General features: G+C 36.3%; 1 pseudogene; it reads right to left on the bottom strand.

The window, feature by feature from the left end:
• Positions 1 to 31,613: 31,613 nt before the first annotated feature.
• On the bottom strand, positions 31,614 to 31,713 carry LOC122110471 (annotated as a pseudogene).
• Between the last annotated feature and the right edge of the window lie 40,376 nt (positions 31,714 to 72,089).

Raw genomic sequence — 72,089 nt, 5'->3', positions numbered from 1 at the left:
TTAGTGGGGGGGTGGGGTGAGGTTTGGGTGGGGTGGGGGGAGTATGGGAAGGTATGGGAAGGGGAAACAAAGAGGAGGCAACAATGCTTGATAAGAAATGTCCATGTTATCTTGCCCATGAAATTGTAACTCTTCTGTACGGTACTCTCACAATAAAAATATAAATAAGTAAATTAAAAAAAAAACATAAAGGGGATCCAAATAGGGAAGAAGTAAACCTATCCCTTTTTACAGATGAAATGATTCTGCATTTAAAGGACCCAATAACTTATTTCAACAATCTCCGATGAGTTAATTGCTTTCAGAAATATTCGTTTGTGCCAAGAAATACAGATATACTTTGATTTTAATTACAGTCGGATATTAGGACTCCCACAGAAACCTAAATCAGAGGATGCTAATTAATCTGATAAAATGCATAATAAAATTTTATAATTAATATAACATGAAGAATTTAATATTAATAACATTAAAAATAATTGTATTCACATTATATAATGTATTGAAATCCTTTAGTTTCATCAATTTTTAGAATATAACTAAATGTAAATTGTTTGCAAATGTTATTTGATGATGTATAAAAAATGAGAAAAAGATTTGCATACATATTACTACAGATGCAAACAGATTCACCTGGTTATTTATGATCCTTCATTTGTTGGTTTCATTCATGCATGGAGAACATGCAAAGAAGTGAAAATTGCAAACTTGACTTTACTAAAGGATTAATTACATGGAGGTTATGTTGGGCTAAATAGATTTTATGAATTAAATTGTTTTGACCCATCCTTTCTCCCTCCCTTCCTTCCTTCCTTTCTTCTTTGCTTCCTCCTTCCTTCCCTCCATCCCTACCTCTCTCTCTCTTTCTCTCCTTTCTTTCTTTCTTTCTTTCTTCTTTCGTCCTATATTCCTCTCTTCCTTTTACTCAGAATATCTCTTATGGCTATAGAAAAATCCCAACTGTTGTACTCTAAGGTGTTACGAGTAATTATAAAAAATAACTAGATTAATATTAATTTTAATAACCTATGTTATATCTTAACACAAATTATACTAAAAACAACTTCTCAAATGTTCCAAGATATGTAAAAAATATTACTTTTCATGATATTGTTTATTTCTTCAAACTAAAATAAGCATTTAGACATAATATCGTGTGTGTGTGTGTGTGTGTGTGTGTGTGTGTGTTGTTCTTGTGATTTTAACTCAAGAACTATCTCTTAGTTGTTGTTGTTTTTTTCCTCAAGGATATTGCTCTATCATTTGAGTCACCATTCTATTTCTGGCTTTGTGTGTGTGTATGTTTGTGTGTGTGTGTGTTGTGATGTGTGTGTTTGATTAATTGAGATGTGTCTCATAAAATTTCTTGGCAAGGCTGACTTTGAACCCCATCTTCCTGAGTAGCGAGAATTACAAGCTTGAGACATCCATATTTAGCACAGATTTAATATATCTAAGAATAAAATAAATTGTATTATTTGAATTCTAGAGGTTCAATTTAACAAATTAACATTTAGATATTTATTGTTATTAAACCTGAACTTGCATTGTAAAAAATATTTTTCATTTTTATGAAAAAATATGCACTCAAAGGATTAAATGACAGAATCTTTAAACAAATTGAAATATTCTAATATTCAAAAGCAAAAAAGGAATTGTTAATCAAATTTCTCATGTAAGCTAAAAACAAAAGGCTCTGTAAGGCTGAATTTAGCAATTTTTCATTAAATTAAATATTATATACTGCGGTCACATGAATTTATCTTATTTTAAACCTAATCTTTTTTAGGTTTTGTAGATTCATACATTTTGTGAGTATATAAATATCTTTCTTACTAGTCATGTATTTCTGAGGTTTGATTACCAAGTCATTTCAGAGAAACACTGAATTTCATGTATTTTATGTCAACAGTGATTTTTAGAAATGGAATCAACCTCAGTATAAGATAACTAAATCAAGATATTTAATCACTTATCCAATTATTCCTACAGACTTGAAGATAACTAATTTTTGAATGGTAGGAAATTCATACTATACCTATTCTTTAAAGAATAATTCTGATAAATGATCGTGATAGTATTTATTTTTCCTTCAACTTGAAGTAAAGAACTTCACTATTGATGACAAATACTTGAATGGAAATGCCATAAAATTATGAAAAATTCAAGTCATTATGAGTTAGATGAAATAGTCATTTTTGAAGGTCACAAAATGAAATCTCTAGGAGCTTCCTTATCTATTAAATAAAATGTATTTGAGCTCAAAATATTTCCTTCATCTCTCCAGCAATGGTATAAGCAAACCACCTCTATGCCAAATAGCATCTCTCATATTTAGGAACAGAAGTTATCACAATTGTATAGAAAGATCTACCCAGAAATTAAATCTGAAATAATAAAGGATTGGGATTAATAATTAGGTTTCACTATATTGCCATAAAGAGGTGAATCCTTTCAAGTGGGCATAGTTATAGAGATTAGGTCACTGAGAACTTGTGATCAAAGAAGGTTTAAGATCAAAGCCCTTTCTTCCTCTTCCTTTGTTTACTTCTCTGTCTCCTTCTACTTTTCCTTCTTCCTCTCCTTCTTCCCCTCCTCCCCTTTCTCCCTATCCTACTCCTATTCTTCCTTTTCTTTACTTCCTCGCTTCCATGAATACACGTACTCCATCACATGTTCCTGATATGGGGTACTGTACCACCACCAACCAAAAGCAATGAGGATAAGAAATGTAAATTGAAATGTATAAAATCAGAAACCAAGATTAATTTTTCCTCCTTTGAAGTTAATTTTATAAAGTATTTTGTAATATTAATAGGAGACTGACACAGCATGTTCTCATTTACTATAATGGATAAGATTTACTGGAAATAAATCTGGCCAACATTGTCCTAATGAAATAATTGATTAAATTAATATTATATTTGGAGAAAGGTACTTTAAAATATCAGATATACTTCACTAAGAGGCAAAAAATGTGTTCAGAAGGAGAGAGTAGAGGCGAAGCTAGAGGCTAAACAAGCTCTCGCATAGAAAGCAGTTTTACTGTTCCAGTGAACAGTCCTAGGCTACAGAATCACACCAAGTGTCCCATCACAGTACAGAGAGTTTGGCAAGAGAAGGAAAATCCAGGCAAGGAGACAGATCAGAGCACTTGCTGGTAGCCATGGTTGTGGCGGCTCTGGCAGCAGTGGCAGTTGCCATAGCCGCCATACCTATAACACAGAGTCCATGACAAAGATGCCAGACACAGCGGGACAGCAGATTCTACTCAACACCAGTAAGAACTGACAAGGAGCAGATATCTTCATACTGCAGATCGCAAACCAGAGATGGCCCAGGAACCAAGACTCTGACATGACTAGAACGCTGACATCCTTACTCCTTCTCAGGAAGCTGAGGAGGTAACACCACCACCAGAGATCTCCAACTTTGATACTGACAAAGACCCATTTGAACAGCTATCTCCAACTCAGGCCTTAGAAGAAAACAAGACCCATTTCAGAGGTAACAGGAACCTGACCTGACTTGCCAGGATCAGTTCCACCCAAGAGAAGTCACCCAGCCCAGGCAAAGAAGCCCCGCCCTTGGAGGAGTGACTTTCTTCACTGGGTAAACAGAGCCAGAGGCTGCCCCTTCCTACAGCAGCTGAGACAATCAATTGAAATTCAGTAAACATAAACCTTGAGAATGGCTCCAGGCTGGGCTGTGTGTCTCAGGAGCTAGCACCTCAGGGAAAAGCTACTGATTGCTGAAACGCCTCAACCCTACCCAGAACCTAGCCTCATTACAGCATCTCAAAATTAGAAGAAACAGCCATCTCCCTCTTTCGTGATACTCAAAGCAGATCTCCCTCCCAGTGAACTAGCCTGGGAGGAGGATCACAAAATTCTGGGTAATGGCGAGCAATTTTCTGCCTGCTCAAACAAACTGATTTAAGCAACTAATCAAGCCACAGGAAAAACAAACACCACAAGCAGACCAGAGACTCCACTAAGAGACTGGTTATGGACATAGGGGAAATAGAGTATCTTCACATTCTACCTCCCCCCCAAAAAAAAAATCAAAGAACTCTTTTTTGTACCTTTCTTTAATTTTAATTTTTTAAATAATATTTTCTATTAATTTTTTTTCTTCTCATCATTATTATTTTAGGTGTAAGTGTGTGTGTGCTTTTTTAAAAGATCTCTTCTGACCTTTTGGTCTTATTTTTTAATTTTTTTCATTTTTTCTCTTTTTTTGTGAGACTTAATTGCTATTCTGATCATCCCCAGATATTAACCCATCGTCGAATATTAGACCTTATGCCCCGTTGTGTACATACTAAATCCAGAAATTTATTACTCAGTTCACAACCTCTTAGGCTAAAATTCTTTAAGAGCAGTATTATGTCTCTTTATACCTATATAATTTTCAAGTAACTTCTTTTAAGAATTTTTATTTTTTAGTTTTTTATGTCTCCTTTCTATCCCTCCTTTCCTCTCATCCTATCCTTTCCTTCTCTAAATATCGTCTTTAAACACATAATTTTTAAGTGTTTCACTTTATAAATTTAAATTTTTGTATTTCCGTTTTTTCTTTTTTTTTCTTAATCACGCTTTTATCATTCTGTCTCATACATTTCCCTCTCTAAGATTAGGACTTGGTTAAATTCACTATCCTTTTACCTCTCCAAATCCCTCTAATCCTATTTTTGCCCACATTTCTCACTAAAATAAATAATTTGTGGTTTGCCAAATTCTTCTTTGCTGTTCTTAGCTCATTAAGCCATAGTTTTTTGATGTTGAATAGATTTTATCTGTTGAACTACATTGTATCTGCTGACTTTTGTCTGTGCAACTATAGAACTTTGATGATGCTTGCCTTAAAATTTTGTTCTAGCAAAAAATTGGTGTTACTTTCATACCAAATAGGCAGAACAAGCAGGAAAAACACAAGAAAAATGGCAAGTCCAGGTATCTGAATTCCCACTCATGAAAATCAGTTGACAGCATAGTTAATGAATAATCCAGAAGAGAGTTCCCAAAAATCTCCACAAACACTACTGGAAAACATGATGAATGAAAAGATTGAAAACCTGCAAAGGATTCAATGTGAGCGTGCTAGGGAGAGAGAGGGAAACCAAAGATTAATACTGGAATCTCATGAGAATGAGGAAGCTACTCAAAGATTGATACAGGAATTGCGTGAGCAGGTTGAGAACAGTCAAAAAGAAATACAGGAATTGTGTGAGCAGACTGAGAACAGTCAAAGAGAACTACAGGAATTGCATGAACATGAGGAAGCTAATCAAAGAGTAATACAGGACTTGGGAGAGCGGGATGACAATAGAAAAAGATCAACAGAGGCATTCATGGAATCCATAAACAGAATACTGAAAGAATTCAGCGAGACCACAAAGGGAATGCTGAATGGAGCCCAACAGAAGGAATGTGTGTCCAGGGAAACCATAACCAGTCAACTAAATGATTTGAGAATAAACACTGAACCCCAAATTAAGGAGGTAAAGAAGTTCATACAAGATCTAAAACAAAGCTCCAACAAAGAATTTGAAGCTATCAAAGCTGACCAATTAGAAGGAAAAGAAACAAAAAACAAAGTAGAAAGTCTCAACAGTAGGTTAGACCATGCAGAGGAGCAAATCTGAGGGATTGAGGACAGCCAGCTTATTACAGAGAAAGAATATAAACTATCCAAAGGAAAGCCAAGAAATATGATAGATATATTCAACATTTGGAAGACACTCTCAGAAGGCCTAATCTGAGGATAATGTGTGTAGAGGAGACCCTAGAGACAGATTTTTTTTTTTTGGTCCGGTCGTGAGGCCTGAACTGTGGGCCTGGGGGATGTCCCTCAGCTCTTCAGCTCAAGGCTAGTGCTCTACCACTTGAGCCACAGTACCACTTCCGGCTTTTTTTTATTTTTTCTTATATGGTGCTGAGGAATCAAACACAGAGCCTCATGCATGCAAGGCCGGAGCTCTACCACTGAGCTAACTTCCCAGCCCCCAGAGACAGAATTTAATGGTCTAGGAAATTTGGTTAACATGGTCATAGCAAAGAACTTCCCAAACATGCAAAAAGATAGGCCCATTCAGATACAAGAAAGTTTTAGAACCCCAAATAAACCCAACTAGGACAGGATATCTCACTAGTACATTATAATCCACACAGGATCAATTCCAAGGAAAAAATCCTTAAAGCTGTCAAGTAGAATATATCAACTACTTACAAAGGGAACCAATTAGCATCACCTCATATTTCTCAGCGGAGACAATTCAAGTAAGAAGAGCCTGGAATGACGTAGGCCATGTCCTAAAGACAAACAACTATCAATCAAGCATACTGTACCCAGCTAAGCTCTCCTTCATAACCGAAGGTCAAATAAAAACCTTCCATAGCAAAGAAAAACTGAAACAATATATCTCCAACAAACCAGCCCAATGAAAGATACTAAACGATGTCCTACACATAGAAAACCAACAAGACCACAATAAAGACCAAGAACCTGCACCCAAACTGACAATCCAAGAACTATAGGAAGAATCTAGTTGCTCCAGCACCCAAGGTGGATAACATTGCAGGAGCTCCCAAACACCTCTCAGTCCTAACAGTCAACATTAACGGACTTAACTCTCCAATTAAGTGATAGACTGTCTAGTTGGATTAAAAAGCAAGATCCTTCTATCTGCTGCCTTCTGGAGTCACAACTTGCTTATACAAACAAACACATTTTGAAAGTGAAAGGCTGGAATAAATTCTACCAAGAAAATCGCCCCATAAAGAGGCTTGAGTGGCAATCCTAATATCAGATAAACTAGACTTCAAATTACAATTAGTGAGAAGACATAAAGAAGGTTGCTACATACTAATTAAGGGATCTCTCCTTCAGGAGGATATTACAATTCTAAATCTCTATTTGGCAAACAACGGATCACCCAGATTTATCCAAGAAACACTATTTTCCCTCAAAGCTCACATATATCCAAAGACATAAATTGTTGAAGAATTTAAGTCACCAATATACCCACAAGACAGATGAAGTCGGCAAAACTTAACAGAGAAACTGCAGATCTAAACAACTGCATGGATCATTGACAGAAATCTACCGAATATTTCCCCCAGCACCATCAGAATACACGTTTTTCTCAGCTTCACATGGATCAGTTTCCAAAATAGACCCCATTTTAGGTCATGAAGCAAACTTGTCCAAATTCAGAAACATTGAAGTTTTAGCATGCATTCACTCAGACCACAAGGGAATAAAATTAGAGCTCAACACCAAAGGCCACCAAAAATGTCCTGTAACATATGGAGGCTGAACAACATACTGTTGAATTACCAGTGTGTCATGGAAGAGATTAGAAAGTGAATTCAAATATTCATGATAATCAACAAAAATGAAAACACAAATTACCAGCACGTCTGGGACAGAGCAAAGACAGTACTCAGAGGCAAGTTTATAGCTCTGAGTTCCTACATAAAAAAATTGAAGAGATCTGAAACCAACAATTTTATGAGATATTTGAATCTTCTTGAAAAAGAGCAACAAGGTAAACCCCAATCAAGTAGATGGAAACAAATACTTAAAGTTAAATAGGAATTAAACGAATTAGCAGTTTTAAAATGTCCGTAGAAAGAATCCACAAAACAAAGAGTTGGTTCTTCGAAAAAATTAAGTAAACTGAAAGACCGTTAGGAAATCTTATCAGAACAGGAAGAGAACACACCCCAAAAAATAAATTCAGAGATGAGAATGGAAACATCACTACAGAAAGAAGAAGATTCAGAAAATTATAAGGGAATGCTTCTCAAACCTTTATATTAATAAGTTTGAGAACTTGGCATAAATGGACCTTTTCCTAGCAAATATGGACATGCCAAAAATAAACTAAAATGAGATAAACCATCTTAACAGGCCCATATCAAGGATTGAAATAGAAACATCAATAAGAGACCTCCCATCGAAGAAAAGCCCAGGACTAGATGGATTTACAGCGGAATTCTACAAGTCCTTCAAAGTAGAGCGCAAACCAATAATCCTCCAACTCTTCAATGAAATTGAAAGGGAAAATTCACTACAGAACTCATTCTATGAAGCCATAATAACCCTTATTCCAAAAACAGGTAGGGACTCATTAAATAAAGAGAACTATAGACCCATTTCTCTGATGAATATTGACGCAAAACTTTTCCAAAAAATTTTGGTCAATGAACTTCAAAATTTCATCCAAAAAATCGTACATCACAATCTAACAGGTTTCATTTCAAGGATGCAAAGCTGGTTCAATATACACAATCAATTAATATAACTCATCACATCAACAAAGAGCAAGGATAAGAACCACATGATTATCTGAACAGATGCAGAAAAAGCATTTAACATGATCCATCAAACCCTTTATGATGATGAGTCTGAAAAAATTAGGAATCCAGGAAACATTACTCAATACAATAAAAGCTGTATATGACAAACCTACAGCCAGCATATACTTATACTTAATGTTGGAAAAATAAAGCCATTTCCTCTTAACTCAGGAATGAGACAAGGATGTCCATTCTCTCCACTTCTCTTCAACTTAGTATAAGAATGCCTAGCTACCGCAATAAGACAAGATGGAAACAAAAAGGGGTTCCAAATGGGGAAAGATGAAGTAAAACTCTTTGCAGATGACATGATTTTCTATTTAAAGAATCCCACGGCCTCCACTTCCAAATTACTGACGCTGATTCAAAACTTTGGCAAAGAAGCAGGGTATAAAATTAACCCTCAATAATCAATGGCTTATCTGTATGACAACACTGAGTAAAGCGTGGGTGAAATCAGGAAGGCAACTCCATTCAAAATAGCCACACAAAATATAAAATAAGTAGAAATTCATTTAATCAAAGAAGTGAAGAATGTTTATGACAAAAACATTAAAAATCTGAAAAAGGAAATCAAAACAGAACTTAGGAAGTGGAAAAACCTCCCATGCTACTGGATTGGAAGGATCAACATCTTGAAAATGGCAATACCTCCCAAGGCTATATACAAATTGAATGCGATACCTATCAAAATTTCAACCTTATTCTTCCACGAAATAGAAAAGGAAATCCAAAAATTCATATGGAACAATTAAAGACCCCGAATAACTATAACGATCCTCAACAGAAAGATCACTGCAGGAGGAATAACAATACCAAATTTCAAACACTACTACAAAGCCATAGTAATCAAAACAGCTTGGTACTGACACAAGAACAGACTTCAGTACCAATGGAATAGATTTGAAAACTCAGAAATGAGCTCACAGACCTATAGCCACTTAATCCTCGGTAAGGGACCTAAAAAACTAGAATGGAAGAAAGAGCATCTTCAGTAAATGGTGCTGGCAAAATTGGTTAACTACTTGTAAAAAGCTAAAGCTAGATCCTTATATATCACCCTGCAGCAGAATCAACTACAAATGGTTCAAAGACCTCGGGGTCAAAGCAGAAACTCTGAAAACATTACAGGACAGAATAGGAGCTACCCTAGGACTCCTTGGCACAGGCCGAAATTTTATTATTAGATACCCAGAAACACAACAATTCAAATAAATGTTGGACAAATGGGATTGCATGAAATTGCAGAGCTTCTGCATGGCAAAGAACCTAGCTAGCAAGATCAAGAGAAAGACCACGGATTGGGAGAAGATCTTCACTAGCCATACAATGGACAAGGGTCTCATATCTAAAATATACTTGGAACTCAAAAATATACTTGGAACTCAACAAATCTTCAAAGAAACAACTGCCCAATAAATGAGGTAAAGTCTTTTTTTTCTTTTTTTAAAATTTGTTTTTATTATGAAAATACTCTTAAGAGGGGTTACAGTTATATGAACGAGGTAATGAGTACATTTCTTTTTTTTTTTTTTTTGGTGATTATTTTCTTTCTTTCTTTCTTTCTTTTTGTTGTTGTGAGAATACCGTACAGAGGATTTGCAATTACATGGGCAAGATAAGGGAACCTTTGTTATCAACCATTGTTGCCTCCTGTTTGTTTCCCCTTGCCATCCATTCCCATAGTCCCCCTACCTCCCCCAACCCGATTTTTACCCCGCCCCAACTCCCCCCCCCCCCCCCCCCCCCCCGCCAACGTTGTAAAGTTCGGTTTTTGACATAACCACTAATGTCTCTCCCCCAAGGTATAACCCCTGTTTTCACTGTATTTGATGTTGGTATAATTTGTGGAGGGGAAGGACAAAAACTATCGAGCTAAAGTCTTAAAGAGAAACTTCTCTGAAGAGGAAAGAAGGATGGCCAATAGACATATGAAGAAATACTCAACCTCCCTAGCCATAAAAGAAATGCAAACAAAAACAACATTGAAATACCACCTCACCCAGTTAGAATGGCTATATCAAGAACTCTAATAAGAAAAGTTGCTGCAGGGGATGTGGAGAGAAGGGAACCTTGCTGCATTCTTGGTGGGAGTGTAAACTTGTTCAACCACTTTGGAAATTAGTATGGAGGTTCCTCAAAAGACTCCACATAGAGCTCACCTATGACCCAGCAATCCCACTTTTGGGCATTTACCCAAATGTTCACAAACAAAGCTATAAGCACAACCATGTTTATCGCAGATTTATTTACCAAAGGTAATATATGGAACCAACCCAGATGCCCCTCAGTAGATGAATGGATCAAGAAAACGTGGTATATATAAAAAATGGAATTCTATGCCCCCATCAGAAAGAATGACATTGCCCCATTTGTTAGGAAGAGGAAAGACTTGGAAAAAATTAAATTAAGTGAAGTAAGCTGGGCCCAAAGAAATGTAAGTCCCATGGTTTCCCTTATTTGCAGTAACTAATTTATGTCTGAGACCAGCAGAAATGGTCAGTGAAGCTGATGTTAGGCTAAATGAACCCCAAGATAAGGATTCATTTTTTTTCTCTTTCTTGTGATTGTTCCTAACATACCTATAAGATGATTTCTTTGTTGCTTTGTATATCCATCCCCCTCAGTATATCCCCTGCTTTCACTGTATTTGATGTTGGTATAATTTGTGGAGGTGAGGGAAAACAGAGATTGTTTAAATAGGGATACAGATGGACCCATTGGAACAATGAGATGTACAAGATTTTATTTCAAAAACTGAAATGTACAACTTTGCTTGGGGGGATGAGGAGGAGATGGGAAGGGTTGGGAAGGGGAAACAAAGGAGGAGGCAACAATGCTTGATAAGAAATGTACTCATTACCTTGCCCATGTAATTGTAATCCCTATGTAAGGTACTTTCACAATTATAAAAAAAGAGACAAAAAATCACCTGTATGGTTTCCTATGAAAAGAAAGCAGAATACAATCTGTACCTCAAGGAAACTGACCCATAACTGGCAGTAATATCACTTTCATAAATGATGTAAGAAGACTAAAGAACAAATTTCAACTCAAACTGCCTGATATAAAATTTACTTTGTCCCTTGTAAACAACATTTCAATTCTATGTCTTGTTCCCAAAATGATTCGTATTTTATTCTCATCATATTTTTTAATTAACTTTAAGTAGTTGAATGGGAATTGCTGTTTGACAAAGCAGTTTATGAATAGTGTAAAGTGAGTATTTTTTTCTTTTTTCACTCCTAAGGTTTGAACTTTGGGTCTGGGTGTTGTCCCTGAGCTCCTTTGGATGAACACTAGGACTCTATCACTTGAGGCACAGCAGCAATTTCAGATTTTTCTGATATTTAATTGGAGATAAGAATCTCACAGACTTTCCTGCCAGGGTTGGCTTCAAACCTCCATCCTGAGCCTCCTGAGTATCTAGGAAAACAAGCATGAGCCTCTAGTGCCCGGCTTAATACAATGCATCTTTTTTATTTTTGGCTAATCCTGGGGCTTGAACTCAGGGCCTTGGCAATGTCCTTGCAATTCTTTTCCTCATGCTAGCAATATACGACTTGTGTCATAGTGCCAATTCCAGCTTTTTTTGTTTATGTAGTACTCAGGAATCAGACCCAGGGCTTCATACATGCAAAGCAAACAGTCTACCACTAAGACATATTTCATGGATAATACAATGCACCTTGATGTTCATTATCCCTCATTCCTCTCAATCCTATTTCATCCCTCAATTTACATAATTTTGTAGAATATTCACTCGCTAGCAATGTCACACATAGTCACTCAGAGGATATGTTACAGATAATATTTTATTGATAGTCTTATTCATCAACATACTAAACTCATTTATTACAGAATTCTCTGATTTTAAATTCTAAATTATCACTCAGGTTCACCCACTACTATTCTAAAATTTTTCCTAAGGTTAATGTAAATGCAATCTGCAATTCTTTGATAAAGTACAATGATTCATAGAATGTCTAAAGTTGGACTATGAACATCATCTTCAGTTCTAGAACATTTTATCATCACTGCCTTCTCAAAATACTCCAATATTTAGTAGTAGTCACTTCCTGTCATCATTTGAAAATACCCTCCTCTTGACCAACCATTACTTCATAATCTACCACTAGAGATGTGCAAATTTAAAAAGCTCATCATATAATTAGAAAACGTAGTCTAGGGCTGGGAAGAATGCTCAGTGGTAGAGCACTTGCCTTGCATGCATGAGGCCCTGGGTTCGATTCCTCAGCTCCACTAATGCTTTCCATGTCAAATTTTTAGAAACCTGTACTGATGCAATGTCATGAATTTTTACATTTATGTTTTGTAGGTTTTCACATCTCACATTTAGTTTGATAATCATTTTTTATGTTAAATTTTAGTATAAGGATGGAGGTAAGACAGGTGCCTGAGGCTCATAACTGTAATCCTAGATACTGAGGAGTGTGAGATCTGAGGATCACAGTTTAAAGCCATTCCGGGCAGAAACGTCCATGAGTACCTTATATCCAATAAACCACTAGAAAACCAGATCTGGTGCTGTGGCTCAAGCGGTAGGGCACTCGCGTTGAGCTGAAGAGCACACGAACAGTGCCTAAGCCCAGAGTTCAAGCCCCATGAATGACAAAAAAACAAAACAAAACAAAAAAGGATTGAGGTAGTAGTCTGAGATCATTCTTTAAATCTTGAGAGACAATAGTGCAAATACACGCATTTTAGATTCTATTTTTATTTCATAAAGTCATAGGATAGATTTCAAAATCTATTGACCATAAAACTAAAATTTTTTTTGACAAATCTTTTACATTCTTCTATGTGTCTGCTCTTATAGTAGAACTATTTTGTCTTCACTACTAAACATGGTAATAAGATTCAAAGCTAGTATGAAGGTTCAAGCTACACCATTTTACAAGATTGTTCTTAATGACCTGTATTCCTTGAATTTACATACGAGTTTATTGAGCAGGTGGACCAATATTCTACAGAGATATCTAGATGTTTGATAGTCACTCATATTTTGTACCTTGTACAAAACAAGACCCCAGATATTATATATAGAAAAATGTCTTTAGAGAATACTTGAAACAACTAAAATTAATTTAGGAATGAGTTAAGATTACTATGCTGTAGCATAGTAAATCTGAATGATAACAACTTGAGCTTTACAACAGAAGAGAGTGAGAGGGGAAGGAATGATGGACCATGTAGGAGCTATATGTCATTGCTATTGTGTTTCAAAAAACAGAAAGACTTCAGAGAAGAGAAGGAGAAAAATAAAGTGTCCTGAGTCAAGTTTCTTTTTAATCCATCTAATAGTTTGGACCAAAAGTCAGTGAAAATGGGAAAAAATAAAATAGAATATGAAGCATTGTATATACCTGTTACAATTTTAAGAATTTGTAATAGGAATATGATAATTAATTCCCAAAGAAATAAGAGAAAGAAGAGTTAAACTCTAAAGGGTAAAGGAATGAAGAGAGAAAAAATGCAAAGTAAAACCTTTATCAATAACAAACACAAGAGTTTAGAAGTGGAAAGGCAGTGGGAATATTCTAAGTAACAATAAAAATAGCTAGCGTGGATAGAATATGGATCACATTTTATCATTTATAATTTTGAAAAAACATACTAGGAATGAAAGTTTCAAAGTAATGATGTAAAACACTATTTGGATTATAATTAGGAAGCATAGCTCAGTGGTAAAACATTGGCCTAGCATGTGTGAAGCAATGGTGTGATCTCCCAAACATTACAAAGTAAACACAAAGCACACACATACAAATACCCCATAAACACACACATATACACCACATACACACATTTGGAATATTGATACAATTATAATAAACGCAGGAAATTATCACAAATAGTAAAAGTGTGTTAATATATGAAATCATGATATTGCACGTACTATTTACAAGTTTAGTAGAAATAAAATAGTCACAATATACTTGGATTTTAATAGATTAAGTAAACTGAAAATTAATAAATGACATGAGAACCTTTGCAAATAAGTTATAAATAATAAATATTTTGAAACATGTATCCTTTAATTTTGACAAAAATTTGATGTTACTGGTATTTTAACTCAAGATTTAGAATACAATAGCTAGGTGCTCTATATAACACTAGCGATGGCTATATCTCTAATCATTTCACTCTGAATACTTTTATAATAAGGTCACAGCGTTTCATTGTCTCCCGAATTACAAATCCTATTTACACTTCCCACCATAGCTAGAAAATGGATGCCACAAATCACCATGCCGAGCTCAAACTTTTTTTAATTCAAGTAAAATTATTTCCAAAAAGTAAACAAGTAATGAAGCCTTTCTTAATAAAGTATGTGCTTCTTGAAAATACAGTAAGTATTTGTTACCTGGACAAATATGTTTGTAAGTGTAAGAAAATAAATTTATTTAAAATCTTTAATCATATAAAAATTAAGAAAATTTTTAATTGTCACAAATTAAATATTATAAAAGCGAAATATATGTGTCTGAATAATTTACATATGTAAATATCATGCAAAAATAAATTAACTAATCCTCTGAAAAAAAGAATTATCCTAAAGAAACAAAAGAAACATTTAAGCCCAAAATTTGAAATTTAGAAAATAAAATGATGTGTACACTTAATGAAGTGTAAACCCTCTGTATATCAATTTTATAATAAAAATGCATTAATAAAGAAAGCAAAAATACCCATGGATCAATAGCAACAGCAAAAGCATCAGTAGTTCTTGTTTTGAGTGTACAAAAAAAATCGATGGAAGAGATAACAATGTTCCTTCCCTAAGAAATGTACTCATTACCTGACCTTATTTATGTAACTGTAACCCCTGTGTACATTACCATTAAAATAAAATTAAATTGAAATTAAAAATAAACCAAATAATATACCAGTTAAGAATTCTTAGAAGCCATTGGTTAAAAACTTTGTAAAAAACTGCCCTAAGTACCCAAGGAATATATTTTGATGAAACTATTTATATACTTCAACCTCAGCAGAGAAGCAAAAATTTCAAAAACTGTTACAATGTAGAGTAATAAATCAGAATATATTACTATTAATAATACTCGTAAGATTAATTTATAGTGGTAGTCAAATATGTAAGAAATGAGGCAATATGCCATACATTTGAACGTAATAAGTGAGAAAGAATTTTCTAGGTCTTTTTAAATTAGCATAAGTTTAATTGAAATACTATTCTGTCACATCATATGATAATCAGATGAAGCTGATATTAGAGCAAAGAACAGATTGTACTAAGTTCTTGAATGTTCATGTATATACTTATTTTGGTTGTGGGAAATTGTGGGTATTTCAACTTGGGGTATATTTTTCTAGCTAGGCTGGTGTCATATCAGTGGTTAATTTTAGGATAGGTGTTACCTTTCCACAAGAACATGCACCTGATCTGTCCTTTTAGCCTTCCCATCATCAATGGCATCAGAGATGAACACCAACTTGTCTAGCCTGCTACCTTGACTGGCCTGGGTACTCAGTCCTTCCAATCTTAGTAACTAGATAGTGAAGGATGGTGGAAATGATCCAATGCACTCAGCTATAGAGTGAGAAGGAATTCCACCAACCTTTTGGCCTGGGTTCTGTTCTCAAGCCTCCTAAGTAGTTAAGAGTATCAATGGGAGCCCCTGGTGACAAGCAGTAACAGTATTTTTAAAGCAATTAGTCATATATATGACTTAGGCTTGTGATTACTTCAGGAAAAGAATAAAAGAGCAGTGAAGAATAGAGGACATTCAGAATTTTAACTAGGTAATCAGAGGCTTAGCTAGCCTCTGAATAAGCTTAGCTAGCTACTCAGGAGTATGAGATCTGATGACCACTGTTCAAAGCCAGTCCAATTATGAAAGTACAAGCACTTATCTAAAAAAAACAGAAGTGGCTGGAGTGGAAGACCACTATCCTTGGGTATAGAAGCTTAGTAATAGTTCTTAGCCACTATCAAGCTTCAAGAATGATGAATGCATGCATGAGCACATGCACATGTGCATACTTGCATAGGCATGAACACACACACACACATACACACACACACACACACAAATGAGTATTTCAAGGTGAAGTTCTTTATTCTTTTACCTTGCTGTATTTTATTTTCCTGTATTAGTTTACAAATTAACAAAATCAGCTAAGGACCTATTTACATAAAAATCATCATGTTTCTCTAAAATCTACTCTCTTTTTGGAAGTCTGCTTTGATTTGACCCAAAAGTAAATTATTCAGGAATTCAATTCATCACTCTGAATCTATAGTATTAGATGATTGTTTAGGTTCCTCCTAGTAATATGATTTTGTGAAATCCTGCATCAAGCAATATATTTCTTTCACTAAAAGGGAAGCCTCTGTCAAACAATTAATAATAGGTTTTTCTCCTCCTGGCATGCATCTGCAGTTATATTATCTTCATATATTTCATGATCTGTCTGTGATGCCTAAGACTGCCATAAATGTAAAAACATCCTTCTCAGTGCTTAGCACTTGTATACCATTCATAGATATGATGGTGTTTAAATGTTACTGAAATTGCTTTGGAATAAATAATGTTCACACTGACTATCTTGAGAAAGAAGAATTGTTTTCTCAGCACTTTAGGTAAGAACTTGAAGGAAAGAAACAAAGGGAAAAGTGAGGAACAACTCAACACATAGATTCAAATGAAACAAAACAACCCAAGAAAACACAAATTAATTCAGTACTCAAGAACCTGCAGGAAATGAAAGATTTAAAAAAAATCAGCTATGGCAAGCTTATGAAAATCCTGACTACATGCAAGTGCACTGTTGTGAGAACAGTGGCTAAAGCCCATACTAGACAGAAAGATCAGTACATAATACCATGAACTTGTTATTCTAAATTCCAGGAAGATTAACATAAAGTGGAATCAGGCCAAGATCATATACAAGTAGGAAGCCAGTTTCTATCTGAAAAAATAATCTGGATAATTTAGGGCTGGGCACAGGACAAAGTGGTAAGAACACCCAGTTAGTAGGCACAAGACACTGAATTCAAACTGTAATATTAGGTGTATTAAAGATAAAAGCTATGATTATAAATAATTGGAATAATTGTAACACTTGAGTATTTGAGTGGAGAAAAATCCATGAGAGAGATAGAATTAACCCACGTTCCAATGCTTTCTACTTTAGTGATAATGTTTATTGGTACTTCAGACAAAACAGAGTTACCTTGCAAATGAGCATGGATGTGCATTTGGGTCATGGAAATATGCTCCTTTCACAGGTGTAAATTAAATTGATTGTTTTGGGTAGATTGTAGTTCTTGAACTAAGAGCCTTGGTGATGTCCGTGAGCTTTTTTCTCAAGGCTACCACTCTATTACTTTGAGCCACAGTTCCAATTCTGATTTTCTGTTGGTTGTTTGGAGATAAGAGGCTCATGGACTTTCCTGCCCAGGATGGCTTTAAACCATGTTCATCAGATCTCAGCCTCCTGAGTAACCAGGATTCCAGGCATGAGCTGTCGATGTATTTAATAATTTAGTAAATTGTATAGTTACAGAAGTTATAAATTATCATTGTAACCTGTGTTATATATGTGTATGTATATATCAATACATACGGATAGAAATATATTAACATATTATTGTATCTACAGTAGATACATGAAATCATCCTTCATTATAAAATAAAATGGCAACAAAAGTTAATAAGAGGAAAACAAAGGGAATTGTTGCATGTTTCTTTTTGTTGAATGAAATATGGATCAGTTTGCGCAAACCATCTCTACTTTAACAAAAAGGATAACTGCTATTAATTCCAATCCACCTATTTGCCCGTATTGTGGATCCTCACACATGAGTATCAAAATCAAACCACACTTTTTGCCTTTGTATTTAACTCACCTGTTATAATTTAGGTGATAGATGAAGTAATCAAGTAAAGATTAAAATAATAATAAGCAAGTTTGTGAGTTAGAGTTGAAAAAGATTTTAAATACGATAATAGCTAATTAAAATGCATATTTCTTATTTTACTCTGTTGTTATGTCTCTCATTCCCACATTAGGAAAATACATAAAAGGTTCTCACTAAATTATATGTACAATTATTAAAAATGTATTGAAAGAATATGGGCACAGTGTGGTTTTAGCTTATTGAGACCTGTATGGGGTAGTGTGTTTTTGAGGACTTGCAATACATTGTAATGAATATGAAGGGAGGGATGTGCTTATTCTTTAAAACTGGCTAGAGGATTGCTCCCAGAAAGATAGTGATGAATTCTTCTAAAAGGTTACAGCAAAATCACTTTCACAACCATGTTCATTACTGCACTATTCACCATAACCAAGTTATGGAAACAGTCAAGATGTCCTTTGGCAGAGGGATGGTTGGAGAAAGTGTGTCATATATACAGAATTGGATTGCCCCTATCCATTATGAGGACTAATACATTATTTGCAAAGAAATGGATAGATCTAAAAATATGTTAAGTAAAAAAAGTCAGAGCCAGACACAAAAAGGACCCATGTTCTATCTCATATTTGGAAGCTAGAACTTTATACAAGTTTACACAACAATAGTAACCAAATAATGCTATTTGCACAGGCGCATTTAAATGGTGTATTTTCTTATAAAATTGAACTTTTAATCCAACAAAATGAATACCAGGAAACTATCACTTGGAAGATGTGAGGGGAAGTCAAAGGGAAGGAATAAAGAGAGTTATGGAGTAAGAGTGAAGACATTATATTTAAGGCAAATAATATGAAACTAGAAAAAATTAAAGTGTGGTGAGGTTTGGAAGGGCAGGGAAAAGTTATATAAAGATCCGTTATACTTAAAAAAGTCATTTATTGAATGGAAATTCCCATTTACAACTAATTAAGATAAGAAAAATATGATTAAAAACAATGGAGACATTTGATCTTAAAATGTGTTCTCTTAAACCATGAGTCAATAACATAGTTACCTCCTCAGAAATTTTCTTTGCACTTATTTTCCTCATAGTGACAGAAAAGTGATCAATGCAATGAATATTAATACATCACATTGCACATATAAAATCAACGTAAAAATGTTAGAATTCATCACATCGTAAAATAAGAGGTAGAATGTACCAAATGCTAATTGATTGATTTTCCAAGTACATTACCTATTGTATCTAATTTAATCCTCACAATAATTGCATAAAGTGGAACTACTTACATTTTTAATTCTCAGATGATGATATTGAAGTCTTCAGAGTTGTAATTACTACTACAACGTTGCACACATTGTAAATGTTAGACTGAGGTTCATCTCCCACTGTATCAATAAACCACATTCTATTTTATGACTAAAATACCAGCACTTAGTCTACAAATAATAGGAAAATTTCCCAGAATTATTGTGTACACTCATTATATTTCTCTTTAACATTGTTAGAAAATAGGGAATTGTAATATGAAAACTCAAAGTTGATAATCAATGCATACCTCCCTGGTGAAAAGAACTGCTAAAGTATAAGATTCTTGATTTCTAGCTCAAAATAATAGAAATCATATTTTATCCCTTCACTCAACACTGCACTGCCTGGATCCTATCTTTGTTTAACACAGTCTTACTGAAAGAATGACCTCCCCATTTCCTGATGGAAACAGACTGCATGTCTTATGGACCAATCATTTCCACATTGTAACTCAACTAAATTGTTTATCATTCGAAGTATTTTGATTGCTTTTTATACCCAATATTTTGACAGAAATGTACTATTTAAAATGCTGTTAAAGCAAGACTGATATAAAAATCAACTTTGACCCTAGATAAATATTTTACCTTTCCTATATCCAACAATGCACTCTGACCTCTCATTAATGTTAGGAATGAGAGGTTAAAAATCATAGACACCAAGACCAAAGCATGAATTAAAGACTTTCCAACTTCTGAATACAATTGGTTTAAAAAGACGTGAAGGGCTGGGAAGGTGGCTTAGTGGTAAGGCGCTTACCTTGCATGCATGAGGCCCTGGGTTCATTTCCTCAGCACCACACAAGCAAAAAGAAACAATCCGGAAGTGACGCTGTGGCTCAAGTGGTCGAGCGCTAGCCTTGAGCTGAAGAGCTGAGGGACAGCGCCCAGAGTTCAGGCCCCACTATCAGACTCCCTTCCCCCAAACAAAAGACATCAATACTACCACATTTTTTTCAAAATTTCTTATGATACTGAAGATTCAATTATAAACTATTAACACTTGAAAATAACTCATTTTCTTGGGAGTAGAACACAAAACACAAGATTAATCCTAATCGTTATAAAAGACCTTTATTTATAATAAAAATTCACTCTTATAACTACAAAGATTCTAAAAATAACTGAAGCAAAGTGACACAAAAAATAATTTAACTGCATCATATACATTCAAAGGACTGTGCTAATAGAAAACAAAATTATACTTATAAGTATGTTACCCAATTCACTTACATTCTTTTCTTCTATTTATTTTAGTTTCGAAAAAACTGACTTTTCATAAAATGATGCAAAAAAAAGCCCATAGGCCCACTTACATTTTCAGATCTTAACAATATTTGTTTCAGAAATGTCTTTAGCTGTATAGTCAATGAACTAAAATAATACTAATATTTACGGGGTTTTCAGAAATTGCAAAACTTGCTCTGGGATGTTAAATTGGAAAAGATATTCAAAAAGCCTTATTTGTTAAAGTTGTGATAGTTACTCCCACAAAAAATCTACTAATGAAGAAAATTTGTATGTACAAAACAACTACAAATGCATCCGCAATCTGGAGGTGACACTTGCTTTTTGTTTGCTTGTTTGTTTTTTGAAATATATATCTAACAAGCATAGCCACAATACTGATTTTCAGTCAATCTGATGGGATATTCAAACCTAAAAAATATGGAGTTTATTATCTTAGTGTGAATAGATACGATCTTACAAAGAAAGTTATTTTCAACAGAAATCCGGAAAGAGTGTATCCACCTAGGGTTTCACAGAAATAACCAGTGAGTAATAACTATTTGGTCAAGTCGGTCAAAATCACTCCATGAGTATATCTTAAAAGTTTAACCAATTTAAGAGGTCAAACACATATTTTGTACTGATCATATTATAGCAATAACTTACTACCTAATTATATGTGTATCTTCTTACCTAACATATACTAAGAGCTGAAAGTGATCTCTTTTATCGAACTTAATGGTGTAAATGCTTTGATAATGATATTGTTATCATTTGACAAATAAAATGTACAGAAGGGTGGTTCCACTGAAATGACAGAATGGAACACTGATAAATATAAACATAACAACACAGCTCTTTTCAGCCTCACCCTGTCCACATTGGCAAGCAACATTGCAGCAGCACAAAGCACAAAAGCTCTGCCATTTCCCAAGCCAGAACCACATAGACAGAACCACCCAGAAGTGGTGCTGTGCTTCAAGTGGTAGAGCACTTGCCTTGATTTGAAGAGCTCATGGATGGTGCCCGAGCCCAGAGTTCAGGCCCCACAACTAATTAAAAAAAAAAAAAAAGAATCTAAATCCTTGATAAATCTAGGAACAGATCTGACTGAAATCAGTTGAATCACACGTTTCCTGCACAATGAAGGAATAGGTCCAGGCTAAGGAAAGCAGCTAGAGAATGCAGGCTGACTGTATCTGTGACAAAACTTTGTGGAAAATAGTAACAAGGATTACTTACTCGTGATCCACTTGCACTGGAAGCATGATGCTGAACTGTTGATTGGTGATTCTGAACTATTGCTATGATCATTACATTCTCCAAGAGGAAAAAATGAAACAATTGATATCAAAGGACTACTAACACATTTTGACTTGTCATTAAGCATCTTCAATCATCAAAATCAACAGAAGACAATAGACAGGCTTATTTTTTAATGAAAAACAAGTGTCTTAAAAAAAAACAAGAAATTGCAAGATGGCGGAGGAGAAGATAGAGGCTGAACAAGCTCTCGAATAGGAAGCAGTTTTAGAGTTCCAGTGAACAGTCCTAAGCCAGAGAATCAAACCAAGAATGCCTTCATAGGACAGAGAGTTAGGCCAGAGAGGGAAAATCCAGGCAAGGAGAAAGCTCTGAGCACTTGCCAGCAGCCGCTGCCGCGGAAGCAGCAGTGGCGGCGGCCGCATCAGTCACCATACCTGAATCACAGAGAGTCCAGGACGAAGGAGCCAGACGGGGTGGGATAGCAGATTCTACTCAACACCAGCAAGAGCCAACAAGGAGCAGACATCTTCATCCTGCAGTTTGCAGACCAGAGACCACCCAGGAACCAAGACTAGGCATGAGTAGAAGCCTGACATCCTCACTCTCCAACTCAGGCCTTGGAAGAAATCTAGAGTCATTTAGCAGGTCACAAGAGCCTAACTGATCTACCAGACTCAGCTCCACCCAGGGAAAAGCACCCAGCTCGGGCACCAGCCCCAGGAGTGGCTTTCTTCACTGGGTAATCAGAGCCAGAGGCTGACCCTCCCTTTAGCAGCCTTGAAAATCAATTGAAAATCAGTAAACAGAAACTCTGAGAAAGGCTCCAGGCTGAGCTCTGTAAGTTTCTCACAAACCAGCCCCCGGGAAAAACTACTGTTTGCTGAAAAGCCTCAACTCTACCCAGAACCTAGCCTAATCACAGCATCTCCAAAATTGAGGGAAAATCCATATCCCTCTTTTGTGATACTCAAAGAAGATCTGCCTCCCATTGAACTAACCTGGGAAGAGGATCGCAAAAACCTGTGTAAAGCAGAGCATTTTTCTGCCTGTTCAAACAAACTGACTTAAGAAACCAACCAAGCCACAGGAACACAAGCAAGCAGACCAGAGACTCCAACAAGAGGCTCGTTCAGGTCATAAGGGAGATATAGGATTTTTCCCACCCATCCCAAAAAAATAAAAAAAGTTTTGTTTTTTTTTTGTATCTTTTATAAAAATTTTTTTTTCTAAAATTTTTTTTAATCTTTAATTGTTAACTTTTTTGAAAAAACAGTAGTTTTCTAGTAACTTTTTTCCTCTTAGAATTTTATTTTAGGAGAAAATGTGTGTGTGCGTTTTTCTTTCTTTTTTTTCCGTTTTTTGTTTACCTCTACTGAACTTCTGATGTTTTTTTTTCTTTCTTTCTTATACTTTTCACCTTTTCTTCTCTTTCGTTCTTCTTTATGTGACTTAGTTTTTGTTCTGTTCATCCTCAGATAAACGTAATCGATTATTAGACCTTATCCCCTATGGTGTACACACTTAATCCACAAACTTTTTACTCAATTCAAAACCTCTTAGACTTACATTCCTTAATAGCAGTACTACCACTTTATACCTATACAATATTTTAAATATTTTTATTTTTAAAATTTTCACATCTCCTTTATATCTCTCCCCTTCTCTCACTATATTCACATTCTTCTCTGAATAATTTGTCTTTGAAACTGCATAATATTTTTAATTTTTACTATTCTATTTTTCTGGTCTCTTTTTGTTCCCTTTCTCTGTTTTCTTTTTTCTCTCTCTCTGTTTTCATCCTATCCAAACTATTTCCTGCTTTGAGATTAGGACTTAGTTAACTCTCCCTGTGCCTTCCCACATCACTCTATTCCTATTTTTTACCCACATCTCTTCAAAAACTTGATAATTTTTGCTTCACCAAATTCTTTGTGGTTCTTAGCGCATTAATATATAGTTGTTTGATGTTGAATAGATGTATCTGTTGAACTAGATTGTATCTGCAGATTATTGACTGTGCAAATACAGACGTTGGTTGATGCTTGCCTTAAGACAGTGTTCTAGCAGGAAATTGGTGTTATTTTCATCCCAAATAGGCATAGTAAGTCGGAAAAACACAAGAAAAATGGCAAGTTCGGGTATCTCAACTCCCACTCATGATAATCAGGGGACAGAACAGGTAATGAATAATCCAGAGGAGAGTTCTCAAATAGCTCTACAAACATTGCTGGCAAACATGATAAATGAAAAGATTGAAAACATACAAAGGACTCTGTATGAGTGTGATAGGGAGAGATAGGAGGCAATCCAAAGGTTTATACAGGAATATCATGAGCATGAGGAAGCTACTCATAAACCTGATATAGGATTTGCATGAGCAGCTTGAGAATACTCAAAGAGAAAGGCAGGAATGGCGTGAACAGGCTGAGAACACTCAAAGAAAACTACAGGAATGGCATGAATGGGAGGAAGCTAAGCAAAGAGTAATACAGGAATTGATAGAGCAGCATGAGAATACACAAAGATCACTAAAGGAATTCATGGGATCCATTAACAAAGAGCTGAAGAAAGTCAGATAGACCACAAAAGGAATGCTGACTGGAACCCAACAGAGGAATGGGAGTCCAAGGAAACCATAAACAATCAATTAAGGGATTTGAGAATAAACACTGAAAACCATATTAAGGAAGTAAAGAAGTACATACAAGATATAAAACACAGCTTCAACAAAGAATTTGAAGCCAAAAAGCTGACCAATTAGAAGGAAAAGAAATAAAAAAACACAGTAGAAACTCTTGACAGCAGGTTAAACCATGCAGAAGGTTGAATCTCGGGGATTGAAGACAGCCTAGATATTATAGAAAAAGAACATACAACCATCCAAGACAAGTCCAAGAAATATGATAGATCTATCCAACAGTTGGAAGACACCATCAGAAGGCCTAATCAAAGGATAATGGGTGTAGAGGAGCACTAGAAACAGAAGTTAATGGTCTAGGAAATTTGTGTAACAGGATCCTAGCAGAGAACTTCCCAAACATGCAAAAAGATAGGCCTATTCAGATACAAGAAGCATTCAGAACTCCAAATAGACCAGATCAGAATAGGACATCCCACCGTCTCATTATAATCCACACAGTATCAATTCAGACCAAGGAAAAGCTCCTTAAAGCTTTCAAGGAGAAAAGATTAATCACCTATAAAGGGAAACCAAGTAGAATCAACTCAAATTTCTCAGCAGAGACAATCAAAGCAAGAAGAGCCTGGAATGATATATGCAATGCCCTAAAAACAAACAACTATCAACCAAGAATACTGTACCCAGCTAAGGCCAAATAAAAAACTCCCATAGCAAAGAAAAATTGAAACAATACATCTTCACCAAGCCAGCCCTACTAAAGGTTCTTAAAGATGTCCTACACATAGAAAACCAACAAGACCACAATAAAGGCCAATAAACAGAACCCAAACTGAGAATCCAAGAACCATAGGAAGCACCCAGTTTTCTCATCCTGCAAGAAGGTGGGTAACATGGCAGGAACTCCCAAATACCTCTCAGTCCTATATCTCAACATTAACGGACTTAACTCTCCAATTAAGCGACATTTAATGTCACCTTGGATTAAAAAAAAAGATCCTTCTATCTCCTGCCTTCAGGACTCACCTCCTGCCCGTAAAAACAAACACATTTTCAATATTAAAGGCTGGAACAAAATCTACCAAGCAAACGGGCCCTATAAACAGGCAGGAGTTGAAATCCTAATATCAGATAAAATAGACTTCAAATTAAAATTTGTGAGAAGAGATAAAGAAGTTCGCTACATGCTAATTAAAGGATTTCTCCTTCAGGGGGATATTACAATTCTAAATATCTATTCGCCAAACAATGAAGTACCCAAATTTATCCAAGAAACACTACTTTCCCTCAAATCCCACATTGATCTAAAGACATTAATTGTTGGGGATTTTAACACACAACTCTCCCCAATAGATAGATCAACTCGGCAAAAACTCAACAAAGAAACCGCAGATCTAAATAACTGCATAGATCAACTAGATTTAACAGATCTCTACCGAATATTTCACTCAGCATCATAAAAATACACATTTTTCTCAGCAGCACATGGAACATTTTCTAAAATAGACCACATATTAGGTCCCAAAGCAAACTTGTCCAAATTCAGAAACATTGAAGTGATACCTTGCATTCTCTCTGACCACAAGGGAATAAAATTAGAACTCAACACCAAAAGCCACCAAAGAAAATCCGGTAACAAATGAAGGCTGAACAACACATTGCTGAATCACGACTGGGTCAAGGAAGAGATTAGAAAAGAAATTCAAATGTTCATGCTATTCAACAAAAATGAGCACACATATTACCAGGTCCTCTGGGACACAGCTAAGGCAGTACTCAGAGGCAAGTTTATAGCTCTGAGTTCCTACATCAACAATTTGGAGAGATCTGAAACCAACAATTTATTGAGACATCTGAACCTCCTTGAAAAAGAGCATCAAGATAAACCCCAATCCAGTAGACAGAAAGAAATAATTAAAATTAAATTAGAATTAAATGAATTAGAATTCAAAAATACTTTAGAAAGAATCAATAAATCTAAGAGTTGTTTCTTCGAACAAATTAGCAAAATTGACAGACTTTTAGCAAATCTTATCAGAAAAAGAAGAGAACCCACCCAAATAAATTAACTCAGATATGAGAATGGAAACATCATCACAAAAACAACCAAGATTCAGAAAATTATAAGGGAATATTTCTCAAATCTTTATGATAATAAGTTTGGGAACTTGGCAGAAATGGACCTTTTCCTAGCAAATATTGACATGCGAAAACTAAACCAAGATGAGTTATACCATGTTAACAGGCTCATATCAAGCATTGAAATAGAAACAGCAATAAGAAACCTCCCAGCTAAGAAAAGTGCAGGGCCAGATGGTTTTACAGCAGAATTCTACAAGGCCTTCAAAGCAGAGCTCACACCAATACTCCTCCAACACTTCAATGAAATTGAAAGAGAAAGTTCACTACTGAACACATTCTATGAAGCCATCATAACCCTCATCCCCAAACCAGGCAGGCACTCAGCAAAGAAAGAGAAATATAGACCCATTTCTTTGATGAACATTGATGCAAAATTTCTCAACAAAATTTTGGCCAATCGACTTCAACAATTCATCCAAAAAATCATACACCATGTTCAAACAGGATTCAATTCAGGGATGCAAAGCTTGTTCAATATATGCAAATCAATTAATATTATTCACCACATCAACAGGAGCAAGAATATGAACCACATGGTTATCTCAATAGATGCAGAAAAAGCATTCGACAAGATCCAACACCCCTTTAAGATGAAGGTTTAGGAAAAATTAGGAATCCATGGAACATTCCTCAATACAATAAAGGCTGTATATGACAAACCTACAGCCAGAATTATACTTAATGGTGAAAAACTGAAGCCATTTCCTCTTAACTCAGGAACAAGACAAGGATGTCCACTCTCTCCACTTCTCTTCAACCTAGTATTAGAATATCTAGCTACAGAAATAAGAAAAGTTGCAGACATAAAGGGGATCCAAATTGGGAAAGAAGAAATAAACCTCTCCCTCTTTGCAGATGATATGATCTTGTATTTAAAAAATCCCACAGACTCCATTCCCAAATTACTCAAGCTGATTCAAAACTTTGGCAAAGTAGCAGGGTATAAAATTAACCCTGAAAATCAATGGCTTTTCTGTATGCCAACAATGAGAAAAGTGGGGCTGAAATTAGGAAAGCAACTCCATTTGTCATAGCCCCAGAAAAAATAAAACACCTAGGAATTAACTTAACCAAAGAAGTGAAGTACCTCTATGAAGAAAACTTTAAAAACTTGAAAAAGGAAATCAAAACAGAAAATAGAAGATGGCAAAACCTCCCATGCTCCTGGATTGGAAAGATTAACATCGTGAAAATGGCAATAATTCCCAAGGCTATCTACAAATTCAACGCGATACCTATCAAAATTCCAACCTCATTCTTCAATGAAATAGAAGAGGCAATCCAAAAATTCATATGGAACAATAAAAGACCCCGAATAGCAAAAACATTCCGCAACAGAAGGAACAGTGCTGGAGGAATATCAATACCAAATTTCAAACTCTACTCTAAAGCCATAGTAATCAAAACAGCTTAGTACTGGCACAAGAACAGACCTCAGGGCCAATGGAATAGAATTGAGAACTCAGAAATGAACGTACAGACCTATAGCCATCTAATCTTTCAAAAGGGAGGTAAAAAATTAGAATGGAAGAAAGACAGCCTCTTCAGTAAATGGTGCTGGCAAAACTGGTTAACTACTTGTAGAAAACTAAATTTAGATCCTAATCTATCACCCTGCACCAGAATGAACTCCAAATGGATCAAAGACCTTGGAGTCAAAGCAGACTCTCTGAAAACATTACAGGATTGAATAGTAGAAAACCTAGGTCTCTTTGGCGCAAGCGGACATTTTCTTAATAGAGACCCAGAAACACAAGAAATCAAAGAAAGATTGAACAAATGGGATTGCATGAAGTTGCAGAGCCTCTGCATGGCAAAGGAAATAGCTAGCAAGATGAATAGAAAGCCTACGGATTGGGAGAAGATCTTCAGTAGCTATACAACGGACAAGGTTCTCATATCTAAAATATACGTGGAACTCAAAAAATTAAATCCCCCAACAGCAAATCCTCAAAGAAACAACTGCCCAATAAATAAGTGGGCTAAAGACTTGAAGAGAAACTTATCTGAAGAAGAAAGAAGGATGGCCAATAGACACATGAAGAAATACTCAACATCCATAGCCATAAAAGAATTGCAAATCAAAACACCATTGAGATACCTCCTCACATCAGTTAGAATGGCAAAAATCAAGAACTCTAACAACAACAGATGCTGGAGGGGATGTGGACAGAAGGGAACCTTACTTCATTGTAGTTGTGAATGTAAACTTGTTCAACCACTTTGGAAAGCAGTATGGAGGTTCCTCAAAAGACTTCACATAGAGCTCCCCTATGACCCAGCAATCACACTTTTGGCATTTACCCAAATGTTTTCAAACAAGACCACACTAAATCTACCAGCACAACTATGTTTATTGCAGCATTATTTACCATAGCTAAATTATGGAACCAACCCAGATGCCCCTCAATAGATGAATGGATCAAGAAAATGTGTTATATATAAACAATGGAATTCTATGATTCCATCAGAAATAATGACATTGCCTCATTTGTTAGGAAATGGAAAGACTTGGAAAAATTATATTGAGTGAAGTAATCCAAGCCCAAAGAAACATAGGTCCCATGGTTTCCCTTATTTGCAATATCTAGTATATATATGAGTCAGGCAGAATAGGTCAGATAAAGCGAAGTTAGGAAAATGAACCCTAAGATATGTATTTAAATGTTTTTTTATTCTTTCATGCATTTGTTTCTAACTTATTTATAAGATTATTTCTTTGTTGCTTTGTATGTCCCTCCCCCATAGTATAACCCCTGCTTTCACTGTATTTGATGTCGGCATAATTTGTGGAGAGGGAGGGGAAAAACAAGTCGTTTAAATAAGGATACAAGTGGACCCGTTGCCACAATGAGAAGTTCACGTTGTCACCTTGAAACGAACTTTACAACTTTTGTGTGGTGGGGGGGGGGAGGATTGGGTGGGTGGAGTAGGGGAGGCTGGGAAGGGATGGGAAAGGTAAACAAAGGAGGAGGCTACAATGCTTGATAAGAAATGTACTCACTATATTGCCCATGTAATTGTAAACCCTCTGTACAGTATTTTCACAATAAAAAAAAACATGGTATTTAAGTAGTCATGCAAAGGACTTCTATTTCACTACTGCTTTATACATTTTTTTCTAATGTTGAGTACCAATAAATAATGGATATATTAGAAAGCTCTTAAAGCTCATATATTGAATAGTAAGTTCTCTTATCGTATATCATTGTATTTCCCAAATCATTTACGTAGAAGGCATTGATTCCTATTTTCTCATTCCTAGAATAAGCTACATATGAAGACACCACTGGTCCTCATTTTCAGTCTGTGCATTTGAATACAGAGGAAAGTCTTTCCTCTGCTCTCTATCAATTCCCTACTTTCCAGTTAGAATAATTTAAAATGGTAAAAATGAAGAAAGAGAAAATAAATCATGGTGAAAAAACATGCAGAAAATTCACCAGATTTTTCTGACCAGTTCAACCAACGTGAACTACTGGGGAAATACATGGACAACTCATTCCCACTGGTACTCAAAGTCTCTAGTTAGGCAATTATGATGAAGACAAGGAACAAGATGCAAACGTGAGGAATGGTAGCAATTGCAAGAAAATAATGAAGAAGAATGCATGCAAATTTCTTCTTTGGGCTTACTGCAGTGGGGAGACTACTTTTCAAAAAGGCCACTCATATGAATACCAAGGATGAGGATACGTATACCCCTCTTCATCGGGAAGCCTAGAGTGGACATGTAGACATTGTCCATGAGTTGGTAGCTCAAGGCAGATATTCATGCAATAACTGTGAATGTCTTGGCACCCCTGCATAGTACTTATATGTGGATTAATACCAGAATGGATTCTTTCTTACTTCATCATGATGCAGATACCAATCCGCAAACTAAAGGCCTCTTGACCCCCTTGCATCTTGCTGCTGGGAATAGAAATAGCAGATATGCTGTATCTCCTTCTGGTGAACCATTATTTCAAACCGGGTCTGAAGAACAACTTGGAAGAAACTGCATTTGATATTGCCAAAAGGATAAGTATGTATCACTACCTCTTTGAAGTTGTAGAAGGCTGTACAAATTATTCTCCTACGTAGTAATGGTTTGGTTAAGTTTCTTAAATTTCAAAAGTGCCATTCCATCCTTTGTGTCCATACAAAATATTTTCATAATAAAAAGCAACAGCAATATCTTAATTTAAAAATTCATCGATTCCATGGTATTCTTCCACGTGAATTGCCTCACTTTGATGTCAAAATGTATTCAAGAGTTGTTTTATGCATCTATAATGATTTCTGCAGAGTTTTTTTTTTTTTTTAATTTTAACTTATCTGTTGAAATGAATAGTATAGAAACTAAAGTTATTCCTGGTGCTTGCCTGAAAAAAAGTATATCTAGGTTTGTATAAAGTCCATAATCTATTTCATTATCTTGTAGATATAATACTTTAAAGTCTACATTTTTATAATATATAGGTTCATTAATAAATGTGTCCTTTCAGATTACATTTCATATAGAAAAAGTTAAGATTCCTTTTTTCCTAGGTCCTTATAGTATTTTATTTCTTTGGGTGAAGATGACAATGTTATCTAATTTCAAGTTTTGTAAAGGTTATGCTATGTAAGGGCCTTTCTAAAGTGAAGATTTAATACACTGATGTCAAACTAACCTTTAATTCTATGAATTACATGTATTGTTACACTTGTATTTTTGTAATCAACTCTTTAATAACTGTTTTTCATTTCTTGCATTTGAAGAATGAAAAATATGGAATATTTCACGAATTTTTGTATCATCCTTCTGCAAGTGCCATGTTAATCTCTGTATTGTTGTCATTTGGGTAGACCTGCTGCTGAAGCATGTAGTATCCTCTAAATTTAAGTAGTTCATGATGCAATCTTTATACAGGCATATATCCTTGGTTGCCTATTTGTAACAAGGAACCATTATTGTTCCTAAAATGCTATTGATCTTCTTTCTCTAAATTTCTGTGTTTAGTGGGAAAAACTTATATTATTTGGTGGATTACTCACATTTGCAATTTTTGTCAATGACTATACTGTCATTTTCATTTTAAATTTGATCATATTTTGAAGCCTTTATAGCTAAGTCCAAAGGTGATGATGGCTTTTCAAGTACTTACTTATCAACTGAGTTAGCTTTGTGGAGCTAATGGATTCAAAGTAAGCCTTGCTTAAGAGCTACTTCTAAACTTCTGCAGCTTAAAATTTCGCAACGAAGTCTCACTGGCACAAATGTCTTCCAGACCCTTTACCCTTCTTCCATGTAGGAACAAACCAACCAGAATATTTACTCTGACAGCATAGATTGTCTTACTGGAACAAAACTAATCTTAGTTACAAGGGTTCAGAGAGAGATTCCCAGTTTAGACCGAATTGTTCAGAATAGAAGGTATTTTATCAAAATATAATTGTTTATTATACCTATCATTTCAAAAGTAGCTAAAGCCAAGAAGATGAAAAAATTGTTCATATGCATGTTTACATAATATCCTGGTCTGTCTACCATCCAACCAGGTAGTATCCACGGGTCTGAGGATACAAGGTCCCAGTTATCTGCATCATCAGAAAGCAAGGTCAAGACTTCTGACCTTGGCCCATGCAACATGCTAACGAAAACTAATTGAAGACCCATCTCAATTTCTAATTTCCTATAATATTTCAGCGCCCCAATTCCTTGTAGGAATTAGTAGTAAGCAATTGTGAAATGTAAGGCAACTTAAAATGAAAGATGAGATCACAAAATATGAGAGAAAGTACTGTAGTTCAAACTTTCAATTTACAGATGACCAGCCCATATGAGTAAACAAAATCACAAATGTCACAAATTATTTTTATACCCCTCTCCTAATGATAAATGAAAGATTTCAGTCCAGCATAAGTAGGCCAAAAATAATTCCTGGAATGATAGATCCATAATTGTTCTACCAAGGCTAGGAAAACTTGACTTAGAAGTCAAATATAATTTAGAAAACCATTAATTGAGAAGATCCTTAGTGCTTCAAAACACTGGTACTTCAGTAAAACTTAGTTCTGTAGTATAAAAATGTTATCATTCTCAAACCAATGATAGCCTACATTTAATATTCTGAAGGTATATTCCTTTTCAAATAAATTTTAAAAATCTTATTCACCAAAATAACACTTGACAAGTAGATAATAGTGACATTAAAAGTTTTTCAAGTGTAGGAATCAAGTTACCATAGAGATGATTTATTTACCAAGCATAAATGCCAAGTAAGTTCAATCATTCATTAAAGTGTAGAAATAGTATCTCCCACCATTTGCGTTGTTCAGTAGGTGCCTTCCAGAAATCTGTTAAATAGATCAGCCTTCCATGATTCAAACCCAAATATTAGCTAATAAAGTAAATTTCATCACATAAGAAGGTAAAGTTTAAAGTCACTAATAGTTGCCTTATCATGTGTTGCCTTATCATATGTTTTCCCTATCTGTCTAACATAGCAAGGAATATGACTTTAAGTTTTGCATATGGGTACTCATCATAGATGTGACAAACATAAAATCTGTCTTCTATTTCTATCATATTCCTCTACAGTAGTAAATATTAGTTTTCTTCTTTTTCCAAAACTTGTAGCTAGTAGAAAATATCATCCCATGTAAAATAAAATAATCACACACCATTGTACAAAGCCATTTATAAAAACTGGTAGTTAGCTATAAATTCTAAGCGATTTTTAAACTTCCTTGTTGACTAAAGATTAATCTTCCAAAAAAGATGAGAATAAAATCAGGTCTAGGTTCTTCACGTCTCCAGTCTTGCAAATTGTTATTGCAGTTCAAGTGTATGCAGGATTGAAACTCCATGGAAAGTATATAAACCTTTCAAATTATTAACAGACAGTTTAACAGAATGACTATCAGGAAGTTGAAACCAGAAAGAAATAATAGTAAAGACATAAAATGAATGAAAAATGGAAAAGAGGCAAGTACAGCTAGAATACTCAATGTACACAAGTAATAAAGGAAGTGGTAAATCTGAAATAAATCTTGGAGAAAGGGTTGGTTCAGACTGATAGAAGGAGTGACTCTGATCCAGGAGCATTTGACAATTAGATAGACATATTTAATTGTAACACACTTGCACAACCTTTTGAAATTCAGTTAAAAACACAACTACAAACAAAAACACACAAAAATCACCACCAAACAGCAATCTCTAAAGTGTGTGTATATGATCTCACAAAATTTTAAGCAGTTAATGAAAGGCAGTCTTTGGAAAAGCAAACAAAGATGTTCAAAGAATACAGTTTGTGGTAGGGGAGAATTTTGAACAGATATAAATAGATTGTTAAAGGTTATAAATCATCTACATGTGCTGGAAATATTTTCTTCTGTGTGTATTGTTTGTCTGAACTGGTTACTCCAGTCCTCAGCCACACTTGATAGCTTGTGAAAATAGAATGGAAGAAACAATATCAGGAACCCATTACACCACTGGAGAGAAAACAGTCCTCTATGGTTTCTCTCATCTCTCTTCACTACTCTTTTCTCATACTTTTAATAAAATCAAGTCATTTTGAATTATATCTTTCCTTCTTTTTCAGAGAATTATGTTTGGTAATTAAATGTCAATTCACAAATTTTGATGTCTTTTTTTTTTAAGAACTTTGAATTTAAATTCCACTGCAACCTTGTTTCACACAGTGAGAGTACATTTCCTGGGTAAGGAAAATTCTCAAGGGAACCTAAAGGATTTACTGCAAGGTTTGTGAGGTTTGTTTGTTTAGTGTGAAAATGAGCCATATTCGCCCACATTGCTCCCTCTCAGCTAAGTCTCCATGGATTTCTTTGCATGAAAGCCTATTTTCCCAGGCAATTTTAAATTTTCTTGATAGGCTAAGTTGTTAAAAAGTTTGAACAATTAAAATTTACCTGTCATTAAATTTAAAACTCTTTTGAAATTCCTTTATGAGAATCGCGAATTCAACAATCCTAATTCCACCTTTACCATCAAAAACAGTTAACATATGTTTGCATGATATAGTGTCCATGAAACTATTATTTTTTAGTGGCTTTGTTATGCGTATATATGACCATATAAGCTGATGCTGAGCAACATGAACTCCAAGATATGGAGAGATATTTATTTGCGGTTGTTGTTTTTGATGTACTATGTGATTTCTATTTTCTTTGAGATTTTCCCCTATGGTTTATCCCCTGGGGTGTTTGATTTTGGTGCCCTCTGTATTGTGTATACATTTACATTAATTAGGGAAGGGAACAGGAACAACAAAATGGCGAGACAAAGGACAAAGGGCAAACCAATGCAATAGCAATACTCACAAGAAAATAAGTTGGAAATGTACATTACAACTTGTGAGGGATATTGGGATGAAGGAAAAATTGTGAGAAAGATTAAAGAGGGGATAACAAGTTTGAAAATTTATATATTCACTACCTTACAATGGCTGTAACCCCACTGCACATCATTTTCACATTAAAATTAAATTTAAAATATAAGCTGATGAAATAAAATTTCACTGTTTTGGTATTGTAAATATTATTCTTTATGTAGTAAATTTTAAAAATCGGTATTATTTGGCATCTAATTTGAATTATTTACCTCTTCTTTATCAGAGGTTGATCAACTTCAATGATATCCAACTAGACAATTTTTTCACAATATTCATGCCAATATTTTGAAAATAGAATAAATTTAGTACTTTCTTATACTAAAACAGAAAACAGTTTAATTCTATGGAAACCCATAACTTTTAAAAGTAAATAAGTTGTCAAGAGGACAGAATGTATGTGTTCTTCAAAATTCCTATGATTAATAACTACTCATTTTCAAATTCTGAACATTCTGTACCTGAGAGATTCAAAATATACCTGTTTGCATGTTATGTAATTCTGCAATAGATGCATTTTCCAAAGGGGTGTTACAGACTGAGAAGTGAACAGAAAAAAGCCACATTCTGGTATAGGATAAAACTATGAAGCATGTTATAATTAATTCTTCAAGAGTAGCAGTTGTTTCTCAGATTAAGCTATTATTTCTATGACCATCAATCACAAGATTTATGCCATAAAGTCATCCTAGACCAACAGTTTCCAACTTTTAGGGTGCACCTCAAATTTCCCTTAATTCACATCAAGAATAGCTAATCTCCATTGTGAAAATACACTGCACCTCTGCTAATGTGATGCCTTCCGTGTTCTGGAAATAACACCGCAATTAACTGTGTTGCATCATTTTTCCTCTACTGGTATTCTTGCAAATATTATTTATATTTATACTTTTTAAACTATCATACATAATGAGGATGCTAAGGTTGGAAGATTACAGTTCAAAGCCCACTGAACTAGGTTCTGAGAGGAGACTCGAGCTGGGACAGCTTCTTTACAGGTTTTGTTTTTGTTTTAGGGATTATAGAAAAAAAAATCCTTGGCTCCAACCAGCCCAGTTCTTGGAATGAAAAGAATGTCTCTGGGTCCCCCTCCCCTTAACAACTTAACCCACCTTTGTTCTGTTAAGGAATGACCAATTAAACAGACAGCCATGGATTTGATCCCTTTAATAATGATTACTTGACTCTCTTACTATCTCTGGTCCCTATCTATGTAACAGTTTTAAACGTTTTGAAGAACGTTCACTTGAGGACTTTCTAACATTAAAAATTATCACTTGATTCTAGTCTTACACAGGACATATTTTCTATTGTTTTCTAACTTTTCTACATATTCTGATATTTGCTTCATTTGTGTATTTGTGTGTGCAAATATAAGTGCCTCTATGTATGTGTATGTCTGTATGTATGTATGTATGCAAAAGCCTCAAGCTCTTATTCAGTAATCTTGCTCATGACTGGTATTCCAATGCTTGAGCAATTCTTCCAATCCAACTTTTGGCTGGTTAATTATAGATAGTTTCTCAAAGACTGTTCTGCTCAGGCTGGATGAAAACTGAACTTCCCAGACTTCTTTACATTCTTAAGTTTTATTTCTCCAGTAATAACAATTTACAAACATTTTGTGAGTGTAAAGGCTAAGCTGTAGCATAGATTTTTAACTCAAGAATTCATATAAAGATAGATGAACATGCACATTACATATGCTGAGTGTACACTGTGAGAAATGTGATCTTAAGCTGGGTGGTGGTGAGATCTTCGGATAGTTTTCAAACCAGCTCGGGCAGGAAAGTCCCAGAGACTCTTTTTCCAATTAACTACAAGAAAACTGAAAGTGGCACTGTGGCTCAAGTGATAGAGCATTAGCCTTGAGCTGAATACCAGAGGGACAGCTCCCAGGCCCAGAGTTCAAGTGCCAAGACCACCACCAAAAATAAAATATATAAGTAAAGGAAAGAAAAAAAATGTGGTCTTATCCAACAGTTCATGATTAGTATAATCCCTGCTCTCTCAGGATGGATTTTTTTTCCAGTTAAGTTCATGCTCTTATATCTGATTTGCATTGGAAACTTAATTATGCTTCCATTCTACTCTCTACAACGTTGCATGATGAGCAAGCGTGATTTAGAAGGGGAGTGGCCTCATACTTCGTGTTCTATGTAGGAGTAATGCTTTCTCTGTATCACTCTCATAAATCTACATACTGGACTTGGCTTTATTGTTTCAATGTTGTCTTATTTGTAGAATCTTCTATAGTGTATTGAACCCTTACACTTAAACACAAAATTTCTCTTTCTCCTATTATTGCTATTGTTTCCTTACTGTTAACTCATGTACACTTGGAAAATAATGTGCAGCACATACACTCAAAAAAAAATGATCTGAGAAACTTCTTCCCATTTAAAATTAGCCTTAATTTATAGAGAATTTCAAAAGTTTGAACTCAATATACTCATGGATAATGTATTTATAAGCAATATAATTTCATATTTTCTCTTAACTAAGTTGTCTCTGAAACACCTGTTACCTCAGGTCAGGGTGTCCTTGTGTTATTTTGGTGAAGCAAGAAAACATTCATTATACCTCAGGTAGCACCATAGATTGTTCCTGAAAGTAACTGTTACTGGATGTGGAAACTGATCCCAGGAGAGGAATGGAACATAGAGGATTGACAAAGTTCAAGTTAACTTGTGCTTTCCTTTTGACTGTACAAGAAAAAAACCCAAGGCTTGAAGGGAACTCTGTCCCTGACTTTTTCGTGTGTTTTTTTACTCATATATAACTTTTCTGTAAACTTCTAGTTGAGAGTATTACAAAGAGAAATAATGTGTCATTTGAAGGCTAGCATAGAACAAAAGGAAATAACGTTGATTTAAATATGTTCTACTGCAGGGACTGGGAAGGTGGCTCAGTGGTAGAGCGCTTGCCTTGCATGCATGAGGCCCAGGTTCGATTCCTCAGCAACACATAAGCAAAAAGTAAGCCAGAAGTGGTGCTGTAGCTCAAGTTGTAGAGTTGAAGAGCTGACGGACAGCGCCCAGGCCTAGAGTTCAGGACCACAATTGTTCCCCCCCCCAATAAAAAAACATCCTACTGCAGAAAAATAAAGACATGGAGATTTTAAAGTGTCTTATGGATGGATATTTCACCCCTGAGATGATTCTCTTGTTGCAGGAGTCAGTTATCAATTCTTTTTGTTTGGTCCTAAATTCTCCAGAGCAATAAGGATTCCAAAAAAGCATCCAGTGAGTATCATCAGCAAATAGCCACTTCTCAGACCAGTACTCCTTTAAAGAGGGTCCCAATGAAATATCTGGGGTTTTTTTGCTTGTTTTTTTAGTTTGTGTTGGTTATGGGGCTTGAACTCATAGGCTGGATCCTGTCCCTGGACATTTTTCTTTCCTGCACACCTGCCCAAAGCTAGTACTCTACTGATTGAACCAAAACTCCACTTGTGGCTTTTTTGCTGTGTAATTACAGATAAGATTTTGACAGACTCTCCTGCCAGGGTTGGCTTCGAACTAAGATAGTAAGAAAGCCAAGTGACATCAAGTGTATAGATGTCTCTTTTCCAACAAGAAATATTAGATGAAGTTTATTGTAAAGCTAATATTTGACATTTTTTTCTTTTTCTTTTATTGTGAGAATACCGTACATAGGAGTTACAATTACTCAGGCAAAATAACGAGTACATTTCTTATTAAGCATTGTTGCCTCTTCTTTGTTTCCCCTTCCCTTCCCTTCCCATCCCTTCCCATACTCCCCCTCTCCCCCACCCCATTCTCCTCCCACACCAAAGTTGTAAAGTTCGTTTTTCGACATAACGACTTGTACATCTCATTGTTGCAGTGGGTCCACCTGTAACCCTAGTTAAACGATTTGGTTTTAGAGAATATGTCCAGCAAAGAATCCATAACATAACTCTGCAAAAGTAGGTGCACTGAATCATTTTGGAATTAATTTTGTTTTCTTGGGAAGATTATTTATCTTGTCATTCCTTTTGGGGAAACTTAAAGTCATATTTCAGTTTTTTGTTGGTTGTGGGGTTTGAGCTCTGATCCTGGGCACTGTCCCTCAGGTCTTCAGTTCAAGTTGAGCGCACTACCACTTTAGCTACAGCACCACTTCCGATTTTTTGGTGGTTAATTGAAGATTAGGGTCTCATGGACTTTCCTGGCAAGGCTGGGTTTGAACCACAATCCTCTGTTCTCAACCTCCTGAGTAACTATGATTACAGGTGTAATCCACCAGCACCCATTTCATATTTGCATTTATGTGAACTGAATGACACTGTGTACACAAAGAATGGAAATTTTAACCAAATGATGACTTGCAGCTTTTCAGAAAAATTGAGGTAGCAGTAAATATGTCCTCCTTTTCCATTTTGTTACATTAATGAGTCATGAGCTATGGGACCCTTACATTAGCATCTTGTGACATCTGTATAGGTGTATTTATGATCAGGAAATGTTCATAGGGAAATATAGAAAGACTGAGATTTTTAGAAAACAAAGGAGATAAGGTGTGAAAGAACAGCATAGAAGGAGATACATTTACCACACAGAGATTAAGAACTAGCCTAAGAGATTTAGAATGCTAAAGGCAATGAGGAAAAGCCTAGTTGACAACTAGTTCTTCAATTACCAAAAATGGTTCTCTAGACCAGTTTCTGGTATACATTTTTTACTATCGTTTATTCCTTCCATCTGGAGTTATTCCTTATTTTCTTTCACAACTATTAATTAGCCTTTGCCTTTTTGGTGCCAAAATTGACCAAAAAGATTTCAAAATCACACTTAGACTACTTTTCCCTTTGTGATTAGCAGTGATGACACAAAATCCTGGAATTCTGAATTTCCAGAATTAATCTTCAGCCGACATCTAAGCACATTCCTGTCATTAATTGCTGTGACTTAATGAACAAAACTTTTTTCAACACAGTATAACATAAATATAGTACATGAATTAGGGACTATTTTCAGGTGTCAGTATGGAAGGAGCTATTATATATTTCAAGTATGCATTCTTTATTTTCCATTTAATAATTTTTTTGCCAGTCCAGGGGCTTAAACTCAAGGGTAAGTAATTATTCCTGAGCTATTTTTTTTCTTAAGGCTAGCACTCTACCACTTGAGGCACAGCATTCCTTCCAGTGTTTTTCTTTTTTATGTGTTACTGAGGAATTGAACCCAGGGTTTCATGCGTGCTAGGCAATCACTGTACCATGAAGCCACATTCCCAGAACCCTAAATGACTTTCTTAAGAAAACATTACATTTTCATTCCATAACTATGTATCATAAGTTTAGCCAGGTGCTAGAAAATGATGTACAAAGGAATACAATACAATAAGTCCAGTAGGCTGGATGGACAATGTATTTCACGGTCTAGCCAGGGCACAGTGGGGCTTACCTCAGGGAGCTGTTTCAAGTCTGAGCGAAATAGCTCCTGACCCACAACCCACCTCCAGGATGAGATGGTCACCTTGGATTCCAGCCACATGGTGATGCTATGCCCCCTTCTCCAGCACCCAATCAACCAGGTCTTGTGAAAGAGAGAGAGAAAAGTCAGAATTACAATTAAGTTGGGTGCCGGTGGCTCAGAACTCTAATCCTAACTACACAGGAGGTTGATATATGAGGATCATGGTTCATATCCAGCCCCGGCAGGAACGTCTATGAGACTCTTATTTCCAAAGAACCACCAGAAAACCAGAAGTGGTGCTGTTGGCTCAAGTGGTAGAGCACTAGCCTTTTTCTGAGGAGCTCAGAAACAGCGCCCATGTCTAGGCTTCAAGCCACACAACTGACAAGAAGTGGACTACCTACCACAAGAAGTGGATTGAATAGCACCCATTGTCCTTGGGAGCATGATAGTGAAGTCATGCCGAACTTCCTGTGAAGTTGCAGTCATAAGAAGTTCCCCTGGCTTCTCTGTGCCTTGGCTTCCCCAGCTGCAAAACTCAATACAGTGAAGCATCCCCTTCCTCATGGGGATAGGGTAATGATGAAAGAGAGAAATGTTTTGTTTCATAATCCTCACCTGTTGCACAATTAATAACTGGCCCCACCTGAACCCTTTCCGGGTATCTTCCTATCATTTGCTCACAGAATTTCTGAGAACCTTCTCTGAAGGCCACTCCCTCTGTGCCAAGCCATGCTGCAGGGATCCCTCTGTATAAATCCCTTGTTTCCTCAAAACTATTCTGTGAGGAGAATGAGGTCTGATTTTTGCGGCCCTACCCAGAGCTTCACCTCTGGTCAAGAATCAGATGCTGTGGACTAAAAGTTTGGGATAATCCATCTAAATCGATAACTGAACATGGCGCTACATGTCTACCATCCCAACTACAGAGGACCAGATAGGAGGACCTCGATCCAGTCCAGCCAGAGCATATATTGAGTCTCTGTTTCAGAAATGCCCAACACAGAAAGGTGGCTCTTCAGAGCCAGGGAGAGGAAACCAGAAGGTTTGCATGGTGCCCCCAGAGGGGTGTCTGACCCCAGGTAGTGGTGATTTGGGGGCAGCCACTCACCTGTGCTGCTGGGAGAAGCTGCTGTTGGCTGCTCCAGGTGGGTCAAGTAGCAATGGCATTGGCATTGCAAACACATGGGTCAAGAGCAGAGAACCAGGGCCAGGGACCAGGTCAGGGCTTTAAGCAGGCTGGCAGTGCACCATTGGCTGAGGTTTGAAATCCTACACCTTGAGAAGGGGAGGAGGAAGCCAGGGTGTGGGCAGGCATCTCAATTTCCTACTCTACTTCAAAGTTGCTTGAGTCTTCTGCAACACTCAGCCACCTCTCCCTTCCTCAACTGCTGGTAGTTTTGTAAACTAACAGAGGGAATCCCGGGTGCTACTGGGCAGCATGGAATGTGGGCCTGGCCACCATTCTTGTATCCCATTGGTCAGAAAGAACCATGAAAGAATGGGGGTGTGGCCAGAATCCTGTGATGAAAGCAGCATGGGCGGAGACGAGAAGACAGCAGCTCCCGCAGCCCTTTACCCAGGGACCAATGTCCAATTGAGTTGGAGACAAGAGGATGATGTGCTTTAGCTGGATGGCTGCACAGATTGTTGTGTCTGTCTGTGTGTTGCCAGACCTGGACCTTGAACACAGGATCTGGGCACAGTCTGTGAGCTGCTTTTGCTCAAGGCTTGCCCTCCACACTGGAACCCAGGGCTTCTGGCTTTGTTGACACTGAAGTTTGACAGGCGACTCAAGGACATTCCTGCCTAGGATCAGTTTGACCATAATCCTCCCATCACAGCCTTGTAAGTATCAAGGAGGACTGTTGAGAGCCACTGCTGCCTGCCTAATCATTGGTCTTGCTGATATTCTTGGACAGACTGGTGAGTACCCAATCCCCAGGTTGAAGTGGTGGGAGCTGGAGCTCACAGTTGGACTCTTGGTCCTGCCATCTCCAAATGGCAGGAGATCCTAAGGAACTCATTCCTATCCATATGAATACCAATAGAATGTGATGTATGTCATGATTGAATGGGCAGTTCTTGAATGATTCTAGGATAAAATTATACACAATTATATTATAGGACACTGATTTTAGTTTTAGTTAATTCTTTAGTGAGCATTTAAAAATCACATTCATAAAATGGAGGCATAATGAAATATCTAAGAATTGGGCCTCACATACTGCAAAGGTGCCATTTCTCTGCCAGGACTGGGATTGGAACTCATGGTCTTGGTAAGTCTGTTGCAATGTGTGGGAATGGGAAGCTGGCCTCCTTGAAGTCCTGAAATTCGGGTCTGCTCCTTGGGCCTGAAATAGATCCCCACCACTAGAAAACTTCCTATTCATGTACAATTCACATATATGATTTATATATATATATATATATATGTTGACTCCATATTGCATTCAGTGTAGTTATTTTATTTTTTTTTGTTTTATTCATGTATTGACCTGTTATTTTATTGACTATTATGGAACATAAAACTTTGATTACATTGATTACACAGGATATATGTCTGCATATGTATTCCACTTCATACCTGACACCCAGGACTTTCACAGAAAAGGAAAACATGTGCCACCATCATCTTCTTACTCCACGATTCATTTTTGGGAGTGCTGGCATCTGAACTCAAGGCATACAAGCCTACAAGGCCCAATTCATGAATGGGTGTTAGCATGCCATCCTGGGGCAAATTGAGCTGACAGGCTGTTCCCAGGACCTCAGATCAAGCACCAAGGGTTACCAAAATAAGAAAATATTGACATGCAGATGGAAGTACACTAATAAATATATATATCTTTATAGAGTGTCAGAGATGCCTTTACATTATTCATCTATATAGACTACATTCTTACCAATTCCTGGGTATTAATACTCCATCCATGTAATTAATGTAATGTAATTAATTAATTGTATTCATCCTTAAATTATTAATGAAATCAGTGTTCTGATATTATTGTGTTCCTTTAAGTAATAATATTCTTTCAAAGCTTAATAAATATTAAATGAAATCAATCAGCCTCCTGAAATGAAGCTGTCTAATTTTATAGGAGCATCATTTATGATCAATTCATTCAACCGTGACTTTGACAACATTCCATTGTTAATCTTATGGATGGCAACCATTTTCTTAGTATCTCCTGAAATTGGTTGGTGTCAGGATGGGGATTCGAAATCAGGGCCTATGTTGCCACGTAACAATGAAAGGTGAATTACCCTTTGCATCAGTGTCATTCAGACCCATGAGGGTCACCATGCAAAGGAAGAAAACAGAAAAAGGCCATATTTTTTCTGTGCATTGCTTTCCCTGCAAGACCTAGGGGTCTAGGATCCCAGGAGGAGCCGTAGATCTAGTGGTTGCACCCCAGGGTAGGGTGATCAAAGCTGAGGCAGAGTTGCCACGACCTGAGTTCAAGCGCCATATTGAGAAAAATAAAATATAAACATTTAGCTCCCTGGCTTGCAATTCACGCTGCTTATTCTTCCAGGCTTTGGATTTGAACTCAGGATCTGGGTAAATCTGGAGCAATGTGGATGAAGGGGAAGATCACCATACAAAAACTTATGCCTGTTCACTAGTCCTGAATTCAAGCCCCAGTCCTGGAAACATACTATTTAGATACATTGTAAAGATAGGATTTATACTTACCTATAGATATTCAGAAGATACATGTTTGGTGTGGTTGTTCTTGTATTTTTTGTTTTATTCATTTATTTATCATTGATTGTACTGTGATAAAACCCCTTTCATTTATTACATTGATGACATCTTATCACAGAGCATCTAGATTTATAGAAATGTTCTCCATCATACCAGGATTCTCAGGGTCACCCAGGATATTCAGAGAAAAGGAAAACAAGTTTCACACTTGGCTTCTTACTCCACAATCCACTTGTTGGTAGTGCTGGGATCTTAACTCAGGGTTTAGTAGGACCAATTGGCCAATAAGTCAAGGTGATCACACTATCCTGTGAGCAACTAATGACCTACGCCATTCCCAGGATCTGACATTGATCTCTAGGGTGGTCCACTATATTCAAAAGTTCATAATTTAAACATATGATCTATATTGACATACATGTGTGTACAGCATCTTGTGTTCAGTGAACTTCTTCTCTTTATTTTGTATCTACTTCATGGACGTATTGTGTATTTTACTAAGTATTGTGACAGGATGACATTGATGACAACCTGTTCCCATGGTTATAGGGTTGCCTATGAATTCCCCTTCCTAGTTGATACTCAGAACTTTCACAGGAGAGGAAAACGTGTGCAACAACTGGCTTCTGACATCAGGATGAATCTTTTGTTAGTGCTAGGATTTGAACTCAGGTTTGTATAGCTCTGTTGCACTGAGGGAGAAGGGGAAACTCACCATCCTTGAAGACTAGAATGTCAGGCCTGGTCCAGGGCCTGATTTGAAACCCCAGCACTCGACAAAATAGCAAGCCCACCTTTTTTAAACATAGGATCTCTCTTTACCTACAAGTGTGGTATGCATCTTACATTCAGTGTAGTTATTCTTTTTATTATTTGACTTATTCATGGATGAATTGTGTATTTTATTGAGTATGGTGACAGATATAACTGTGCTGACATGGATGACAATGTATTCCCATGGCTATAGAGTTGCTTATATAGCATTTTCCATCCTCAATGAGACCCAGGACATTCACGGAACAGGAAAACATGTGCAACCCTAGGCTTTTCACATCAGAATGAATCTTTTGGCATGCTGGAATTTGAACTCAAGGCCTAGCAGGCCCAATGGGTGAATGGGTCATGGTGAGCACATGACCCTGTAAGCCACTAAGGAGGTAGGCCGTTCCCGGAACCTAAGATGGAGTCCTGGTGGGGGCCAATATTGTCATAAATTCATAATTAAACAAAGGATCTATATTTCCAAACATGGGTGGGCAACATCTTGCGTTTGGTGTAGTCATTCTCTCTTTATTTTGTGTCTTATTCATTCATGTATTGTGTATTTTCCTGAGTATAGGTTGACAGATATAACTGTGGTGAACTGGATGACAACCTAGTCCCATAAGTATAGAGTTGCTTATACCTTCTCTATCCTAGCTGAGACCCAGAATTTGCACAGCACATGAAAACAGGTGCAACAACTGGCTTCTCACATCAGGGTAAATTTTTGGCAGTGCTGGGATTCGAACTCAAGGCCTAGGAGGCCCAACTGCCCAATGGGTCCACTTGATGACAGCAGACTGTGAGACAGGAAGAAGCTGGGCTGTTCCCAGGAACTGAGATCGAGCCCCAGGGAGACCAAAATAGTCCTCAATGTATCATTGAAATATGGGATGTAAATTCACATCCGTGTGTGTACTGCATCATATATTAATTGTAGTTATTGTCTTTATTTTGTATGCTATTCATGGATATATTGTGTATTTTCTTGAGTATATGATGACAGGTATAACTCGGCTGACATGTATAACAACTTATTCCCCTGACCACAGGGTGGCCCATGCATTCTCCATCCTAGCTGAGACCCAGGATTTGCACAGGAAAGGAAAACAGGGGCAACTATTTGCTTGTGACATCAAGATGAATATTTTGGCGGGTCTGGGATCTGAACTCGGGGCCTAGCAGGCCTAATAGGTGAATGGGTCCACATGAGCACACCAGCCTGTGAGCCATGAAGAAGCTAGGCATTCCCAGTACAAAGTAATAATCTTATAAATATGTGAGAAACAATTGCAAGAAAGAAAAAAAACCATTTAAATACTTATCTTGGGGTTAATTTCACCTATTATATTGATCTGGTTTAATCAATTCTCTGCCTTCACTACCAGATTATTTGAAGAATACATAAGATAATTGCACTGATAAGTGATTTAGAGAATTAATTCATATGGTTTACTTTTAATTTTTGAGGTAAGTACTTGGATTCAAATTCAGAGCCTTGCATTAGCCAGGCAGGCATCTGACCACTTGAACCATGCCACATCCAGCAATTTTTGCTTTGATTGTTTTTGAGAAAGAATCTTGTATTTGTTTATTCCTAGGCTACATGGATAGTGAACTTCCTAGTTTTATGATTTTGAACATAGGTAGGATGACAGCCACACATTGGCACACCCAGCTTTTATTGATTGAGATGGAGGTCTCTTGTATGTTTTCCAGGTTGACCTTGAACTGCAACTATCGACATTTCCATTTTCAGAGTAGCTAGGATTATAGGTATAACCACCTCATTTGGCTTATTATATATGTTTACGAAAATTCTGAGAGTATGAGAAAATCCTCTGGAGTTACTAACCATATCCTGATTCTAGGTGATACACTAATGATTATTCTGTCAAAAACTTTTTGACATTATTCTGACAAACTTTTTTTTTTTTTTTTTGGGTCCGGTCGTGGGGCCTGAACTCTGGGCCTGGGCGCTGTCCTTCAGCTCTTCAGTTCAAGGCTAGCGCTCTACCACTTGAGCCACAGCGCCATTTCTGGCTTTTTTCTTTTTGTTTATGTGGTGCTGAGGAATCGAACCCAGGGCCTTGAGCATGCAAGGCAAGCGCTCTACAACTGAGCCACCTTCCCAGCCCCTCTGACAAACTTTTTAAAAATTTTTTTGCAAAATACCATACAGAGGGGTTACAATTACATGGGCAAGGTAATGAGTACATTTCTTATCAAGCATTGCTGCCTCCTCCTGTTTCCCCTTCTCATCCCTTCCCATCTCCCCTCTCCACCCCTGCAACACCCTGTCCCTGGCAAAAGTTAAGTTCCTTATTGGACATAATGATTTGTATAGCTCATTGTTGCAATGGGTCCAATGTATCCCTATTTAAAGGTTGGTTTTTGCCCATTGCCTCAACAAATTATACCAACATCAAATAAAATGGAAGGATGGGGTTATACCATGGGGGAGGGACATATAAAGCAACAAAGAAATAATACTATAAATATGTTAGAAACAATTGCAAGAAAGAAAAAAAACATTTCAATACTTATCTTGGGGTTCATTAGACCTAACATGAACTTAACTTACCTTTTCTGCTTGTCTCAAAAATATACTAGTTATTGCAAATAAAGGAAACCATGGGAACTATATTTTTGGACTTGGCTTAATTCACTTAATTTTTTCCAAGTCTTTCTACTTCCTAACAAAAGGGGCAATGTCATTCTTTCTGATAGAGGCATAGAATTCCATTGTGTGTCTACCACATTTTTTAGATCCATTCATCTAATGAGGGGCATCTGGGTTGGTTCCATATCTTACCTATGGTAAATAATGTTGCAATAAACATAGTTGAGCTGGTAGCTTTAGTATGGCCTTGTTTGTGATCATTTGGGTAAATGCCCAAAAGTGGGATTGCTGGGAAATAGGGGAGCTCTATGTGGAGTCTTTTGAGGAAACTCCATACTACTTTCCAAAGTGGTTGAACAAGTTTACACGCCCACCAACAATGCAGTAAGATTCCTTTTGGTCCCCATCTCTTCCAGTATCTGTTGTTATGAGTTCTTGATTATAGCCATTCTAACTGGGCTGAGGTTGTACCTCAATGTTGGGTTGATTTGAATTTCTTTTATAGCTAGAGAGGTTGAACTTTTCTTCATATGTCGCCATCCTTCTTTCCTCTTCAGAGAAGTTTCCCTTTAAGTTTTAGCCCACTTATTTATTGGTCATTTGTTTCTATGAGGATTTGTTGTTGGGGTATTTAATTTTTTGAGTTCCAGGTATATTTTAGATATGAGACCCTTGTCTGTTCTATGGCTAGTGAAGGTCTTCTCCAAATCAGTGGGCTTTCTATCGATCTTGCTAGCTATGTTCTTTGCCTTGCAGAAGCTCTGCAATTTCATGCAATCCCATTTGTCCAACCTTTCTTTGATTTGTTGTGTTTCTGGGTCTCTATTAAGAAAATTTCGGCCTGTGCCAAGGAGTTCTAAGTTTTCTCCTATTCCATCCTATAATGTGTTCAGAGTGTCTGCTTTGACTCCGAGGTCTTTGAAACATTTGGAGTGGTTTCTGGTGCAGGGTGATATATGAGGATCTAGCTTTAGTTTTCTACAATTGATTAACCAATTTTGCCAGCACCATTTACTGAAGAGGCTGTTTTTCTTCCATTCTAATTATTTAGATTCCTCATCGAAGATTAGATGGCTATATATCTGTAGGTTCAATTCTATTCCATTGGACCTGAGGTCTGTTCTTGTGCCATTACCAAGTTGTTGTGATTACTAGCACAGTTTGAAATTTTGTATTGATATTCCTCCACTTTTCTTTCTGTTAATGATCTTTTATGCTATTCAGGGTCTTTTATTGTTCCCTATGAATTTTTGGATTGTCTCTTCTATTCCTTGAAGAATGAATTAGGGATATTGTTAGGTATTGCATTGAATTTGTAGATATGGTCCTGTTAAAATGTTTTAAGTCGTCTTGTTTTAGTTTCGGCATGTCGATATTTGCTATGAAAAGGTCCATTTCTGCCAAGTTCTCAAACTCATTAGCATAATTTTGATAAGTATTCCCTTTTACTTTTCTTAATCTTGGTTATTGCTCTGGTGATGTTTCCATTTTAATCTCTGAGTTTATTTATTTGGGTGAGTTTTCTTCTTTTTCTGATAAGATTTGCTAAGGGTCTGCCAATTTTGTTAATTTTTTCTAAGAACTAACTCTTTGTTTTCTTGATGCTCTCTATGGTTTTCTTGGATCCTAATTCATTTAATTCTGAATTAATTTTAATTATTTCTTTCCATCTCATGGATTAGGGTTTATCTTGCTGCTCTTTTTCAAGAAGGTTCAGATGTCTCATTGAATTGTTGGTTTTAGATCTCTCCAATTAGTTGATGTAGGTACTCAAAGCTATAAACTCGCCTCTGCCTACTGCCTTTGCTCTGTCCCAGAAGAGCTGGTAATTTGTGTGCTCATTTTTGTTGAATACCGTGAACATTTGAATTTCCTTTCTAATCTCTTCCCTGAATCACTGGTGATTCAACAGTGTGTTGTTCAGCCTCCATATGTTACATGACTTTCTTTGGTGGTTTTTGGTGTTGAGGTCTAATTTTATTCCCGTGTGATGTGAGCAAATGTAAGGTATAACTTCAATGTTTCTGAATTTGGACAAGAATGTTTTGTGACCTGAAATGTGGTCTATTTTGGAAAATGTTCTATGTTCTGCAGAGAAAAACGTGTATTCTGATGCTGCTGGGTGAAATATTCAATAGATGTCTGTTAAATCTAGTTGATATATGCTGTTGTTTAGATCAGCGGTTTTAGACTTGAGCTGAAAAGCTGAGGAACAGTGCCCATGCCCAGGGTTCAGGCTCCACAACCGACCAAAAAAATCCCTCTGCCACATCTGCCTTGCTTGCTTTGACTTCCCTCATGTTGGCATACTAGGAGGCCAGCATAAGATGAAGCTCCAGAAACCTTTTGGATAGAAAAAGAAACCACTGCATGGGAAGTGAGGGGTGTTTTAGAACAGATTGGGAGCTCAACACACGCAGGAGGGCTCATGGCTTCAGCCTCAGCTGTCTTTTGAGTCATTGCCCAGTTTCCAGCTATAAGTTTTTGCTCCAAAATCAATGTGGCAAAGTCTGCAATTCTTATTGACTCATCCCCATACACAGACCTAGTTAGGCATCCAGAATGACTTAAAATATAGATTTCCTAAATACAGAGAAATCTGTACCAGAGTAAATGGGCAGAAAGAACTTCACTTAATCAGGTTCAATTCATTTTTATTTGCTTATAGTTTAACTGAGAGAACAATATCAAACTAACCAAGCTTTCACAAAATTAAAATATCCAAGCAACTACATTTTACAGGAAGTAAATATTCACAGCACCAATCAGAATTTCTGAAGAGGTGGTGCTCTCAGAAAATAAGGAATTAGGGTTCAGGACACATGTCAGACACATTTCACAACAGCATCAAAATTAAATTCATTACCACAGGTGGCAAAAGTTACTTACTCTCAGCATGTAATTACATGCCATTTTTTCTGGTCCTTACTAAAAATGATTGAAGAGTTTGATTTCCCTTCTCAATTTCAATCTTCAAATTCACATTTTCTTCTAAGGAAGTCATTTATCTCACACACCTGACAATACAGAATATGTCTTCAAACCAGTGTCTTCTGGTCATCTGGGAGCAAAATAGGAAGAATGAAACAGACTACAGGAAGCTTGATTGTTCAGGAACAAATCATGTTTGTACATCAGCTTTTTCTTTTTAATTGTGAAAATACCGTACAGAGAGGTTACAATTACCTTAGCAAGGTAATTAGTACATTTCTTATCAAGCATTGTTGCCATGGAAAGACTTGATGGCACAGCTAAGCTAATTTGGGTTTGTTTGTCCTTTCCATCACCCAGGTGGGAAGATGGTTAGTTGGAAGGGGAGAAATGTCTTAGAGTTTCAGAAAAAGGCAAAAGAATTGTGCATGGTTTTTCTTCTCAGAAAAGAACCTTTAAATAAGGTACATTATTCTCTTCACAAAAAAAACTATACAATAGTCCCCTTCACTGTAATTTCCCCTTCTGTAGTTAGTTACATGTGCTGAACCGTGCTCTGAAAAGATTACACGGAAAAACAGCTCATATTTTGAAAGAAACCACATTCACATAATACCTTTTTTTTGGGGGGGGGGTTCTTTTGGGGGTAAAGTTTTACTGAATATCTCTTTGATTACTTTCCTGCCTAGGCTTCTGTTTCCTGGAATTACAGGTATGCACTTCCACATCCATTTCACATTAATTGATTTTTTTACAGTATATTGTTACAATTTTTCTATTTTTATTAGTTACTGTTATTATTGTCTTACTGTACCCAATTTATAACTGAAGCTTTATTGTAGCTATATTTGTCTGGGTAAAAGCATAAAATGGTCATCTTGGTATTTACAGTGTTGCTTCCAGAACTGATTGAGTATACTAAAATCAGCATAGGCTCTAGTCCCATATAGAAAATAGCATAGTATCTCATACAAAGTAAGTTACACTTTAAATCACATCAAGGTTATATATATTACCAACATACATGTAATAGTATGTAAATAGTTGCTCTATTGAATGTTTGGGGAACAAATTTTTTCATGAATATTTTAAATTTCTGGTTGATTGAACACCTAGATGTGGAAATTCTGGATACTGAGGGTTAACTTCATAAAGCACATCATTGATTTTAGGTATCAACTTGAAATGTATATCCAGAGGCTAAACAGGAACTACTGTAAAGATCAAAATGAAACTTGAAACTCTTATTTTGCCACAATTATTCATTAAATAAAATGTGGATAAACATGATTCTGTACCTTTTCCTCCTCCTCCTCCTCCTCCTCCTCCTCCTCCTCCTCCTCCTCCTCCTCCTCCTCCTCCTCCTCCTCCTCCTCCTCCTCCTCCTCCTCCTCCTCCTCCTCCTCCTCCTCTTCTTCTTCTTCTTCTTCTTCTTCTTCTTCTTCTTCTTCTTCTTCTTCTTCTTCTTCTTCTTCTTCTTCTTGTTCGTGCTGAAGTTCCAGCACAGGGCATTGCATATGCTAGGCTTGGTCACTGACACAGTTGTACATCCCAACCCTCTAGAGCTTCTAAAAAGCTCGTTTGAGAATTTCACAATGTTTAATAATCAACACAAATTTTCATTTTACTTTCTAGGCTCCTGATCAGGGAAAAGTGGCATGGGGTAATAAATGGGATAGTCACTAGGGAAAATTTTGCTGATTATCATATTTTTGTTCATATGGCATTTAAAAATATATCACCATATAATTTAAATCCTGTTTTTATAATTTCTTCATAGGAACGAATACCAACTAAAATTTTTTTTTCGTTTTTATGTATAAAGTTCACAATGCTGTCTCTATAAGAATCTTTTAAAAAATTCTTTTGACATGACTTCTACAATCTCCAAAGAGGTAAAACTTAAGTCTATATATTAAATATTCTAATCGTCATATGAAATAATTAGGAAGGAAAAATCAATAGAAACCATGAAAACTATGTCAAACATAATGAACAGGACAATTACGGATCAAACAGATGCTTATCATCTTTGAGAACAACAGTCTGAGAATGTGCAGAATTACTGACAGGACAATGTTTGAATTCAAAGGAAAGAGGAAAACCCTTAAACTATTGAAAGAAAAACATGCGCCAACATGCCTGTAATCCTAGATGCTCAGGACGCTCATTAATGGCTCATTAAAAGCAAGAATAAACTAGATAACATCAGATGATAAACTTTAATAATTCAAAGGCCACTATAACAGAAGTGAAAATATATCCAACAGATACAGGGCACATATTTGTTAATGCTACAATGATCCTGAGTCTTAAGTATTTTTATATCTTATAATTCTCTCTCCATATATATTTTTTGTGGTCCGGTCATGGGGCTTGAACTCTGTGTCTGGATGCTGTCCATCAGCTCTTCAGCTCAACGCTAGTGCTGTAACACTTGAGCCATAGCGCCACTTGTGGATTTTTTCTTTTCGCTTATGTGGTGCTGAGGAATTGAGCTCAGGGCCTCAAGCATGCAAGGTAAGCACTCTACCACTGAGCCACCTTCCCAGCCCTAATTCTATATATTTCTGAATAGTATATTTAATTTTTTTTAATTGTGAAAATATTGTACAGAGAGCTTACAATTACATGAGCAAAGTAATGAGTACATTTTTTATCAAGCAATTTTGCCTCCTCCTCTGTCTCCCTTTCACATCCATTCTCATCCCCCGACCACGTGTCCCCCTATCTTCCCCCCAGGCCAAAGTTGTAAAGTTCATTTTTCAACATAACGACTTGTATAGCTCATTGTTGCTATGGGTCCATCTGTATCCCTATTTAAACTATTAGTTTCTTCCCATCCCCTCCACAAATTATACCAACATCAAATACAGTGAAAACAGGGGTTATATTGTGGGGATCAGACATACGAACCAACCAAGAAATCATCATATGAATGTTTGAAACAATCACAAGAAAGAAAGAAAAAACATTTGAATACTTATATTGGGGTTCATTTCACCTAATATCAACTTATCTGACCGTTTCTGCTTGTCTCACAAATATACCTTATTGCAAATAAGGGAAACCATGAGACCTATGTTTCATTGGGCCTGGCTTACTTCACTTAAATAAATTTTTCCAAGTCTTTCCATTTCCTAATAAATGGGACAATGTCATTCTTTCTGATAGAGGCATAGAATTCCATTGTGTATATATACCACAGTTTCTTAATCCACTCATCTACTGAGGGGCATCTGGGTTGCTACCATAGCTTATCTATGGTAAATAATGCTGCAATAAACATAGTCGTGCTGGTAGCTTTAAAATAATCATGTTTGTATCATTCGGGTAAATGCTCAAAAGTGAGATTGCTGGGAAATAGCGGAGCTCTATGTGGAGTCTTTTGAGGAATCTCCATACTACATTCCAAAGTGGTTGAACAAGTTTACACACCCACCAACAATGCACTAGGGTTCCGTTCTGTCCACATACCATACAGAATCTGTTGTTAGAGTTCTTGATTGTAGCCATTCTAACTGGGGTGAGGTGGAATCTGAATGTTGTTTTGATTTGCATTTCTTTTATAGCTAGGGAGGTTGAGCATTCCTTTATATGTCTATTGGTCATCCTTCTTTCCTCTTCAGAGAAGTTTCTCTTTAAGTCTTTAGCCCACTTATTTATTGGGCAGTTGTTTCTGTGAAGATTTGTTGTTAAGGGATTTAATTTTTTGAGTTCCAGTTATATTTTAGATATGAGACCCTTGTCCGTTGTATGGCTTGAAGATCTCCTCCTAATCCTTGGGCTTTCTATTGAGCTTGCTAGCTTCATCCTTTGCCATGCAGAAACTCTGCAATTTCATGCAATCCCATTTGTCCAAACTTTCTTTGATTTGTTGTGTTTCTGGGTCTCTTTTAAGAAAAATTTGACCTGTGCCAAGGAGACTTAGAGTTTCTCCAATTCCATTCTGTAATGTTTTCAGAATGTCTGCTTGGACTCCAGGTCTTTGATCCATTTGGAGTTGATACTGGTGCAGGGTGATATATAAGGATCTAGCTTTAGTTTTCTACAAGTAGTTAACCAATTTTGCCATCACCATTTACTGAAGAGTCTGTCTTTCTTCCATTTTAATTTTTTAGCTCCCTTATCGCAGATTAGATGGCTATAGGTCTGTAGGTTCATTTCTGTATTTTCAATTATATTCCTTTGTTCCTGAAGTCTGTTGTTGTGTCAGTATCAAACTGTTTTGATTACTATGGTGTTGTAGTAGAGTTTGAAATTTGGTATTGATTTTCCTCCAGCACTTTTTTTTTCAGCTTTTGATGATTTTTGCTATTCGGGGTCTTTTATTGTTCCGTATGAATTTTTGGAATGCCTCTTCTACTTCCTTCAAGAATAAGGTTGGAATATTGATAGGGGTTACATTGAAGTTGTAGATAGCCTTTGCAAGTATTGCCATTTTCACGATGTGGATCCTTCCAATCCAGGAGCATGGGAGGTTTTTCTACTTTCTAATTTCTGTTTTGATTTCCTTTTTTAGGTTTTTAAAGTTTTCATTAGCCAGGCACTGATGGCGCGTGCCTGTAATCCTAGCTACTCAGGAGGCTGTGATCTGAGGATCATGGTTAAAAGCTAGCCAGGGCAGGAAAGTCCATGAGACTGTTATCTCCAATAAACCACTAGAAAACCGGAAGTGGTGCTGTGCCTCAAGTGATAGAGCGCTCGCCTTGAGCTGAAGAGCTGTGGGACAGCACCCAGGCCCACAGTTCAAGACCCATGACTGACAAAAAATAAAAAAGTTTCATCATAAAGATCCTTCACTTTTTGCTTAATTCCTAGGCGTTTTATTGGGGGGGAGGGGTTATTATAGATGGAGTTGTTTTCCTTGTTTGAGCCACACTTTTCTCATTGTTGGATTAGAGAAAAGCCATTGTCTTTTAGGGTTAGTTTTATAACCGGCTACTTTGCCATAGTTTTGAATCATTATGAGTAATTTGGGAGTGGAGTCCGTGGGATACTTTAAATACAAGATCATGTCATCTGCAAAGAGGGAGAGTTTTACTTCATCTTTCCCTATTTGCCTCCATTTTATGTTTGCATCTTGTCTTATTGTTGTAGCTTGGCATTCTAATACTAAATTGAAAAAAAAGTGGAGAGAGTGGACATCTTTGTCCTCTTCTTTTTTTATTGTGAAAATACCGTACAGAGGGGTTACAATTACATGGGCAAAACAATGAATACATTTCTTATCAAGCATTGTAGCATCCTCCTTTGTTTTCTTTTCCCATCCCTTAACATCTTTCCCCTGCGTCCACCCAATCCTGCCCCCCCCCCCCGCACCAAAGTTGTAAAGTTTGTTTTTGACATAACGACTTGTACATCTCATTGCTGCAATGCAATGGGTCCATCTGAATCCCTATTTAAATTATTTGATTTTCCCCTTCTCCTCCACAAATTATAACAATATCAAATACAGTGAAAGCAGGAGTTATACTGTTGGGGAGAGACATACAAAGTAACCAAGAAATAAACTTGCAAATGTGTTAGAAATAATCGAATGAAAGAAAAAAAAACACTTGAATACATATCTTAGGATTCATTTCCCTAACATCAAATTATCTGATCTTTTATGCTTGATTCAGACATACACTAGATATTGCTAATAAGGGAAAAGATGGGACCTATGTTTTTTGGGGGCCTGGCTTACTTACTTAATATAATTTTTTTCCAAGCCCTTCCATTTCCTAACAAATGGGGCAATGTCATTCTTTCTGATGGAGGCATAGAATTCCATTGTGTATATATACCACATTTTCTTGATCCATTCATCTACTGAGAGGCAACTGGGTTGGTTCCATATCTTACCTGTAGTAAATAATGCTTCAATAAACATAGTCGTGATGGTAACTTTAGTGTGGTCTTGTTTGTGAACATTTGGTTAATGATGCACAGGCCGTAATTTTCTTAATAGAGACCCAGAAACACAACAGATCAAAAAAATGTTGGATAAATGGAATTGCATGAAATTGCAGAGCTTCTGCATGGCAAAGATCATAGCAAGCAAGATCAATAGAAAGCCCACGGATTGGGAGATGATCTTCACTAGCCATACAACGGACAAGGGTCTCATATCTAAAATACACCTGGAACTCAAAAAAAATAAATCCCCCAACAACAAATCTTCAAAGAAATAACTGCCTAATAAGTAAGTGGGCTAAAGACTTAAAGAGAAACTTCTCTGAAGAGGAAAGAAGGATGGCCAATAGACACATGAAGAAATGCTCAACCTCCCTAGCCATGAAAAAATGCAAATCAAAACAACATTGAGATACCACCTCACTCCAGTTAGAATGGCTAAAATCAAGACCTCTAATAACAACAAATCCTGGAGGGGATGTGGATAGAAGGGAACCTTACTGCATTGTTGGTGGGAGTGTAAACTTTTTCAACCACTTTGGAAAGTAGTATGGAATTTCCTCAACAGACTCCACATAGAGCTCCCCTATGACCCAGCAATCCGTTGTCCCCTTGTTGATTTAAGAGGAAATGGCTTTAGTGTTTCACAATTAAGTATAATGCTAGCTGTAGGTTTGTCATAAACAGCCTTTATTCTATTGAGGAATGTTCCCTGGATTCCTAATTTTTCCAGAGCCTTCATCATAAAGGGTTTGTTGGATGTTGTCAAGTACTTTTTCTCCAACAATTGAGATAACCATGTGGTTCTTATTCGTGTTCTTGTTGTTGCGATGTTAATTGATATTAATTGATTTGCGTATATTGAACCAACTTTGCATCCCTGAAATGAATCCTGTTTGATTGTGGTGTATTATTTTTTGGATGAATTGTTGAAGTCGATTGACCAAAATTTTGTTGAGAAGTTTTGCATCAATGTTCATCAAAGAAATGTGTTTAAAGTTCTCTTTTTTGATGAGTCCCTGCCTGGTTTGGGGGATGAGGGTTTTTATGGCCTCATTGAATAAGTTCTGTAGTGAACTTTCTCTTTCAATTACATTGAAGAGTTGGAATAGTATTGGTGTGAGCTCTGCTTTGAAGGCCTTGTAGAATTCTGATGTAAATCTGTCTGGTCTTGGGCTTTTTTTAGATGGGACTTCTCTTATTGCTGTTTCTATCTCAATGTTTGATATGGGCCTGTTAAAATGGTTTAACTCATCTTGCTTTAGTTTCGGCATGTCAATATTTGCTATGAAAAGGTCCATTTCTGCCAAGTTCTCAAATACTAGCATAGTTTTGAGAAGTATTCCCTTTTAATGTTCTGAATCCTGGTTGTTTCTCTGGTGATGTTTCCAGTCTCATCTCTGAGTTTATTTATTTGGGTGAGTTTTCTTCTTTTTCTGATAAGATTTGTTAAGGATCTGTCAATTTTGTTAATTTTTTCAAAGAACCAACTCTTGGTTTTGTTGATTCTATTTTTTTGGTTCTAATTCATTTAATTCTGATTTAATTTTAATTATTTATTTCCATCTACTGGGTTGGGGTTTGTCTTGCTGTTCTTTTTCAAGGAGGTTCAGATGTGTCATTAAATTGTTGGCTTCATATCTCTCCAACTTGCCTCTAAGTATTGCCTTTTCTCTGTCCCAGAGGAGCTGGTAATTTGTGCGTTCGTTTTGTTGAATATCATGAACACTTGAATTTCCTTTCTAATCTCTTATGCGACTTACTCGTGATTCAACAGTATGTTGCTCAGCATCCATGTGTTACAGGATTTTCTTTGGTGGTTTTGGCACTGGATTCTAATTTTATTTCCTGTGGTCTGAGAGAATTCAAGGTATAATTTCAATGTTTCTGAATTTGGACTTTTGTTTTGTGACCTAAAATGTGGTCAGTTTTTGAAAATGTTCTATGTGCTGCTGAGAAAAACGTGTATTCTGATACTGCTGGGTGAAATATTCGTTAGATGTCTTTTAAATCTTGTTGATCCTTGCAGTTGTTTAGATCTGCAGTTTATTGAGTTTTTGCTGAGTTGATTTATGTTCTGTGGATTGTGGTGTGTTAAAGTTCCCAACAATTAATGTCTTTGGATCTATGTGAGTTTTAAGGGAAGTATTGTTTCTTGGATAAATTTGTGTGCTCCGTTGTTTGGCAAATAGATATTTCGAATTGTAATATCCTCCTGAAGGAGCATACCCTTAATTAATATGTAGCGACCTTCTTTTTCTCTTCTCACTAATTTTAATTTGAAGCCTATTTTATCTGATATTAGGATTGCAACTCCCACCTGTATATGGGGGACATTTGCTTGGTAGATTTTGTTCCAGTCTTTCACTTTCAAAATGTGTTTGTTTTTATGGGCAAAGTGTGACTCCTGAAGGCAGCAGATAGAAGGATTTTGCTTTTTAATCCAACTAGACAGTCTATGTCGCTTAATTAGAGAGTTAAGTCCTGTAATGTTGAGAGATAGGACTGAGAAGTATTTTTTTTAATTTGGAAAATGCCATACAGATGGTTTACAATTACATGGAAAAGATAATGAGTACATTTCTTATCAAGCATTGTCATCTCCTCCTTTGTTTCCCCTTCCCATCCCTTCCCATACCCCCCCTTACCTAATCCCCTCTGCCCACCAAAGTTGTAAAGTTCATTTTTCAGCATAACGACTTGTACATTTCATTGTTGTAATGGTTCCACCTGTATTCCTATTTAAACGATTAGTTTTTTCCCTTCCCCTGTACAAATTATACTAACATCAAATACAGTGAAATCTGGAGTTATTTTTGTTATGTCGAAAAACGAACTTTGCAACTTTGGCCAGGGAATGGGGGAGGGAGGGAGTGGGGATCAGTGTAGGGGGAGATGAAAGGGATTGGAAAGGGTAACAAAGGACGAGGCAACAATGCTTGAAAAGAAATATACTCAATACCTTGCCCATGTAATTGCAACTCCTTGGTACGGTATTTTCACAATAAAAAAACTTCAAAAAAGTTTATCCCTTAATATAATTCATATACCAATCAAGAGTAATTTTATATAATCATTACAAGTGTCATTTTATTACTATCATAAAACAGAATAAAATACCAGTCCCAATTATTACCTACATATCATTAGTCAATTCCTAATCATTATCTAAATATCTTAAACAATCTAAATAGTCATGTCTTTAACATAGACGTAAATATTCTATCCTTTTTACTTAACATTTTCCAGGGGCATATATTCATGTTTCTTTTTTTTAAATTTTTTATTTTATTTTTATTTTTTGTGAACATACTGTACAGAGAGGTTACAATTACATGGGCAAGATAATGAGTACATTTCTTATCAAGCATTGCAGCCTCCTCCTTTGTTTACCCTTCACATCCCTTCCTAGCCTCCCCCCGCCCACCCACTCAATTCTGCCCCCCCACCAAAGTTGTAAAGTTCGTTTTCCACATGACAACTTGTACTTCTCATTGTTGCAACGGGCACACCTGGATACTTAAACGACTTGTTTTTCCCCATCTCCTCCACAAATTATACCGACATCAAATATAGTGAAAGCAGGGGTTATACTGTGGGGGAGGGACATATAAAGCAACAAGGAAATGATCTTATAAATGCGTTAGAAACAAATGCATGAAAGAAAAAAAACATTTAAATACATATCTAAGGGTTCATTTTCCTTGCATCACACTAAAGCTACCAGCACAACTATGTTGATTGCAGCATTATTTACCATAGCTAAGATATGGAACCAACCCAGATGCCCCTCAGTAGATGAATGGATCAAGAAAATGTGGTATATATACATAATGGATTTCTATGCCTCCATCAGAAACAATGACATTCCCCCATTTGTTAGGAAATGGAAAGACTTGGAAAAAATTATAATAAGTGAAGTAAGCCAAGCCCAAAGAAACATAGGTCCCATTGTTTCCCTTATTTGCAATATCTAGTATATGTATGAGTCAAGCAGAAAAGGTCAGATAATATATTCATGTTTCTAAGAAATGTTCACAGCAGTTAAAAAATGCTTTTGTGAAATTAATGTGATGCATGTTGTTGTTGTTGTTTGTAAGGCCTGGACATTGTCCCTAAGCCTTTTTGTGCTCATGGCCAGCACTGTACTGGTTGAAGCAAAGGGCTAATTGCTGTTTTTGAGTGGTTAACTGGAGATAAGAATCTAACATGAACTTTTCTGTCAGGGCTAGATGTGAAAACAGCTTTTAGATCTCAGCAGCCAGAGGAGCTAGAATTATAGGTGTGAGTTACTGGCACTTGGTTTGATGATTTTTTTAATTTTAATTATGTTTTAAGATGTTTGTTTCACTGTAATGCACACAATTCTATACATAAATTTATATATATATATATATATATATATATTTGATGACAAATTCCCTCTAAAAATGTATGAATTTCCACCCATAACATTTATACACACACACACACACACACACACACACACACACACACACACATATATTTCTGAATATATAGACTCCCTCAAAACTTTTATGCTACTATTTTTTTACCCTTTTCAGGTCAAAGGTATATATTCTATTTTTCCAAAATTTTCCTAGAGTAAAATGACTAATATTTCAATAGAAAGTAGAATATATTATTTTCAAGGTAATTTTAGATATACACATGATCTTGTAGTAATATTTATAGTATATTACTTGAAAAAATTGTGTTCAAACCCTTAAATATTTGTGTGTAATGACAGGGAGAGAGGAAGTTAATTCATACTGCTTAGGAATGTGCAATACTTCAAAAATCTATTCAATAATTTGTATTAGCACATAGTCAAGCTACCTGATATGGCTTAGTATTTTTTATTTCTTAATTTATTCAAAATTTTAACATGGATGCATGCACAGTGGTAATACTAAAATTATTAATCAAAATACAAATAATATAAAATCATAGACATATACCAGGCTTTCAATAATTAGCACTTATTATGCTAATAATAATTTTGTTGAAGATGATGGTGACCAGAGTGACCCTGATAATGACAATGTTATGATTGAAAAGGAAAAATTTTTAGACATCTTTGAAGCTAGATTTCCCACATTGAATACATAATAATAAACAGAGTTGGATTACATACAATAAGAATAACAAGAGGAGAGTTTCAATATCAAGAAATACAATCACATAATCAGGTGAGACAGTAAATCCCTAATGTTATTCTTGCAGTCTCTCTAATGTCTATTCACTTTTCTTGGTGGTATTGTTTGCTTATAAATAAAATCGTTTATTTCCGTATGTTTATTATCCCACATAGATAAAATATAATAAGCTGAGTGCTTTGTTATCAAATGATCTTGTTTTTTCTAGTCTTGGAAACTTAGGAGAAACCCTTTCACCACCCACATAGCCAGTGGCTTAGTTATATATCCTTAGAAGGTAACAACACATACCTCAATCATGCTTCACTCATTAGGCAGAAATCATTCAGTTTTAGTTTCTATCCAGTTCACTGAAGAAAATCTATGTATAAATTTATGAAGAACACTTGGCAACACATACAGCAATAAGAAAATTTTGATGGACTAAGATTAGTTTTCAACCTAGTGTGATTAGTTCAAGTAACATTCTCATCTAGATACTATTCAATAACGAATGTTTTCCAGTGATATGTTGAGTATATTCTTCAATGTAACTGTAGACACATGACTCAATTTACATAATACCACTTACATATCTGTAGTTGCCTTAAAAGGACACAGCCCTTAGAGCCAGGAGGTAAAATATATTTTTTTCTGCATGAAACAATTTGTGACTTTATACCAACAAACTGAATTTGACTCTTTCCTTATTTGTAAACTAAGGTGGAAAATCTAAGGACTCTTCACTTTTCTTTTTTCTTGCTCTAGGAGTAAGCAAATGTATTCTTCAATATTTCTGGTAGATTACATCCATTTATAGATGAGAAATGTAAGGCCAACAGTCAATGTAGTGAGTAAATAATGATACTAGAATTTGTGTCTGAGCTCTTCTCTCTGCATACTTACAAGGAGCAGTAATTTGTTGATGGAGAGGACCAATATGAAAAGACTATGGGGAAAAAACATACTTTGTAAATAGCTGTTTAAGACTAGGTGACCAGTGATGAGTACATGAAACAGACTTGTGTCAGGGGCATAAAAAGAAGTACATAGAAATCATATTAGTGCTGGGCGCCAGTGGCTCACGTCTGTAGTCCTATCTACTCGGAGGCTGAGATCTGAGGATCACGGTTCAAAGCCAACCCGGGCAGAAAAGTACATGAGACTCTGATCTCCAATGAAAACCACTAGAAAACTCGAAAATAATGCTGTAGCTCAAGAGGTAGAGTGGCTCGCCTTGAGCTGAAGAGCACAGTGACCGCACACAGGTCCAGAGTTCCAGCCCCATGACCAAAAAAAAAAAAAAAAAAGAAATCAAATTAGTAACAGAAACTAAGAAAATCTTGATCGTTCATCTTATATAATGGGTGGAGTAGAATGGTAAGAAGAAATCTAAAGGGTTCTACATCTATGGCCAGGCAAATGTGTTAGTGATATTCTTGGTGATAAGGATTACAGGTGAAAATGATGGATTTAGGGGAAAAAACTCTCTGACAGTTCTAAAGTTTACATTAAACAGATGCAAAGATAGGTCTGTTTAGATATCATCAAAATATCCATGACCATGAATATGAAAAAGAATGATAAAATTGGGGACATTATTAAAGGGAAGAGGAAAAGAAAAGTTATGACATAAGTGTAGCATTGTGAGCACCAGTGTGTACAAGATTGGAAGAAAGAGATAAGGAAACAAGAAAGTAATAAAAACAGATTTACAGAAGTGAAGAAAGGAAAGAATTTGCAGGAAGAAAAGGTCAAAACTGTTACAGAGACATTGAAGGAAATATGCTATTTGGATTTGAAAACTAAAAGGACATAGACAAGTTTTTTTTTTTTTTAGGGGCAGGGGGTCCGGTCATGGGACCTGAACTCTGGGCCTGGGCACTGTTCCTCAGCTCTTCAGCTCAAGGCTAGTGCTCTACCACTTGAGTCACAGCGCCACTTCCGGTTTTTTCTTTTTTGCTTATGTGGTGCTGAGGAATCGAACCCAGGGCCTTAGGCATGGAAGGCAAGCACTCTACCACTGAGCCAACTTCCTAGTCCGATAGACAAGGTCAATAAGAACAGTGTTTTGGTGATCTGGTAGAGATGTAAGTCATATTGATGAAATTTTGAGATATGAATGTAAAGCCATAAAATTCTAGATCCATGAATTCAACAGATCCTGTTGATTTTAAATGTTGGGAACAAATGCTTTTATCCTGACATTAGAAGTATTATACAGATGTAACTGTCAGGACCTTTACTTAGATATATTCTGTGAATATTTTTGAAGACTGTTTAACCAGGAGATTATGGTTGAACTATAGCACAGACAAGCCTAATTTGCCCTACAGTTCCAATGAATGATCCATGTATCTACATCAGTTTGGAATTTTATTGAAATATTGTTAGATATGTTTTGTTATCTTATCAGGCTATTCATTATAAACATAGGACAAGTACCACCAAGTAAAGGTTGAACATACGGCTTTACTGATGTTACTGAAGACTCCGCAAATTGATTCTTCTTTAGAATAGAAAATGCCTCAATAGCCATTGATACGACATAAGTGTCATATACTCTATTTAAATATAATTCTTGTTAGGGATATCTCCATGCTGAAATAACCCTCTCAATGAACCTGCCACAAATTCTTATATGTAAGAAGTGCTCTTATAAACTTTAAGCTTTTATTAAATGGAAGAGTTCAGACATTACCCTCACCACAAGGACTAAATGCCTAAAAAGATAAGACATTTTGTTTTAATACCTTTCTTTCATTTTCTGATACACATATGCATTTAGGGAAGGATTCTGATGTAACAATAATACAATGGTGACTTGTAATAACACAATATCTAGGATCTAGTGTTAATTCAGTTACTTACTAATTAGCTCCAAAGCATGTGGATATTTTTATTTCTCCTGGGTAAACTAATGAGCTCCAAGAAAATATCCCTAAGGAGCCTTTCAATTCAGATATCACTGTTTGTCTCAAAATGCCTTAAATTCTAAACCCTCTAATGTGGGCATAGAGTTATACTGTGGAACTTTTCTCCTCAGAGAGTGAGTACTACCCTATTGATTAACATGGACAAAGTACTTTCATACATAGACTAGGTGTTTGCAAACAAGAAGTGGTATTTGAACAATCTTTTTAGCAGTTTGTACAGAAGAAATGGAAATAGAGCAACTGTGAAATCAAAAGGAACATGCAAAAAGACAAAGGTACAAAGTAGATTGTGCCAAGGAAATGCTGATGTGCAATTTCAAATAATGTGCTCAGGTGTGAGGGTGTGTTCAAAGTACAGCGTCAGACAAGTTACTTGGATATCTTGAGAAAAAACTGCATTAAACTATTCTGGGATTATCATACAAGTAGAAACCCATTACACTGACTCTCTAATCAGTCACAACATCATCAATTTAGGGAGTATTTTCCAAGAGCATACTGAGAAAAAGAGGACTCATCATAATTATTGTTCAGGTTGAAGTAACGACAATCACATAAAGTTTCTTATAAGTCTTCATTTATTTTGGAGCATTAAAGTGGGAAAAAGCCAAATAAATATTTTGCATGTATCTAAATTAAGTGGGACATATTATATTGGTCTCTCTTTAATTTGGAAGTTATATTGTACTCCAAGTTGGGACAATGATCTGCTTTCAGTTATTTTCTTCTCTTCCCCTTCTTTTGCCCTTCTACTTAAAGAGATATACTTGAGCTTGCATTTCTAAAACCTTCAAAATTATCTGAATTTCTCCATACTTCTCGCAGCCTCCTATATCTTTCTCAAGGGAATATCTTTTCACTACCATTTTTTATCCCATATGATATTGGATATCTTCCTGACTAATTCAGTGCAAGATAAACATTAGACTCATACATATATCTCAACACTTGTACCACCATAAAATCCTATCTTACTTTGAAATCATGATTTCAGTATGTTTGGGGAGGGGACATCTGTCATTTTTGAATGACCATAATTGTTACTTACATGCAAGCATGTTTTAAACCAATATGCCTCTCAGTAGATGAATGAATTGGCATGTCCGTTGCGGCGCTGTGGGCTGTGGCATGGACGAGGAAGAAAAATGGTTGGCTACCCTTGGTTATTAATCTTGGGCCCCGGGGCTGGCCCGACGGAGAGTTTCCCTGCATAGGGTAAGTATTTTTATAGTTATCCTTTATTGTCTATTTTTGATCTACACACTCTTGCCTAGTGCTTTCCTTTTTTACATTTAGGGCAAATTCCTGTTCCTCTCTTGTTAACATCAGTAGCCTTTTTACAATTCTTCTTTATATGTTCCATTTGACTACATCCAAAACATTTTAGAATAACGGGTTGGGTTTGTAAAGCATGCAAGGTAGTGGGCATAGTTTCAGCACAAACAACTGCATAAGCCGGGATTCAGATGTAATGTCTTTACACACCGTTAATTATGTATTTACATCCCCAGATTCTTTAATAGGCAATAGGGCTCATCTACAGTCCTCATTAACATTCTCACAAGCCAACATGCCCAGCAGTTGTTGCTGTGCAGCCTCTCCCACAACAGTAAGTTCCAAGGTCAGTTTCAATCATGATAAAAATTCAACATAGGGTTTATTAAGTTTTTGACTTACTTTTGTCCAGGAGCCATAATGCTCTCCTACCAGCCGAATCCTCTCCCGTGCCTCAATACCTATGTCTCGTAACTACTCATGGATCTCTTCAGGAGAGTTCACTTGCATATGAGCATCTGCATATTGTTCTGTTATACTCAACATGGGAAAGGTTATGACCTACAGGCGCGGATTATTGCTCTGTGCATTTTGTCTAGTCCTTTCTGTACATAACTCAGTAAACCACATTTGCCATTGTAGGTATTCAGGATCCTTAATTAGGCTCTACAAAGCAACTTCCAGTCCTCGAGAGCAAAATTATTGTAATGTCGGGCAAGCCCATTAAGCAATTCCTTAACATAATGAGACTGAGGACCATACAACGTCAATGCTTCTTAAATTTACTAATATCATTGACAACAACACCTTCATATTTGGCTGGTTGAGCTAAATCATTCATATGGGGTGGTCAAATTACAGGATAAGAAAAAATATGCATTTCATCATCAAACTCACTGTCTAAGCCTTCTGTTTTGTGAGGGAGTGACACGGTAAAAATTGCTTCAGCAAGCAGAGGAGGAGAAGGCTGTTTTACTTTCACTTTCTTAGATTCTCTTTCACTCTGCTAATTTCTAACTCCATATGTTGTAATCTTGATAAAATCAATTCCATTTGCTCAGACATTCTATTTACGCTTTCAGATTGTTCCTTTTCAGTTTTCTTTACCTCTTGTTTTTTCTGTTAATTGTGATGCATCCTTATCTATTACGTCCTTAACCTCAGAGTCCAATTGTAAATCTACAATAGAAGGGGTGGCCTCTTTTCTCATTTAAAGCTTTAAAAAGGGTATGTAAAATAGCCCAAATGGACAAAAACTAACAGGAATACTTTCCCCTTCTCGAACAGCTCTTTCTACATTATATTTTACTCATTTCCAATTATCAACATCTAATGTCCCTTCAACGGGGAACCAAGGATTCCATTCCCTAACTACATTAATACACATTTCTATGTCAAAAGAAGAAATAGTTATACCATAAGCAGCAAGTAAATGTTTTAGCATATGTAAGTACGGAGTAGACTTAACTTGTCCCATCACCCTGTAATTAAAAAAGTACTTACCTGTATATACCTTCCTGAATTCAACACTGCAGGGTCCTTGTTTGGGTGCCAGTTGTCAACGTCTAAGGCATTGGGGTCCCTGGGTAAGGGTCACAAAATCACCAGGACACAGGGGATACAGAGTGCAAACAGCAATTGCCACTGCATTCTGTGCTTTATTGCTAGTGGTATTTAAAGACAAGCAAGTATTATCTTTGCCATTCACACAAAGAATTTCAACAGATACAATTTTGCTTAGACTATGAGACAATGTCTTTGTATATTTTTATCTAAACTATTTTAGAGCAAGTTCAAACCACTTCCCTGTACTCAGGAAAATGCTTGACTAGCTGTTCGTCTATGCTTACGTAAGCAGAAGAGCTACTTCCTCAGTTCCCAGGAATCTGACATGAGCTTTGAGAAAGCGAGAGAGAACATATTCCCTCTCTAGCTTGGCATGCCAAGAGCTTTTCACATACACAAACACAGTCCTCAGATAATTCTGAGGCCGGAGCCTACATCATTCTGCCCCTCCAACACAGACCCTGAGGCTTCACACAGATTGTCTCACCAACTCTTCTATTGCTTTAAGCAAAAACAAAGCAAAGCAAAGCATACAAAATAGACTTTATAGTTAATTAAGCTGCTATTAGATTCTAGGCAGAACTATACTGTTAAATGATGAGTTAGTAAATATGTTTTGTAGATACTGATCTCACATGTGTCACAAAAATAACCATGGATTCATAACTAGAAACTCTGAAGTGTAAAGTATATTAATTAGGTGAGTTTCATTAGGTACCCAATGAAGAGAACACCACACAGTATTCATTCAGGTAAAGTAATTTATTTACTGAACTGCTGCCCATGCCATATATGGTGGAAAGCCATGTAAAAAAATGGGGGACCCAACCTGGGGGAAGGATGTATCTATGTGAAGGACCAGATGAGGTGTGGCCGTTTGAGGGAAACTCTGGATACACTGGATCTGGATGTGGCTTCAAGTTCTGGAACTCACCTCTGGTCAGATGGAAAGTGTGACCAGAGGCTGACCAGGTTGTGACTTAACAGGATGGGGAGGTGGCTGCCTCCATGTGTGCCAGATACTAGGTAACACATCAAGGGGTGAAACTTAGCCAAGAATTGTGAAGGTGTCTGAATAGTGTCTGCATGGCCTGGGGCAGACCTAACACCAAATACAGGTAGTACCTCTGACATATGACTCCTGACTCCAAACAATTCATTCTCAATCATTTTCTTTCTTTCTTTCTTTCTTTCTTTCTTTCTTTCTTTCTTTCTTTCTTTCTTTCTTTCTTTCTTTCTTTCTTTCTTTCTTTCTTTCTTTCTTTCTTCCTTCCTTCCTTCCTTCCTTCCTTCCTTTCTTTCTTTTTCTCTTTCTTTCTTTCTTTCTCTTTCCTTCTTTCTTTCTTTCTTTCTTTCGTTCTTTCTTTCTTTCTTTCTTCCTTCCTTCCTTCCTTCCTTTCTTTCTTTTCTCCCTTCCCCTCTCTCACTTTTATTTTTTTGGTCGGTCATGGGGTTTGAACACTGGGCTTGGGCACTGTCCCTCAGCTCTTGAGCTCAAGGTGAGCGCTCTACTGCTTGAGCCACAGCGCCACTTCTGGTTTTTGCGTGGTTTATTGGAGATAAGGGTTTCACGGACTTTCCTGCCCAGGCTGGCTTTGAACCGCAATCCTCAGATCTCAGCCTTCTGAGTAGCTAGGACTACAGGTGTGAGCCACCAGCGCCCAGCTCTCTCTCTATATCTCTCGTCTCTTTCACTCACCCTCCCTCTCTCCCCTACCTCAGTATTCTCAACTCTCAAATAATAAACACTTGCTGAGTTGAACTCACAGGCTGGGAGAGCAGCTTAATTGGCATATGGGAAATTTATTTAATGTTTCCTTACACTGGAATCAAATAATGAACACTCAGCAGCATGGCATCTTAAGCCATTTGGAGGAGGAAAGCAAGCATGCTCACTGCATTCTGTGAGGTCGACCCTAGGAAGGTGGGGCAGACTCCTCCCTCATCTTGCTAAAACTCAGCCCAGTTTCTGCATCAGTAGAGGTTACTGCCTCCAAGTGTCCCAGTTACCCAAGTGACACAAGTACTAGGCAGAGGCTTAGCCTCTTGTGGTTCTGAGATTAATGGCATGATTCAACATGATCCACTAGTTTGTTGAGATTGGGACTTCTTAAATTTTTGGTTAGGCTATGTTCAAATTGTGATCTATTTATTTCTGATTGCTAACCATGATTATAGATGTGAACCAGCACATCAGACCATTCAAAGTTCTTTATCCCACATGGAAGACATGAAGTTTATTTTACCAAATGACATACAAGTTGACAGACATAAAAGTAAGTCCTTAATTCTGGTCAAGATGTGTTATTAAGGTGAAACAAAATTACTTAGCAAAATATCTGACTACTGTGATTATACTTTCAAACTTACCCTACACTTTAATATCAAATCACCTATATTAGCCAATGATTCACTCAAATTACCTGTAATCATTTATGTCTGTCCTATCTTCTAGAAGTATGGAGACCTGGAGCTCACGCAATTAATTGAAGTGATAGAATTTGAGAGGATCACAGTTCTAAATCAGTCTAGGAAGGAAAGTATCACCCATATCAACCTACTAGGTAGGGATATTGGAATGCAATAATGATCCCTGTTTTTTGGGCTTGGTGTAAAAATTGCTACTCTATGAGTAAAGTAACTTAAACAAGAAAGGATTGGTGGAGTGACTCCAGTGGTGGAATACTTGTCTGGCAAACACAACATCAAAACTCAAATCAACTTCCTAAAGATAAAATAAGAAAAGGAAAAAAGGAACAACTCATACTGAGCATGCATTCAATGTAAAGATTTACACTAAATTATTGTAGTTATTAATACCAACATTTCTAGGAGCACACACATTTTGTGTCAAGACTAAATGAAAAAAATGACACCCTATATATAAAGCTTTGGTAAAACACGGGTCTAGCTCACAATGGTGTACACTTAAGTTTGCATGTGCAGTGGTGTTGCAGGGTTGTTAAGGTTTATGGAAGTCCATGAACTTGACATGATGAAATTACCTAACCATACATAACCATACAATTAACTGGACAGATACAGCTGATATATATATTACACACACATGTATGTATTTATATATTAAGTGACATATAAATAAAATGAAAAATTTATAATGAATAAATTAAGTGAGCAGATAACTTTTCCAAAGTTTTACTTTACCTGAACCAGTTCATGTCTTAAAGTCTCCAATGCTATATCACACTTACATGGTTGCTGATCCCCTTCAGCTTTTTTATGATATTGTTTTTTCTTTGTTTTTCAGGTGAAAAGCCTGCCAATAAATATATTTTCATGACATTCCTTTCTTTAGAAAATGAAAAGCACGTTGTGTTATCTGGCTTTTTATGTATCATCAAAATATTGTTTTTATAATTTCTAGTACATATTGTCTTAGATCGCACTCATTCTCTTCCAATAGTACCTATGGGAAGGAGAAAATGAAGGATTATTCTGTTACTTTGGGAGTTTCTGTTATTAATAACTGCAATAAATATGAAAATGAAACTCTGAATTTATTTAGAGATGTAACTTGAAAGTTACCTTTATACACACTCATGTTACTCCCTCAATTAAATCACAGAACTTAAAATAAGTAATATTTTTAGCTGTGTGCCAGTGGCTCATGCCTATAATCTTAGCTACTCAGGAGCTGGGATTTGAGGATAGTAGTTCAAAGCTAGCCCTGGCAGGAAATCTATGACACACTTACTTCCAATTAACCCTCAGAAAACCAGAAATGGCACTGTGGCTCAACTAGTAACCTGCTAGCCTTGATATGAAGAACCCCAAGGACAGTGCCCAGACCCAGAATTCAAGCCCCTTGACCAAGAAAATTAAAAAGGAAAAAAAGGGGGAAAAAGTAATATTTTAAAGCTAATGTGCATATATACACAAAATTTGTCTAGAAATAAAACTATAACAGCTCTTGGACTGGCAAAAAAGGGATTAAAGTGAAATTGCCTTCAATAATTCATTTAGATGATCTATACTGAGGGCAGGCTACTGGAACTCACATCACTAATTGAAGAGGTAGAATTTGAGGGGATCACAGATCAGAACCAATGTGCAAGGGAAGTAATACGAGTCTCATATCGTCCTAAAGGTTCACATGTTGGAATGCATTTGTAATCCCCGCTACTTGGGAGACAGAGGTGAGGAACGTAGCCTGTGTTAGGGCCTCAGCAAACTGGATAACTTATGAACAAAGTAAGTAAATTGAAAAAGGATTATTCTAATGGTAGAATACTTGTTCAGCAAACAAGTATACTCATTTCCTAAAAGAGGAAAGAAAAGGAAAGAAAGAAAGAAAGAAAGAAAGAAGGAAAGAAAGAAAGAAAGAAAGAAAGAAAGAAAGAAAAAAGAAAGAAAAGAAAAGAAAGAAAGGGAAAAGCAGAGGTATAAATAAAAACCTCAGCATGCGTTACATGTTAACAATGACCCTAAATCATTTTAGCTATAGATGCCTTCATTTAATTCTGGGCAGAGTCATTTTGTATTAAGCCTGAAAAAACCATAGCATACCACATACAAAGCTTGGGTAAAATACAGTCTCTACCTTACACTGTTGGACCA

Source organism: Dipodomys spectabilis, unplaced genomic scaffold (assembly GCF_019054845.1).
Source record: "Dipodomys spectabilis isolate Male_0828 unplaced genomic scaffold, ASM1905484v1 ptg000078l, whole genome shotgun sequence".
Classification (NCBI taxonomy): Eukaryota; Metazoa; Chordata; class Mammalia; order Rodentia; family Heteromyidae; genus Dipodomys; species Dipodomys spectabilis.
Note: the sequence above shows the minus strand (reverse complement) of the source record. Positions and strands in the feature narration are given on the sequence as shown.